Here is a 67,281-nt window from a genome sequence, read left to right on the forward strand (position 1 = left end):
TCTGTAATATTATGTTAAAAATCTGTTAAACTGTCCAATATCTGTGGGTTTCCACATTTTTTAAATCAAGATCTGAAGATCTTCTAGTTTGTTGCCAGCCTTACTTAGCAGTATGTCCTTGCAGCTGATCATTGCCTGTAGCAGCACATCACCAGTACAGTGGTTCAAAACATCCCACCAAACACTTACCAAGATAGAGTAACCTAGTTCTTCAAAAAGTTGAACTATTCCTTTAACATTCCCCTCAGCACAGAGCCCACAGATCTGTTAAATTTGTTTTTTATTATTTCTCTGATCCAGTGAAAGTTTCTCTTCTACACACACTGACTGTGACTGCTCATGAAATTCCAGCAAATCCTAAAATAAAAGCATAATTTCCTGAGACTGAGAAGTTTCTTTCCAGGAAAACAAGAAAAGCTGAAAGGGTTATTATTATTAAAAACAAGAAGAAAGACCTGCAAAGAAATCTGTTTTAACTTTTGATGTTTTCAGCGCTCTCCTGTTTGTGCCTCCAATCAGAGCAGAATAACATGGACTGGTCACAGTAAATTGTTCGAGGCATGTTTTTATATCATGTCTCCTTTAGGTTAAAAAGATCATTGCACTCAGAAGGCCTTTAAAGTCAGCTTTTAACCCTGGACCTGAACCCTGTGGGTTTCTGTGCCCACAACATCGACAGACACTGATATTCTCTGGTCAGTCCAGGTCTGATCTGCTCTGCTGCAGTGGTGAACTACACTCATATTATGGTAGTCACGTTGCTCTTGTTTTGCTAACTGTCATTTCCTCAAAATTCCTGTCTGACTTTAGTCCTCCAGCCTTTTTCTTTGATCTGCGTCACTGTCTGTTTGTCTTTACACAGAAACACATGAAGACAGTCACTGACTTACAGCACCATCGTGGACACAAAAACACTCTTGTTTGCAATCCTCTTCTCCCTCCCCTCCATTAATCCATTTATCTTTAATTGTCAGAGTTATCTTTTCAAAATTAATGTTTAATGTAAATATAAATTTGAAAAGCAAGTATAAAAAACCAGGAGGACTAATAATGCTGTATATCAAAAAGTATTTTATCTGTAGATTTAGAGTAATTCATTATCTTCATGTATGTATTGTCTTAGGATTACATCTTTTATTGGGGAGCCTTTCAGATTCAGCAGAATCATTTTTGTAGAGATATTAGCACCAGGATAGATCAGCAGTGCTTCTAACAGCAAGTTAATTGATTATAAATCACTGTTCATTAGCTGTGGTTTGATAGATGTGTCAAACCACAGCTCTGTCGCATCAACCTTGGTCCTGTGCTGCTCCGGCCTCCTGGTGGCCATCCTTCAGGCCTGAGCCAGGCCTATGCTCCGTCTCTCCCGATATCCCCCCAGCTGCCCCTTCCTCGATGCATGCAGTCATCTTGGCATCTGCACCACCAGGTCCTGGGCACCCAGTATGTGGTGAGCTGTATCAAGGCCCAGGATAGCATGCAATATCTACCATTGCTGCACGTCAGCATTAGACACACAGTCTTGCCAACAATATCTGAAAATGTACTTAGGAGAAGTTGTCACAAAGGAGTCCAGTTTCCTCTGACCATCAGCCAACATCCAGGTCTCACAAGAGTACAGTAAGATTGGTACAACCAGGGACATTAAAAGACTGACTTTCATCTACATGCTCAGATACCGGCACTGTATTTGCAAACCCATCACCTTATGCCCAAGTTCAGTCTTCAATCAGTCTCAGCCTTGCAGTCAGCAGATCAATGGATTATGCTGCTAAGGTAGGTGGACTGCTCCACAACTTCCCTTTGTTTGTCCGCATCTAGGTATAGTTATTCTAAGCTTTGAAAATGACCTAGTCAGCCTCTACTGAACTAGCTGTTAGTGCATTAGCCACTAGCTCAGCAGAGAACACTCCACAATCTGTAAACTAGGACTCTAACATATTGTCATTGATTTACAGTTGTTACTGGAATGCTATTTAACACCTACAATACAATTTCTGCTTTTTAGATGTCTGGAACTACTCTATTGATAATCAAAATAATTGGTATTGTTTTGTTTTTTAACTTGGTGTCAGAAAATATTAACACAATAAAACCATTGTTTCTGTAAGCCTCAGAATCAGACAGTCGACCTAAAGTTAAGAGTAAAATCATATGACAAAGAAATCTGGTACATACAAAAAGTTTCTCATTTCAAACTAAACAGGTAAAATAATAGAGGTCAGTTTACAGTTGTCTATGATCTGTTGGCTTTAAGTCTCATGCACACACTGATCCCTCATCCCTCTCTGTCCCAGTACCCCCCCCCCCCCATGTGTTTTTCCGTCTGGAGGTGCAGAGGTTAAGTTGTCCCCAGCATGTGTCGGTGCTCAGGTCAGCAGCAGCCGGGACCTGTGATGACAGAGTGTGTGAATGCTGGGGAGAGTCAGGGGTTAAGTGTGTGTACAGGGGTTGAATGGCATGCTGGGATATAAGGGAGAGACCTCCCAAACATGTTCTTCCACCTGGCTTAACCCTGTACTGGAGTGATACTGATCTAATCAAATATAACTGGGTTAATGTCTGAAAAAATGTGTCTTTGGTTTGTTTGTTTTTTCTCAGGGCACAAAAAACATTCTTGAATCTGGATGGAATTAAGAGTTTTTACTGTACCTATGATAACCTGTGTTTTTGTGCTCTGTAAATATGTAAATTCAACATCTAGGGTGCTGGGTGTTAAATTAAACTGGAAAAACATATGTGAGTCTTACTACACTGTTATTTTAAAGTTTTTTTTTTCTGTGCTCCTTCAAACAAAGGACATCAGCACACAAGAGAGTCTTGGACTAATACGCACACATTCAGCACAGTGGGAATGACAGAAGCAGCTGCTGGTATGTTCTGGGGTCATGTTAGATCACAACAATGAGGAAAAAACAAATTCTTTCACCCAGGGGTGCTTTTAATGGTTTGATACTGGATCACATGTTCAAACATGTTTATCTCAGAGAGATAGAAAACAACTGAAACAGAGTAGGATTTTTTAAAATGGACCTTTCTCTCACTAGATTACATTTATTTCATTCAGAAGAGTAAATAATAGCAGCAGGAGTATTTTTCCTCAACATGTGATCATCTCACAGCAAGCAGAAATTCATTAACACCTCAATAAATCAGTGCACTGCAGTCCACAACTAGTTTTACCACTGACCAACAATCTGTTGTTAAAATATTAAAAGTCCTGTCTAAAGATTAATATTTTTAATCACAATTAATCTCAGGATTTCTGTAGTCAATCACACTCTATTTGTAGCATTTAAAATTTTACGATTTTGCATTTACAACTTTTTTTTTTTTTTTTTTGTCATTTCAGATGTTTCTTCTGTCTTAAATTAAGGGGCAAGTTTGAATAAAGACCTACTTTTATAGGTAGACTGAAGATTTTAACAAAGAAAAAAGAACTTGTTATGGACTAAAAGGAAATAAGTGAACAGTATTAATGTAAATCTTTGATTAAAAAAAAATGGTTCTGATGATTTCTAACTTGTCCATTAAACTGTCTGTGTGGTTTTTAAAGTGAAATGAGACTTTACCTCACTCTGGCTGCAGGGAGACACTGATGAAACCAAAGTTTTTGGAAAGGGACAATAAAGCCTGCAATTATTCAGGCTTACAAAAAAAGCAGAGTTTGCAGTTAATATTGATTAATGCAATTTATCTTGCCAGCCTTGATTTAACTGTTTGCTTGTCTGATGAAGGGCTAGTGCACATAATGCCACATAAGTAGTGATGATCTTTGTTAAACAAGCTTGGGAGAAGCTTTTCTTGTGCTGACTTGATTTTTCTGTTTTTCTTTGATTCTGTACAGCACCCTGTCTGTGAGCTTTTGAATTATTTTTAACTAATTTTGTAGGTTGTCATTTTATAGTTGGCACCACCAGGTAAGGTCTGGAGGTTTTCTACCAGATAGTTTAAGCACCTAACATTCTTTCATCTCCACGCATTCAACACACTGAAATGATAGTTTACTATTATGTCTTCTTTTGTGTTGTTTAATCTAATTTAGCCTTCATCAGGCACACAGTGATTTAGAAACAGTCTGGACTGTAAACAGAATTCATGCAGCTGCAGCTTTATACTTTATGTGCATAAGCAATATGATATTAATGAGAAAATTTAAACAAACCCATAATGGGTTTAATTTCTGTGGCACATGGTACTGCAGTAAAGAAGTGACCTTATTTTGTTTTGATATTATCTTGATTTTTATTTATAAAGGAGTGGGGAAGTCCTTTATTATAACCTTCATGTCACACACCTGCCTGCTGCACACTACGAGAGACAAAGAACTGCAACCAAGGATCACTTCGAGTAGCATGCATGGAAATTTATGCATCTGGTAGAACAATAAGGGGCAGAATAATTAAAACAACGGGACTAGGTCTGTGTCTGCCTCAGTCTCCTCTGAATATGGTGTCTGATCTCTCACCTGTTTCTCTCTCAGGATACCGCCTCTTGAAGTTGTTAAAAAAAAAAGTCTACAAACTTTCTGCAGACAGTGCAAATGACTGTTCTTTGCACACTGACGGTTAAGAAAAAACCCAAAGCAGTTCCATGTTAGCCAGTTAGAGCTCTTTTGGGCACTGGTTTATCTCAGTTGGTAGAGCAGGCACCTAGCTATAGAGGCTATAGTCCTGAATGCAGTCCCCAGTCTCTCTTAGTTAAACTGAGAGAACTTCAACAGAGAATATTTGCATAATTGTGAAAAAGGGGAAAAAGTTCAGGGGAAAGTGGGAAAAAATTGATTATACTGGTAACAACAAGTGGCAAAACTGGGTAAAGCAGATGCAAAAATGTACATAGAGTGGTAAAAAAAAAAAAGTGGCACAAAAGGACAAAAAACAGTAAAAATTTGTTTAAAGTGGCAAAAAGGGTTAAAAGATGCAAAAAAAAGTGTTTTAAAATGGAAGCAAACAGCAAAAGTGGGTTCAAAGGTGCAAGAATGGGGAAAAACAGCAAAAATTGGTTTAAAGTGGCAATAAAAGTGGAAAAGCTTTGGCACAAACGTTCCAAAAGTGTAAAAAAAAAAGGTTCAAAGAGGCAAAATTGGCATTGAAGGGCAGCAAACAGCAAAAGTTGGTTAAATGTGGTAAAAAGAAGTAGCAGGAATTAGCAGACATGTTAAAAAGAGATTAAAATGTTCCAGCAAAAAAATATTCCCAACATCAGAACTCAATGCTACTGATCCAATACACATGCATTGATGAATCACAAGTGGGGAGGGTCCTCTCTGTGGGGTTCTCAGGGGCCCAGCCAATTCTGTGGTCAGCCCTGCATGACCTGTTGTAGCCTATTAGCTCTTCAGCAGCTTGTTTGCTATGCTAGCACACTGCCACAAGGAATTGAAAACTATCGGAAATATTCAAGATTCACCTATCAAATAAATATAAAATAGGAGTATTCATTTTTAAATAATGTAGAAATTTTGGCTGATAATTCTACATAATGTACCTTCAGGCTAAGGACTTGTATTGCTTGAATTATTAAGCCTTTTAGCATGGCCCTCTGATGCATATTTAAGGCTAACAGGGATGCCTGACCACTGGCAGATGTTTATATTTGGAGGTTTTGGAAAGTTTTACCCAATTAGAAGAAATAATAAATTAAGGGGAAAAATCTCCTTATTTCATTTGGATTCTTTTGAATGTAGCTTTGTGTGTGGAGCTAAAGAACCTGTTGGCAGTTCTGCTGCCGGGCATGTCTGTACAATCCAAAAATCTGTCATTATCTGGCTGTATGAAATACCATTAAAGTAGCTCCATTTAACTACACTCTGGGGTGTATTAAAGAAATAACAGGCTTTTCAGTGCAGGGCAGGCTTCATTAATAAAAGTAATGCTTTGGAATTCTGCAGGTGTGATTTGTCTTCATCTTTAATGGTATGGACTGATTAAGAAAGCAAACACTGTGTGAGTCAGTGTGTGGAGATTGTACCTCCGAGGAGTGTGTGCACGCCTGCAGGAGCGCTCATGTGCACTGCAGGTGATTAGAGTGCTGCTTCTTGTACTTTTCCAGTCGCTGTGTCCTCATTGGCTGAATTTTTCAGGCTCAGCAAACAGAGCTGACAAGACTACCAGCGATCCCTCACGTTCTTATTGACTTAGACTTTATTTATAGAGTGTGTGGTCCCTCTGCACGAGCTGCACACGGCGACAGCCCTCCAAGGGCCGGCGAGCAGACACGATTAATCAGAAGAATGTTATAATTAGGCTTAATGCCCCCAGGCTGCATGAACACACGCGCAGAAACAACACTATATGTGAGCATGGACATAATGTATGAATGCATGTGGTGCACAAACACTCATAGACCGGCGCCTGTGTACTCAGGGTGGATGGGTTGCAGAGGTTTTCGAGGGGCTGTTTGTCCAAATCGCTTTAAGGCTTTCTCGTCATTGCTAAACAAAAGTCAGTTTGTTACAGTAGCAGGGGCCAGCAGGGGTATTAATACTCACCAATGCATGTCTGAGCGTTTACAACTATCTGTGAGAAAGCCTGTTGTGTTCAGTGTCAAATAATGTCTGGTGATCCCCATTTGGACGGGCCTATTTTGGTTGGAGGGCTCTCGTGAGTTTTCAAAAGTACACATTTGTCTCTGCGTTGGGTTCTTCTGTACAGTCAATCACTCTCAAAATAAACACAAAGACTCCTTTTACTAATTATAATCAGCTGAACAGAGAATCAACACAAACAGCTGGTGTTTTCAGAGTTTTTATTATAAATAGAAATGATAATGCGCTTGTACACATGATGTTATGTGATATCGCTTTGTCAAATAATACAAAAAATATATATCAAAGGACTGAAAAGACTGTCTTTTCTAACCATTTTCACACTTGTACAAAACTCCTGAAAATCTCCTGAAGTTTTCATGGTGAGCTGCAAATTTTTCACTTGGATTTCATCTGGAGTTTCTTCTGCCAGCCCTATGTAGTAATTTTCCCCATGAAGTCTGAGTGAGATGATCTGCAGAAAGATTTAACCAGGAGGATCACCACGAATGAGAAGAGGCGATGACATTTATTAGAGTTAAGCTTGATTCAGCTGTCCTTATCCCACAAGAAACTAGCATGACTCCATTTTTTACAGCAGTTCTGTAAAATCTGGTGTACACTCAGTTTTAATGCCATCTTTCAGCTAGAAAGTTGGCTGTGTCCTATACACTGAATCCAATGCAACCAGTATACCAGTATGCATTACTATTATTGTCCAAATGAATGCAGCTGCTACTGTCACACACTGCACAAGACCTAACTTTCTGAAATTCACCCCATTCATTGTGAACAGCAGCACAATGAATGCAGCTGTTACGCTGCTCAGAACATGCTGGAATACATTATGACAGACCAGGCTGGCAGTAGTTGGTGCCACTTTTTAACCGCTTTTCATCCTTGTTAGTTCCGATTCTCTGCAAATACTGAGATTTTCAAGAGCCATCTTAAAACTCATTTTTACTCATTGGCTTTTAACTGTCCCTGACTGTATCATTCCCTGGCTTTTTTTTCCTAAAATTGTTTTATATTGTGATCATAATTGTTGTTTGTCATAATAATTACTATTATGAGCAGTTGTTACTTTTTATCGCTTTTAAATTTGACTTATTTTCTTCTGCTTCTTGTATTTCTTTTAATGTCTGTATCTGTAAAGCACTTTGGATCAACTGTGTTGTGTGTAAATTGCTATATAAATAAAGATGGTTTGATTTGATGATTTTGCATTTTAAGAGAACAGAAAGTAAATTGTTAAGAGAATAAATTTTGGAGTGCTGATTTGACTGGAAGCACTCCTCCTTGTGGGACAAGGCAGAGGAGGACAGTGGGCTTTCAGGCTATCAACACTCAGCAACTGAACTTTTCTAGTAGATGGATAGGGGTCTGTCTGCAGACTGTACATCTCTGACAGCAACCACCACGGACTTCATCTGAGACACCATCTCTGTCAGATCAGAAATACATGCAAAAACCTTCTAAATGATTTAACTTCTATTTAGGGTTACGGTAAAGGTAACGATTAGGGTAAGGTAAAAACCTGGCCTGCAAAACCCGATAACAAAATGTCTAATAAAGCTGATTAAACAGTTTGCTTACAGGAAAAAAGCTCGTCCTCCATAAAAACACTCTTAGACACTTGAAAAATACAGACAATGTAGCTCTTATAGCTGCATTAACTGCATAAAGTAGCTAAAGCTAACCTCACAAAGCATCCACATTATCCATGCAGCAACGTTAGCTTTAGCTAAATTTGCTCAAGCTCTCATAGCTAAAGCTAACTACATTGACTGTGTAGTAACATTAATTATGTAGCTAACATAGCTATGTTAGCTTTAGTCAAAGCCAATTAAGGCACTGTTCATGTAAATACTTCTTTGCATAATGGAATCTGATCTTTTTCTGTTTTATTTATGAAATGTTTCTTGGTCTGTAATGTTTGCTATTATTATAGCATGGATGTAACAACCAGATATTGTTTATGAATAAAGTTGGTTTTCAAAAAAAAAACCTCTTAAACTATAAATACGTTGTATCAGCTTCTGAAAGAGACAGCGACTCTAATGAACGGTCTGTAAGAGTGGCCATCAGAGATGTACGGTCTGTAGCCAGACTGTCTTCAGTGGATGCTCAAACTCCATATGGCAAACACAGATGGTACTTAATACTTCTCTTTATGAGACTCAATAAAACAGACTGTGGCATGTATACCGGGCCGACTAATATTCCAAAATTTACAGTGTGTCTGGCCGCTACTTCGACAACTTGGCCTTGCTAAGAGGATAGCAAGAGGCAAACATTAAAAGGAACCCTGCATGATCAGACAAGTTCATCTTGTTGGATAGATATTTGTATCTCTCATATACATATCGAACCAAAAAACTCACAAGATATCTGCATTTTGAGTCATTTGAGTTTACAAATTCACCAGGAAACCACCACGTTTTAGTCCTATTTGGTCCGCCCAGGCGCCGTGACGTCACAGTTCCGCGGTGATCCTATGCAGTAACCTGTTTCAGACTGGCAGCCACTGTTAGAGCTGCATCTCAGAAACGCAGCACGTCTCATGCATGGAGAATTCTAAAATTATAGGGCCCCTTCTATATTATATTTTCACGGTTATCTATCTAGACAGGAAAACTATAAATACAGAGCCATATTTAGCTTGTTGTAGCAAATATGTACATCCACATGGATAGAAAATGTTTGAAATCTGTTTCTTGATGAACCAGATGAAGGCCACAAGCTAAAATGCATCTTTTTAATAAAGTTGTTCCCTGAACTTCTCTTCTTTATGAGGCTTTCTGTTTCCACACGGTTCAGGTAAAGATAAGTACAATACGAAAGACTACCGGTTTGCACCTTTCCAATTAAAAGCCCGTACTTTTATTTTGAAAAACTTCAGGCACACTTCCACTATACACTCAATGTAGTCATTTGACGGAGGTTTATTGAGGTAAAACTTTGTAGGAATGACAGAGCTTTGACAGCAGGGAGACAAAACCAACACGCAGCAAACTCATGGCAGCAACAGCTGCAAGCAGAAAAACCGTCTGAAAAACAGTTACTGCTTAGCAACGGAGAGGAGCGCTGCGGAACCGTGACGTCATACTCCGTGAAGCGGATGAAAACATGGCGGTCTCCTGGTGAGTTTATGAGCTGAAATGTACTCAAAATGCAGATATGTGGGATATTAAGTGAGTTTTTTAGTTTAACGTACATTTGAGACATACAGATATCTGTCCAACAAGACTAACTTGTCTGATCATGCAGGGTTCCTTTTAACAACTTAACTGCTCAGTATGTCTGATGCATAAATTCTGGTACAAATACAATGCACGGTATTCTTCTAGCTAATAGGAACACACATTTGGACAGTTACTTCTGCTATGCTTTATGCTACTTGACTACCAGATCAAGATAGGCACAGAAACTGTGAAACGTGCGCAGAATGCCTCATCAAGTTTGGTGCCAATTCGGTTGAATACATGCATGAGGAAATAGATCTCCAACCACGTTATCTAGGTGTGTTTGTCCACTTAAAGAAATTCAGTGTTTAAAGTTTAAATTTCAGTAAGACTAACATGTTTATGTGTATGTCCAGTCCAAGTTTACTAGCTCAATCATTTGACTTTTTCATGCTGCATGTAAAGGAACTGATTGATATGAAATACATATTCTAATTTCAGCATCTGACATCAGACTGTTACTTTGTTGCCACTTTTATATCGTCTTTTATGCCGTGTCTTCTCCTGAGACCCTTCTGTTCAAAAGATATAGTGATAGATGGAAAGCCACGCTTTCAGGGGCAGTCCACCTGAGATTTATCAGAAACTTTCAGGAGTGCACATGTGAGAACAGCTACAGAAGTACAATGCAGGAGCACTGAGGCATAATGTGATGAATAAAGTATTGTCACTTGCACCTGGAGGGAATTTTTACATTGTTCACATACAGATCATTTGTGACAATAAATACATCCGGAATGTGTAAAATTAATATTCTCTAAAAATGATCCCAAGCATCACAAAAAATAGAAAATAAAACACAGTTTTGGCTTTGTCATTCCTGGTTCCTGTTTATATTGGCGTTCCCTTGATTAATTCTTTTCCTCGTGACTTAAGACCTTACAAATTCGCTCCCCTCAGTGTCCTGTTACAGCAATATTAACAATGTTTCATATTTGTTTTGGACCCAAAGCCTTCAAAGGCACATGTGTTGCTCCTTTGCAAAGCTTCAAACAAGAGCCACAGAGTGGATTCAGAGTGTTTCGTAAGACTTTAAGAGGCACGTTTGATTTCTTTTTTATTGTTTTAAAGGAGAGGTTGACTCTGAGATATGTGATATTGCACTTCTGGTCAGCTGGGAGAAAGTATGTCTTTAGTCTAAACTCTTTCAGTCTCTCTGTTTCTCAAGTGTCTCTCGGTCGTGACTTGTGACCTGGTGGCTTTTTCTTGCCGGGAGAGGATCTTTAAAGGGTTTTTTTAACCCTGTGATCGATCTTGCCTATCCCACCCCATCCCCCTCCTCTTTAAAGCCACTTCTCTTCTGCTGCTCTCTCATCTGTCACTTTCCCTAAAGTCACCCCCTGACCTCCTCTGAGTTCCTCTTTTAAAAAACACAAAAAGGCCAGGATCTGTGCTTCACCGTCCTGGACATCAATGGGACAGGAGGAGTGAGACAGAAAGGCGAGAGGACTGAAAAAGACAGCAGGGGGAGGAGGAATGTTTGAAGGAACTCTCTCTGCTGTACAGCTGGGGTGTACATTAGAGTTTTGGACACATTAAAACCCACTGATTTGTTTGCTTGGGTTTGTTTTCTCTGTCTGTGGAATTCCTCTTAAAATAAATGAATTAAAATCAACAAAGCCCTTTTATTTTTCCCCTTTCTGTAGATACAATTTGGGGATTAATTTGTTGATTTTATATGCACTCATGTAGCCCTTAAATAATGTAAACAGGCTCCTTCAACCAGAAGATTAAAGGCTGAAGTCTTTGAGAACAGATAGAGTCCACAGATTGTGTTTGGTCACTGGAAGAGCCTGCAGAAATGCCTCTTCACGGCCTTGTAGATGGTCAGAACTCCTCATTAAGCACCAACACTAATGATGCAGCAGTGCTCAAAGTCTCACAGTTTTTGGTCTGATACTCCTTCTTGTGGTCCCTTCTTTATTTTCCATTGCTCCTCAAAGAGTTAATAGCACATCATCCATCGATGGAGAACACGTCCTGGTAAATTGTAGCAAAATTTTGGTCCAGATAATGAAAGATTTCCATCGCTGTACACACAAACGTTCCCCCTGTGGAGTCTTAGGATCAGGTGATCTCAGGCCTCAGATAAGGAAGGGCACCTGTGCAAAAGGAGGAAGAAGAAGCAGCTGTTAAATTATTGGCAGTGAAAAGGGATTTAGAAAAAAATAAAGTGGAAGGATGATAAAAAGAGATATATGGGTGCTATAAATTGTGTGCATATGTTTGAACATTTTACTAACATCTGGCTGTTGTTAGCATGGCATACGCTAACAATAGCTGGACTATAAGGTCAGTGGAGAGATGTGAGAACAGAAGGGTGTGGATAATTTTTGTGAACATGCTGAATCATATCACAGTTACATTATGTTTTCAGACCAAACTCAATTTTGTTTTCTGCAAAAATACCTCCCCACTTTGTCTATTTAGGTGCTTTTCAACAACATGGTGCTTACTTCGCTCTACTCAGCTCAACTCAACTCTTTTTTTCTCCCATAAGGGATCATGATTGGCACCTTTCATGTGTATCCCACCAGAGGAGATTCCTAGCAATACTAAAATGTGACGTTGAGACACTGCCTACAACTGGACTGTCAGGACAAGGAAATCAAACCCCGCTCACTCTTGTCTTCCCAAACTCTCCTGTACTTTTGTGGAAATGCACCATATTTGTGGCTTTCTATCAAACTGCAAGCAACATGCTGGTACTGTGATGCTAAAATTTTTAAACCTCTGCTATCTTTGTTACTTTTTTAGCAAATAAAATTATAGTTTAAACATTTTAAGTCTATAAATTGTTCAAAAATGTTCTCATGATTTCATTTAAGCCCAATATTAACTGAATATAAACAAAAGTGAGCTTGTAACCCTAGTCTTATATTTAATTGCCCTTACAAATTTCATAAATGTAACACAATATGAAAATGACCATTTAAAGTTTTATTTTCTATTACAAGAAACAGCAAAAAAAAAAAATGTAATACCATTCTAAATTTTCAAGGAAATATTTCTGATTTTCTTGGAGCAGTCAAGTGTTTACTTTCTAAATAGTGGTTGATCAATGACTTTTGATAGCTTATCAGAATTGCCTGCATTTTTAATCATAATTTTAATTATGTTTTTTTTAATTCCACAACAATTTGTATGTCCGTATTAACAATTCCAGGCAATTGTTTCCTTAAATGATTAAAACTGTCGTATAATAAAATGAATGCTGCACTGCTACCCAAGTGTGGTTGGAAACCATGACTTAGAGCAGGGATGTCCAAACTTTTTCCACTGAGGAAATCAGGAAGTTAGGAAGTAAGATATTATTATTGTGATTGCCAATATTTTGACTTTGTACAGTGTTGTGTTAGTTGAGTCACAAAAAACATGTCAATAAATTGTTCTTGTTGAGATATTGTTTACAGAATTAGCATGGTAGCACCGTCTTATGCTGAAACTGTGAAGTACAATCCAGTGGAGCACAAGCTTCATGTTCAAATGTGGGCCAATTTTCATTGTATTTCTAGAATTTGCTGTGGGCCAATAAAAATTGGACTGCGGGCCGCATTGGGCCTCCTGGTCATAGTTTGGTCAACCCTGACTTAGAGGAAGAAGACAGTTTCAAAAGTACCCATTCTGTGAAACAAGTGTCTAACACTGTTATACATTAAGAAATATGCAGGAGCGCATGTACAAAATGACTCACTGAAGTCCAGTGACCCCCAGCTGAGGTGATAGAACATTTGTATTCATCAGGGGTTCGCCTTAGTTACTTTCTCTTTTTAGGTAATTTAGCTGTTCTTTTTCTTGCTTTTACTCTCTAATTTGTATTGTCTTAAGCTAAGGGTACCTTACTTCTTGTTTGGATAAGAACTGAAAATGTTACAGATCAAGAAATAAATAAAAATAACTAAAGAAACAATAAAAAGTGAAATATTTGAAATCATATGGTGCAGCTTGGTTTTAACTTATCTGCATTTTTTTAAAAATGAAATAAGACATTCATAAGTGTATTTCCAATTTTTATTGTTGTTGGATGCTATATGTAACTATGGTGTTCCATTAAAATACCATTTTTCAAATTTAAACATTCATTTCAAACCCTATCTCATTGCAATTAGTGTGTTATTTCTTTTTCGTCCTACAGAGTGGAGTTCCATTAGAGAGCAGAAGACTGCTTAAAATATAATTGAGGCATAAGAGTTTTTCATGATCAGTGGAGAAGTACTATGTAAAGGTTACCAATATAGTTAATGAAATTATTATTAACAGCATTAATCACGGGTATGAAGAAGGTGAGAGTAAATTGTATTTATTGTATTCTTGTTTTGAAAAGTGTTGCTGATTTAAAGTCACTTTTGTTTTAAGATGTTTTGGCCCAGAACTGAAAATTGAATATTGCAGAAGAAATGATGCATTTCTATTTTTATGTTTCTGGTCGCTGGAAGGCTTCACTAGTGGGAGGAAGTGGAAGTTTTGAGTGTGACCATGGCTGAAAAGAAAGAAACTCTTCAAAATAAAAAAGAGACTACAGGGTTGGACATACTGGTTAGTGGGCAAGCTCTGCAAAAATAAAATATTGCAACCCCTGCCTAGCAACAGACGTTACCTAAATACAAACATACAAGTTCTGTATTTCATGGATAACCCTCGTTGTTTCCGTGCTGTAGTCTGTGTGTCATCAAGATGTGCTGCAGTATGCACAGTGCACAGTCTCTTACACTGGAACCTGGAGCAGCACGCTCCAGCACTTCTTCCCCAGCTGACCTCAGTGCGAGCACCTGTTTCTAATCGCCGCCCTGCCAGAGGCTATTAGCATCCGTCCACCCCCAGAAAGGACCTTTCCTCCACAGCTCCAAACCAAACCGCACACCGGCTATCCAGTCGCATTGATTAATCACATCAAGATGGACTGCTCGGGTCTGTAGCGTTGTGGAGGTGTGTCTGAGTATGTGTGCTGTCCCGGCTGGTATTTTTTGTGTATGTACACGCACAGAGCCACATGCTAGAGGCTTTTTGTGTGTCACCAAAATTCTTTATTCTCTTTACTCCAAGATGTTTCACCGAGATATTTCATTAGACATTTGCTTCTCTTGGATATTAAGGCTGATATTCATTTGATACCTGCCCCAGTTGGACTCGCAGGATTGTTGCCGTGCTCTTTAAAGAGCTGTCTTGAGGTTGCCACAAGGTCAGTGGATGAACCTGATTGGTCAACCCCCCTGTGGACTAAAAATTGGAAACGGCGGCCGCTGTAATCACGCTGCGACGAAAAACGACGCTACCCTCCAAATTTTTCAACTGAGATTTGTTTGAAGTTGATTTAAACCCTTAAAATAACAGTAATGCGAAGTGAAAAGAGCCTCTCACTGATACACAGGTAGAGCAAACAGTCTGAGGAGGGTGATCAGCCTCTACTTTACCCTGAGTGGAGCTGACTCTGCAGTGTATCTGACCACAGATTTCAGTATCAGTGCTCCGCTGATCCCTTCATAGGAGGAATCAGATCTGCACAATTAACCCCAACACTTGAGACGGCATGATTGGACCCAGAAAAAGGTTGTGCCATTGCTGTTTTTCCATCGATGGAATCAAAGTACGAACGTGCGGTTGAAGTTATGTGTGTCAGAGCATCGGACTCCCAGAACACCCGCTAATCACATACTGTATTTGCTGACTTGGGTCAGATGTTTTCATCCTAACTCCTTCACTAAAAATAAGCAAAAGGTCAGAATAGAACCAGGCAGCGGTTTGAGGTAGGAAATTGGAAAGGCTGTCAGATAGATTAAAGGTCAGAGATTATAAAGATAAATCTGTGACCGTGTTTTTTTGTGGTCACAAGCGCTGAGACAAGCATTATCTTTAAATTAACATAAATATTATTTATCAAAACATCTCTGTTCCTTTGTTGAAAGCTCTTTGAAAATCCAAGACTGTTTTAAAGAAACTAAAGTTAGGAAGGTTGTGAAATGATAGAAGATATAGAGTAAACTTTTAGCTTAGGCAGTAGTGGTACAGAGTTACTGCTGCTCTCATCATTTTAAGAAGTTGATAGAAACATGAGAGTTCATCTCTTTTAAAGGTAAAAGACAGCATGACAAAATACGCTAGCGCTCATAAAAGTTAGTTAGGTCATTCATCGTTCTCTGTAGGGGTTGGCTCAATGTTAAGCTAGTAATTGTAGCAACAAAACCAGTTAATTTCAACAAGCAAAGGCACTGGCAGTTTCTCAGAAAACCCTCAGATTTTGGAAGGTTTTCTAACAATATTTAGGTTTCAGAGGGCTTTAATCATCACTAAATGGGATCCATGATTAGTGCATTTTTTTTATCCGTGCTTTATTGTCACTTTCAACACACTTTGGTTAAACCACTGTAGCATCTCCCTGCAGTCACAGTGATGTGAAATAAATCCGGCACTACTCATCAATGTCTCATTCCAGTTTAAAAAACTCTCAGACAGCTCAGAGGGCAAGTTGAAAGTCATTTACACCTTCTGCTTTCAAACATTTACCTTTTTACTATCCCTTTATTTTCCTTGTCACTCCATAACAAGGCTCTTTTTCCATAATTAAGATCATTTCATAATCTTGGAATACCCAAACATCCTTTTTTTTTTTTTTATTAAAAGCAGGTATTTACCGAGACTGGGAGCCCCTTAGTTCAAGACCGTTCAAAAACTACTTTAATTTAATTTTTGCTATCATAAATAATCATTAAATTAGATGTTCTTACTGGGACTTTGACTGAAAAGGTTGAAAAAGTACTGGGGCTGATAAAATGTGTAAAATATATTCCTAAGATTGTAACTATCCAGAGAGGAGTGGCGTAATGTAGCTAAATAATTCACTTTTAAATTTTAAATTTTAAGAGTAAACACAAGTCACCTGTGCCCTAATGAGAGATAACCACTGAGTCAAGAAATCTCTTGACTCCCACTAAAATTGGCCCTAACAAGTACAGACTAATGAGCAGCAAAAAGCCAGTACTTTATCAGGGTACCCACCCTCTGTTTAACTCCAGAGGGCTGAACAGTAAGCTTGGGTATCCCAGGCTTGGGTATCAACACAGAGATGTTCTTTATGTTACCTATTCTACCACTGAGCAACCAGCCCAAATAGCATGGCCACCTTCAGCAGAGCTAGGCTTTATGCTAGCTCCAGGTTGTTAAAAGAACAAACTTGCAGCACGTTCTCTGTACTTTAAATTCCCTGTAGTTTAACATCCTCTGTTCCTTTTTTGAGCTTTGGTTCTTGTTGTCTTTGAAATAGACAGAAATAAAATACGGAGTATAATTAAGGATATAATATTTCTGCACAGATTATAGTATATTAAACTTTGATGGAAGATTTTTAGCTGTATGGGAGTACTGTTTTGGATCTTTTTGTCACTTTGATTTAACAATCTAAATATTTCTTTCATGATGGGATAATCAAAGCACGTTGTCAAATTTCTAAGTTAAATGTATGCAGTCAGTGGCAACCAAAACAGGTATGATTTTTAGAATTAGAAGAATTTATTGACACAAAAGTTCTTATTAATTTTATCTATTTTACTGTCTTTTTATTGTTTTATTTCCTTTGAGTCTTGCTTTAATTTTCTTTCAAATGTCTGCAGTAAATCTGTTTCATTCTTTTGTGAAATCATTGAATTAGTAAAAGTGCAAGCAAAGATCACTGTTGCCTTCATGAGTTTAATAATGTCCATCCTGGTGTTGGAGTCAAAGAATAAATAAGGTGAGGTTTATTGACCTTACTTTGTCCGTACTGGCCGTACTGATAGGACGCCACATGGTCGACGGTGTAACCCGGTGAGCTGTAGGAGGGGGTGCAGTAGGACTGGGAGCTGGGCAGCGATGGCAAAGCTGACATTGAGGGAACGCTGGTGAGACCCTCCAGGCCTTTGATGTGATCCATGCGCTGGCTGCAGCTGGCAGCCATGCCGGCGGGGGGCTCAAGGCCGCCAGTCAGAGGGGAGATGGCGTAGTCGCTTTGGGGCTGATGTGGCACACCACCTGGGTTCAGCAGACCCATCACCTGAACAGGGACAGAAGAGAAAATTAAGTTTAATATAGACTTAGTGGTATGTTGTCTGGTAGTTGGGCCTGAGCTGCAGAAGTTCATAAAGGCAAGCAACCTTTCAACACAACAGTAGACAGCATCAGTGGTATTATGAAAGCAGGAACAATTCACCACTGCAAGCTGTGATAATTTTTAAATGAAACTGCATAAACTGAACTAAAATCCTTTAGTCCACTGGTGAAACAGAACGGTTTTTGGCATTTTGGCTTTATTTTATAAAACCGCTTAAGAGAGACAGGAAACACGGGGAGAGAGAATGGGGGAAGACATGCTCCAATCATGCACCGAAACCAGGAATCAATCCCACGACCAGTGTGTCGAGGACCACGAGAGGCATCTGGCTGCAGCCCTCGAGCAAACCTCTACGCTGGGGCGTTCAGCTGGAGACCTCTACGCTGGGGTAAAACCTCTACACTGGGGCGTGACGTACATAGCCCAAGTCATGGACCTCTACCCTGGGTCGTGACGTATATTGCCCGAGCCTGCGGACCTCCACGCTTGGGCAATGACGTATATTACCCGCGACAAAATTTCAGCTCTATCTGCTTGCCAACAGGCTGACCCTAAATCTAAGCAGTCAGGTTTTAATGCCTAAATCTAACCACTCGGATTTTAATGCCTAAATCTAACCACTCGGATTTTAACGCATAAACCGAAGCAATCAGGTTTTAATAGCGTAGACCCGCACGCTGGGGCTTCGAGGTGTGCTGCTGCACGCCCCACCGTAGACCCGTACACTGGGGCAAAACGGGGCTATGTTTAGGTCTCATAAGCACATTGGTGAAGTCATGCTAACAACAGCTAACACGCTGCACACCCCAGCGTAGGCATGGGCGATGACATCACGCCCCAGCGCAGAGGTTTCGCCCCAGCGTAGAGGTCTCCAGCTCAACGCCCCAGCATTGAGGTTTGCTCGAGGGCTGCAGCCAGTCCCTCTTGAGGACCACAGCTTCTGCCCATGGGCGCCAGCTCTACCCACAAAGCTACACCGGCACCCAAAAGCAGATATTTTTGATGAATAAAATCCCACAACTTTTCAAGTAATTTCACCCATCAAACAAAGCAGTCTTATAAAATAATGAGAGCTCTGCAGGATGATTTAATCTGATGAAGCTGCCTTTAATCCAACTTTTTCTTTTGATGGTGTGCCAATCAAATACAACATGTGATATATTGCTATAAGTTTGAAGTCTTGGTTCATGTAATTACTGAAATCAAATAACATGGCCATTTTTACCTGGTATCTCTCCAGCAACAACAAGAACCAGCTAACAAGATAAATTGTGAACAAGGAGTAGATCTAAGAAAGGAACGCTGTGACCTCAGTGAAAGAGATAGAAAGTGTTGAAGGTTGCTTCCCGGTAGGGCCCAGTATGCATGTTTACATCAGAGAATTTATCATCTTAATCCTAATAAAAAGATACTTTAATAATGCATTTAAACATGTAAGTCTGACTGGAATCAGGGCCATTTCTAGCTTTGTGGGGGCCCTATGCAAAATGCTTTATGGGGGCCCCGAGTTTACCAAATACGATGGAGAGATTCCTAGTCCAGTAGATGATCCACAAACATGCAAATGATGCATGCATGCATGATATGCATGATAACCTCTGTAATTAAACTAAAATTCTGCACATGCTCTGTGTTGCACTATCCAAGTGCTGACAGGGCACTGAGAGGCGGCTGAAGGTGTCTGAGCTACAGCTGCTGTTGTGGTGTAGTCGGTCGGGATGCTTCAAACTGTTCAGATTTTTAAGCAGTGAGCATGTTGCACAAACTGTAGACATTCATAAATGCTGGCTTTAATTTTAGATTGAATAAATATTTTGGTTTAATGGGTTATTTTGCATGCACTTCTCTGCTGCTGGGTCATTACTCATCTATTTCTAGGAAATGGTGTCCTCTTTACTTTCAGCCCACCCCATTACAAAAAGAGTGATAGCCTCTAGCAGAAAAACATCTTGATGAGAGGAAGTGGTATGTGCATTATTGTACTTATAAGATAGGTATTAATAAGGTAGCTAAACATTCCAGTAATGAGAGGTATAACTTAATAAATGGTGCTATAACAAGTAAAGCAAGTTAATATGACTTCTTCATTACTATTACTAACACAGGAGTTTAATCAGTCTGAGGCTGTCAACTGCTCCACACATGAGGAGGATAGGATTGTCAGACTGAGTTGTCCTTTCATGTTTTACCATTGCAATTCATTAAATTGTAAGACATTGTAAACATTATATTGGAAAGGAGTAAAATTTTGTTGGTCTTTTGACACATTGCTAAAGCGAGTGGTAAAGGTCAGAAATCTTACAAAGCAGGCAAAAGTGCACAGGGCTCTACAGAGCTGCCTGTTAACTTGGGAATTGGCAGTTCAGATTTGCTTGCTGTAGGACAGGGACTGCACTCCACTGTAGTTGCATAAAAAAAGGTCATGAGAAGTTTTAGCATTTGAATTTGATCAAATGGGTAATCTTTCATTATTACATTAAAATACAAAAGAGAGAAATTTAGTTGTCGGATGAAAAATTGTATAACAGATACTTTGTCTGTCAAAATGACTGCAAAAAATTCCAGTGCAACCTCTGGTCCCTTTCCTTAGTTGAGGAAAGGCTGCTCTAGTATACTGGGACCAGGATAATAGTTCTAAATTTCCTTAACAGCTATAGCCATAGCTCGACTTAAATTTGCATGTAAATATACCGAGTGTTATCGCTTCTACAGCTAATTCTGGTGAATGGGTAATCGTTTAAAAACGGAAGAAGCATACAGCCTGTCAGCTAACTCTTCTATCTCTGCACATTGTTGCCTCGGATATTACAAATGTGCACAGGAATAAGAGCAGCTGTTGACAAAGTTTTAGTCGTTTATAGGGTGATCCTGTAAGATATCCAGACTTTGAACATTTTACAGTGAGTGATCAAATGTCCTCTAACATCAGAGAGTCTCAGACTAAATTCATTCCATTTTTCTCAAAATCTTCAATTGGGAAAATCTTTTTTTTGTTTTGTTTTTTATTTCTAACAAGGTTTTATTGGACATCAAATACTGCTTATTTGAAGTGTGCAGGCACAAGGTTGTGAGCAATAAGTAGACAAAGACACACTCTCAGACACACATAGGAAATCCCCTTGTCGCGGACATCAAAAGACTCCCAGCAAGCCGGTCCCAGACAGAGATAGCACCAGAGAGGAAGAATTAAGCAATTTGTCTCAGATCCACGGTTCCACTTATTCTTAAATTCCTTTTTGACACTGCTCCAAAAATCCATGGCACACGATAACTTATCTCCGAGAAAGATAATGCCGACAAAGATAACACAAAGAGGAAGGTCTATGTGAGCTCGGCTCTGTTGGACCACAGAATAGATTTGCAGTTTGAGAAACCCGTTAGCTCTTGACCTGGTCTTTATTAGCGACCAGATAATCAAATTTGGGGGAATATTCCTCGGCCAGCTAAAGAACGGAAAAGAGCCGTGGGGCAGAGCGTTTCAACTGATTTCAAAACAGACCCGATACCATCGACCCCCTCTTCCTTCAGAGCTGGCTGGATTTACCTGTCCATCATCAAAGTGCTCAGTTAACCATTAATAAGAAATTGAGGCAGGCTTTATCACTTAAGAAAGTAACTCTGAACCTGCTACCTCTAAAATGTATCACATCCCGCCTCCTTCAGCACAGAGCAAAGGCCTGGAGGCTGCTCCAGTCGTCCTAATAAGAAGCAGGTACGCTGCTCTTTGGCTTCTCTAAGTGACATATTATTCTACATCCACACAGACACATGGTCCTGCTTAAATCATTTCCCAAGTAGGGGAGGTGAACGGACGAGTCTATGTTGATTTGGGGAGGGGAGCTGTGTTTCCTCTCATGCCAGGTAACATTTTCCTAAAAAACTAACCTGAATTCAAAGGGTTTGGTTTAAACTGAAAGCAGGTATAGTTGTGCTTAAACAAGCCACGAAGAGCAGATACTTTCTCCTTCAAATGTCTCTACTTGAGTGATTTCCAGAGTAAACCTTTTTGTTATCTTTTAAACTAGACTCTGCTATCTTCCCTGAGCTTCATGAGATGCTGACCGGCCTGCCCTTCATATTGGAGCGCAGCGAGGAATGTCAAGATTTTGGGGGTAACATCTCAGACAGGACATTCCTCCCACTGTATGAAATATATACAAATAAATTAGAAACTTTGCTTTCCAATAAAGGAATGTTGAAGCAAACATTTGAAGAATGCAATCACGAGAAAACTTCCCTTGAGGCTAAAGTACAGTGCAGAATATGTTTGTACTTACATGAGCCGCTTTTGTGTTTGTGATGTTTTTTCTTTTCTTTATTTTCTCTTGTGGACGCACGCAGCAGTTTTGAAAAGCAAAAAGCAACCGGCTGCCAAGATGCAAAATGTTCTGTGTAAAGAGGGTGGTTTTAATTTGAGGTGGGAGTTAAATGTAAAGATTTTTGGTGTCCAGACAACAGTGAAAAGTTTCTGTGTCACCCCAAGAGGTATAAAAACGTTATTCTCATGAGATACCATGATGATTTGGCATGTAGATCTTAATTTTGCAGCTGATGGTAAATATGGATATACAGTAAGCATGTATGTTTGAATAAAAATCACTTGTAACATCACACTGTATATCCACAGTTTTAAAATTGATGGTTAAATCAAAACAATCTTATGATTTTAGTGAGGAAATTATTGATATAATCAAAGTAGAAAATAAAGGGGTTAGGAGTCAAGTAGTTTCTTTTTCCTACTCCTTTTCACTCATGTAAACTGAGTTGCTTTCTTATTTGCAAGTTAACTTTGCAAATTGCTCTTTTTCTTGCTGTTCCTTTGTTTTTATTCTTAAAAAAACCAAGGGTACTCTTCGAGCTGATCCTCCCATGCAGCTTATGTTATAAGCAGTATTTACAGATAAAAAATGCTCATATGTCCCTGTACTGCTGCTTTATTAAATGCCAAAAAGAGTATTCAATCTTCCAATCAAAACAGAAAGTTGGAAAGTTAACTTAGCCATGCCGCTCAACCATGTCGTGTAATATTTGTGCAAAAGATGTTGCAAAATCCTTAACTGATCCTCGTAATGTCATGCAGTTGATCAATTATCTACACTTTATATGTGTGCATGTCTCCGTAATTACGCTGAGCTTCGTGTATTTGTGCGAATGTGTCCTCACACCGCCGCGGCCCGCGCTCTGAGGAGTCAGACCGCGCCAGGCTGAAATCTCATTTTCTGCCTGTTAGGGTCTCTTTCTCCTCTGTCTCCTCTGTCGTACCCTCCATGTAGGTGCGGAGACCTTGGGACTTCATGCCTGGATAATTGGCTGTAATTGTCTTTTCACTTCTCGTTTGTCACACGCCCGATTGTCCTCTGTCCTTGTGGAGTCATCTCATTTTTCTCCTCCAGCGGTGCAGAGGAGTGTTGGACGACAGAGCGGAGAGTTTCTGAATCTTAAAGCTGTAGGTATGCACACTTATTTTTCACACCTGTGCGCTGTATTACTTGAAAAGTGTTTGACTTTTCATAGCTCCTGCTTTATTTGTGAATAGATCTGTGCCTGACAGAGTCCCACGTTATTTTAACTCTGAAATTATGTTCATTTTACTATGATGTACTATGTTATCACCAGTGGTGAACAAAGTGCACAGCTTTATTTGAAGTGCTGGCTTCTCGCTGCCCATCGGTCTGAATGGTTTACTTGTGGGGGCAAATATTAAGAGCATAACTGCTTAATTTCTACACTGAGCACACATCCTTTTGGTATTATCTTGTGTTTACTAAAAAAAAATCTGACAATAATAATAATAATTCTTGAGTTATATATACTGCTGGTCAAAAACTACTCCAATCCAAGTGAAAGCTGCTGAGTCAAATAATTCTATGAGCTAAAGTACAGAAGTTATTTTGCCTTTAAAAATCCTTAAGTATTCAAACAAGAGTTGGCAATTCGCTTTAATCTCTCTGTGCAGCACATCAGCTTCATGCTCTGCAGCGAAGCTGTTAAAGTGCATCCTCCTTAGCAAATCAAATAAATTCAATTCAGTATAAATGTAATTCATAGACACTGCTAAATGTTAGATTCTTAATTGATGCAGTAGTAAACTAATGCATCTATAAAGCATTCAAAGTTAATAAATGGCATTAATCAATATTGCTATAAAGATGATGAGTCAAGTATTGGTCAAATCTTTACTTTACTAGCGTTTAATTAATGCCAGATAAAACCAATTGATCTGGCTTTGATCAAGTTATTAATGCTTTTATTTCAACATTTGGGCTGATGCAATGCACTTTACATTGGAGTTAATCTGGCCTTCCTTGCCCTCCATAGTTCATCAAAGTTCCACGGCTCAGCTCTTACAGGTATGCATATCACCTCCATTCTTGCATTCGTTCATTCTGCAATTAATAACAAAGCATTACTGTTGTTTTTAAATCTTTACAAGGACCAGCGCCAAGTACATTTCTAAACTCTTAAATGTCTACACCACCCCTGCCTCTAAAGTCTGCTGATCAGCTTGGCGTTGTCGCCTCTAAAACCAGATAACTCAAGAAAAACCCAAGGTGAAAGGGCCTTTTAAATCAGGCTTTAAAAATTATGAGAGTTGTGCGGTCTCCGTCCTTTTGTGTGTTTTTATTTCCTAATCCAACTTTTTATTTGTTTTTATGTTCTTTTTATTATTCAAATGTATCTTAAATACTTTTAAAAATGTTTTTATTTCTGTGGTTTAGTCACTGTGTAGCACTTTGGCAAACATTTATGTTTTTTTAAATGTGCTGTATAAATAAAGTGGATTGGATTGGTTTTAGAGTGTTTCATTATTTTAGAGTGTTTTCTTTAAACTCACATGCTACCGATTTGCAGTTTTACCGCTTTGAAATAAAATGATGAATAATAGGGACTAATAAAAATACCTGATGAGCAGGGAAAATCTTAGCCAAGCTTTACAGAATGAGAAAATATTCCGATTTTATTAAACAGACATTTCAGTAAGGCCTCCTTAACTATGCAGCAGCATATTGTATTTGTGGTCTTGCTAAATCTCTCTTTGCTCTGTCCACTTCTCTGCGGTGGTGCTATCATCCAACACAAACACAGTTTGTTGTGTTTCAGATCAGATTTTAGAGAAGAAAAGAAAATTCATCGGCTGACTTTAGGGCAAAAGCAGTGAGTAACAAGAATGTTATGAAAATGTAAAGGAGTAAAGAGTATGACATTTGTGGAGTAAAAGAAATAAGTTCTTCAAAAATAATACTCAAGACATTAGAAAAAAAGTACTAAAGCTGGGTACTCAGGTAAGTTTACTTTGTTGCTGTCAACCACTATTTCTTACCCATATGAGTCAAAGTATCTGACTCTCTAAAGGTGTGTGTACTGTCAAACATGCATGATTTAATTCTTTTGAGTGACAGTCAATATACAGAAAAAAAACCTTCAGACCTGTAGAACATTTTTTACACAAAATAAGTTCTCAATAAAATATACCTTAGTATAACTATATTACAGAAACAATAATACATCCAACCTGATTTAAAGCTGTTAGAGATTTGCGTCTTATCTTATTTCATGCATTGATTTGTTTCACTTCCTTTGGGGAAATAAATCTTAATCTTAAAAACAAAACTTAACAATATTTGTTAGAGCAGCACAGTTGCTGCTTTTCTTAACTCCACTATTTTTTATCTTAATCTATGGTCTCCCTTCAAGAAGCTTAAACATTCTCTGTTAACACGCTGTATTCACACCTGTGGCGAGAGTCCGTTTCCGATGGCCGGGTTCATGGGATTGGCGGGTCCTCCGGGGCTCACAAAGCTGTCCGAGTAGCCTGAGAAGGAGTGGCGTCCGGAGGCGAGGCAGTAGGCAGAACCTCCTTCTCCCTGCCCTCCTCCACCTGAGGATTGGTGTCCCGAGGAGGGAGGGAGAGGCTGAGGCCGATGCACAGTGCTGGGGGGCTCCGACACTACAAATGCACCACAGAGAAAAGCTGTCAAGCAAAATGCTTTGAGGGTAGAACTGGAACACATGTAATTTAAATCAAACCAAAACTTGCAGCACTATTGAAGCGAAAACATTAAATAAATAAATAAATATTCTAACTTAACTAGTCTTCATAAAAGACCATGAAATTAGTCTTTTCATGCATTGTACCAAATAACGGACTAAACATGCAATAGGAATGTCAGCATTAATGCATCAAAACAATTAAATAAGGTCCATAATTAGTGCACTACTTTTCAATTAAGATTAATCGCATGCTTTATTGTCCCTTTCAGCAGCAACTTTTGTTAGAATCACTACAGTGTCTCCCTGCAGCCACAGTGATGTTAAAAAAGTCCACTTATGCTCCTTAGTGTCTCATTACCATTTAAAAAAATTACAGACAGCTTAGTGAGCGAGTCACAAGTCTTCTGCACCTTGTGTTATCAAACATTTCCCTTTTTTACTGTCCCCTTGATTTCCTTTACAATTTATAAAAAGTCCCTTCTTCTGTAGATAACTTAAAAAAGTTTTGCTTCAAAATAACAGCAGGTCTGTATCCATACAGGAAGTGAATAACCCTGAGTTTAAGACAGAAATCCAATAAGAAACAAACAGTTTAAAATGTAAAGTGCTGGAATTTCAAAAAGGGAAGATTAATTGTAAATAACTAGAAAAATTCTGAGATAATCATGATTAAAAATTTGTATCGTTTGACAGCCCTAGTTTTTTTGGTATTTGTATCATCATCACAACATTGAGGGATAGTATTATGCATTTATTTTTTTCTTATATTGTGTCAGCTGCAGGTAGGGTAGCGATTACAATTTTTAAAAAAAAAATCAAGACTGTGTGATTCAAATGTTGTCTATATTTATCATGTTCCTGTTTTCTTTTCAAAATAAAACAGATCTGTATCCAAATATTAAGTCTATTCTATCTAGTTGAAGAGATGGCAAAAATCTAAAAAGGAAAAAAGCAGGGAAAAAGAGGAAAATTCAAAATGTGATGAGATGTGGCTATCTATCAAAATTAACCTCAGAAATTCTTGGATCAATAGCAACTAAAAATTCTATTAACTTAACAGCCCTAGAATGTAAAGTATTTTAAATCATAGCACAAATGCTCTGTGATTATAATAAAATTTGATCAGAATTATGTTGTTATTGAAGCTGCAATTCCATTCTCAATTTATTGCAAAAGGATGGTGCATAAAGTGAATAATAAAACACAAATATTGCATTGATCTTACTCTTTTTGTTTGGAATCTTTAGCCTACCACAGTTTCATTCTGAATTTGTCTGTTTACAGTAATTATGAGCATATGAAGAGAGTTGCACTGTCAAAAATCACACCCCCAAAAGCTGTTTACCAACTGCTGCTACCTGTAATTAAATTATTTCTTTCCCTATTTTCCTGAATAAATAAAACAATGGCTGAATCCTAAACTCCACTCTAACGTACTCACAGAGATGGAAGCACATTCCCAGTGGGTGCATGAGTATTTAACTCTCTCCTACAAGTGAAAAAGTGTGTGTGGGATCTGGTGTGGACTCAATGGCAAATTACACACTTTACATGAGCACGCATACCTGCAGACTTTCCTGTGAGTTCATTACAAACTCAGTGACGTAACGGACATGATCGCTCAGCCTCCCACTACATGTAGACAAATGTAGGCTATACTGCATTAGTATTTAATAATGCTGACAAAAACATAAATAAACTTTTGTGGTTGTTTACTGCATAACTGAAAAGGTGTTTCTCAGTCTTTCAGACTTTTGATACTGAGCTAAAACATAAACATTTAGCACCTAATGTAATAAAAATATACAAACACCTCCTGAAGTTAAACTTTTATTTATCTAACAATACATCTCAACATGTGACGCCATGACAGTGTGTCCCTTTGTTAACAGTATGCCCAGTTAATTTCCGTGTCCATGGAAACGATGATAAACACAACCTAAGTAACTGCCTAATTCAGACAGGTTTAATATTTAGATATTTGTGACGCTGTGTGCAGTGCAAAGAGCTTAATTAATGGCGGATGTCTGGACTGGCACCGTAATAAGTCACAGGACTGTTCTTTGGGCTGGGACATTCAGAGTAGAGACGGTTCCTTCTCCACTAACTTTGATGACGTCAAACTCCCAGCTGACCTTTCTCTCACACACACACACACACACACACACACACACACTCCAAACACTATGAAACACACTCAGTTTGTAATTCATTTTTCAAAGTTTCATATTTTGGAAGCAGGAGTTTGGAAACCCTGACAATATGCTGTTGGACATTTCCTTTTACCAAACCTAAAAAAGACTGAAATCACACTGCTTTTCCATCTGCGGTAAAAGAATGAATGAATCAATGAATCAACGAACCAAAGAAATTAAAGCATAAAAAGGTATCAGTGTCCAAACATGAGAAGGTTCAAGAAAAACTAATAATTTCCTACCCCCTTTTCACTTTTCCTTTCTTCTAATCATATATTTATAGTTAAGAAATCCTCAGAAGTCTTTACAACTTACATACAAACAACTCTCTCTTGTTTATTTGTCACCTAGTTTAATAAATAAGTGACAATGCCCATTTGTTGTAATACAGATATTCACTGGTATATTGTGATTGAAAAAGTACAGGCAGTTATTCCAAATGCATGCAATAAATTTAATTTAGTCAGCAATTAAGAGTTAAAAATCAATACCGTAATAATTATAAAAGTGTTATTAAAAAAATCAAAACTAAAGAATCTGTATCGGCTTTAACTATAGCTGTACAGCATCTTTCTCATCAGTTTAATATAAATCCAGAGACGGAAAAGCATACAACTATTGCAGCTCTGGTTAAAATTTACCTGAGTAAACGTAATGGTCTATAAATCTACTCCAGTAAAAGTAAGTAATTCAAAGTTTAAGTTAGGTACTGAATACTGAGTGGCTCCTGAGGAAATGTACAGTAAAGTATGTGCTTCCCTCATTGGCAAGAACAACAGGAGAATAGATCTCCAACCATAGATAGAGTCACACCTCTATAATAAAACCAAATAAACAGCCAAATTAACTATATTAATTTAACTCATACAGAGTTCAATTTAATGCTTCAAAATTGCTTATGTTGTCTCACACTAAATATAGTAAAACTACACTGTTGAAGTGTGGAATATTTCACATTACTACAGAGCGCTGGTAACTCTTAAAAAACTGAGGCAGAGAGTCAACTCTAACTCTTACGCAGTGGATAACTTCAGTCAGAGATCACTCCAGTTTTTGCTGTGTACAACAGCTGTTTTGGGATGTGATGTGAAATCGTTCGCTCGCTAAATGCCGCAGTGTAGTCAACAGAGGTGGAAAAAGTACAAGAGTGTTGTACTCAAGTAAATGTACAGACAATCTGGTTAAAAATAAAGTACCAATTTCAAAGTGTACTCAAAAAGTACAAATGCACAAAAAAACTACTCAGTTACAGTAAATTGAGTAAATGTGTCAATTAAGTTTCCACATCTGTATAAATAACCTTACTTCATGCGCAGCTGGAGCAACCCGTACAGGGGGGAATCTACTGGGCTGCCAGTGCACCATAAATAATATTCAAATATGATGACCTGCTGTCTACATGCATTTCTCTTACCTTGTGCTATCGATGAGGCGGGGTAGGTGCTGTCAGAGAGCTGGTACGGGGGAATGCTGGACATGGCTGTGGGTGGGAAACCTCCAGGAATGAGGTGATTAAACGCCATCAGTTGATTGGCTCCTGCTTGCTTTCTCCACCTCGCCCGCCGGTTGCTGAACCAAACCTGAAAAAAAGAATGATAATGATTATGATTAGAGTGTGTGTAAAATTTGCTTGCTATTCATCCAATCCATCTTTTCATATGACTTTTAGAAGAATAAACCACATTTAAATCAAACGAAATCAACAAAAAAACTTTTGTTTGTCTGAGTGGTGAACACACACATCTAAAAATACTGAATATCTTCTCTTACACTCCTATCAGAGTGTGAATCTGAAGATGGAGGTGAGAGACAACAAGAGGAAAAAGTCTGTGTGCGTGCTTATGTGTTGGACATGCATCATGGCTCCTTGTTCAAACTGTGTGAGGGACATGCTGCGTCCATATGGACATTGGCTCATGCTGGGTCTGCTTACACTTCACATATGGAGCCTGTGGAGGAGAATTTACTGGACTCAGGATGAGAAACAGGGAAAGTCCAGATTGTGCCTCTGGGAGCGAGGGTGAGAAGTGTGGGTGTGTGTTTCAATGCTTGCGTGGAGCAGGCAGAGATCAACAGGTGCCTTTGAATAGTCAAAGTGGGTGGAGCTACAGTGGGGTGAAGGATGCACATGGTAGGAACAGATTATCAAGTGTGTATCGTTGAGTTAAGTTAAGAAACAATAGTGAAAGCAGCCTCGGTAATAAGAGAAAGCTATATGACAGAACAATAGGACTCATGCACCAACCGTTCATAAGAAGTTTGTTCTTTAAACCCTCTTGAGCAGTTTTTAAGAAGACATTAATTTTAACCAAAGTTTTCTTGTGTTTGATTTGTTGTTCTTTGTTCTGAACACTCCAGAGCACTCTTATGTGCATCTGAGTGCTGATTTGAGAGGACAAAAAGTTTAATTTTGCACTTATCAGCAGTCATATGTGCTATAGATTAAGAATGGCACAATAACATATAATTGTTTATTGTATTTTATTGTATTTTTTATCAACTTAACACTGTTATATAATTATAAAATACACAAAAATACATCACTCCATCATGATTAAGTATTATTTTAAACATGCAGTGATTGATGTTATTATGAGTATACATGTAGCACATGTGTAGGAATTACATCATTTTACACTTATTTAAACAATAAAAACCTTTTAAGAATCTGTGTTAAAATTTCAGGTTTGACCCATACTGACCTAACAATTGTTCAAAGTCACAGTAATCTGATTCAGCCCGCCAGCATTCAGGACAAAAAGGCTAAAAAACTCTTTTGTCCATGCTGCCATTGGTTTTTTGAATGGTTAGTAGTGTGCCGGTTATTTCTCACAATGTATGATACTGATATTGATATTGTGCACTGCCTCTTGTGCTTCTATGTATTATATTGTCTATGCTGTATTTACCATTGGTCTGGATGTACATCTCGACTGCTGGCTGCAAAACAAATTGCCCTTCACAGGGATAATAAAGTGAACCTTGAACTCATTAATGCATCCTTTATCTTATTAAAGCATGACGCATGTCGTTTCTGATGAAAGCACCATCTGAGACCGTTTAAAGTGCTTGTACTAGTATATATTTATATAGTATATTCTTGTGCAAAAAAAAAAAAAAAAAATTACATTATCCTCTTTTGGTGCCATTTGGAGCAGCATGATGTCCACTTTAAAACTACTGAAGTATTTCAAAGTATTGCAGTTGTTTTACAGTTCATTTAAATGATATACTGATATTTTACTTCTTCTCTTCTCAGCCCTGTGCTTCTTCAGTGTTCGCACACTGCCCTGCCGTCTCATGCCCTTATACGGGCATAAAAGGGAAGTTTCTCTATACTAATCAGGAAAAAGCTTCTAGCTTACGAGCACCTGACATTTACCAACCCAAGAGTACAGGTGCAAACAGTTCAGCAGTTTAAGAAAGTGTAAGGAATCTCAAAGGGGTTTCTCTTTATGAATAAATTTAAGAAAAGTATTCAGAAGATACTGGTAAATGAGGCCCATTGTTCAATATCAAGATATTGATGAGATAAATAAATATTGAACCATACATGTTAGTAAAAAGCCATTGTGTCTTTCTGTTTTTTTCATGTTTTACACAATAAGTTGAGCTTACAACACAACCTTTCCTAACCCAAAATAAACCCACGAATCTTGTTTTTGTCTCTAAATTGATACCAATTAATCCAAGATTAGCAGATGGTGAGCAGCATCTGACTGCATACACCCAAGCTTTGATCCAAAGGAAAAATGTGCACATGCTGAGTTGCATAAGTTAGTTACTAATTTATTGCAATAACATTAGGTTTTTACCTTTTTTATTGCAAACGGTCTCATTAAAATAACAGTGCTCTTTATGTTAATTCTAATTGAGTATAGAACACATAAAACACAGCGTTTGTACTTCAGTTGAAGGACTTCATGGTTATCTGTTAAATTTACAACCCTTGCTCTCATAAAACCCTCTACCATGAGCATTCCTGTGTTTAACAAGCATTCATCTCTCTTCAGTTCCTTAAACTGAGACATTTTGTTGAAAATGACCATAGATATCAAGCATACTCTCATGTACCTGAACCCTGGCTTCTGTGAGTTTGGCCCTCTGTGCGAGCTCCTCCCGGGTGTAGATATCAGGATAGTGAGTCCTCTCGAAGGCCCTCTCCAGCTCCTCCAGCTGCTCTGCTGTGAAGGTGGTACGACTGCGACGCTGCTTCCTCTTAAGGGGCAGATCGGGCTCCGACTCCACGTCTGAACCCTCATCGGAGTGACTCGCTGTTCAAACACAGGAGGAGAAAAACTTAAGAAAACAGGTGTGATGTGAAAATTTCTGGCAATATCTACAACCAATGCATTATCTGTAACTGTATCAGCCATATGTAGGTTTAATTTTGTGTTGTAAAAGGAATTGCTCTGATTGTGGTTCTTAGTCAATTGCGATTAATCTGATTATTCTTCACAGCCCTAATTTTCTTCAAATCTGTCTTATAATTTGGCCACTTGCAGTATTTTGGTATTCCCTTTCTTCACACCCACTTGAGCACCATCAGGCATCTTTTTTTTCCTCCTGGTATTTGGACAAATAAATCTCCATTCAAAAGAAATATACTCAGCCTCAAGAATAATCCCGCTGGACTGGATTTCCAGGGCACCACAGGGGGACTGGCGGACTAAAAGCCACACAAAAGGCTAATTTGGATCCAGGGGCCATTCTTTGAGCATGTGTTTGTGGATTTGAAGAGCTGTTGCCTGAACAAGGGACAAACTGTGAATTCTGGTCAGTTTGTCTAAAATCAAGCTGAATCTAAGTTTCAAGCCATTCTCTCTGTGTTTGGTCTTTTTTTAGCACTTGGGTCATTATCAGATGATCAGGTGTTGCAATAAAAGGTTGGTGGACCAAAAAAAGTTTTGGATTACAAAAAGCAAACAAAAAAAACAGTAATGAACAAAAATGTCACCATCTAATTCACAAACACTTAATTTATTACCTCATCAAGCAAAGTTCAGTGTCAGGCTAATAGCATTTTGGTGAGAGGTCACCACAGAACAATGCAGGGGCTGTTCAAGATAGATTCAATTATTGTTTAGTCATTTACGAAGCACTTCACGGTCCAGCTACAGGTTACATTTCTAATCTAAATTACAAACTTCTAACACTAATGAGTGGCTACTGAAGTCACATGTCACACGCCTGTTAGCTGTACTCTTTGTTGTATTAAAAATAAAACCAAACAATGCTCTGGTTTACAAAACTCCCAAATCGGAATGTCTCCTCACTTCGCAGTGTAACTTTACAAAAAAAAGAGGATAAAATTTATCCTTATTAAGACAACTTAGTTACTTTATACAACTAATGAAATCATTTTCAATAGCTACAAAATCAAATTTCTTCATCAACTATTTATTCAAGTTTCTCATCAGAAACTAAGTTGTCTTTTGAAACATAATGAAGACGTTTTATTTGCCTTCACCTTAAATGCACCATAGCATATGGTTATAGCACCACTTTTCTATTTTTCAAACTAGTTTTTATCCTGTCTGTGGGTTTTACCTCTATTTCGTCAGGTTCATTAAGATGACTGTCCTGCTGCCGCAGCAGCTGATGAGTTGACTGAATTATTTCTTAGCAGATATTTGAAGGTGCTGCATTTCAGTTTAATTACTTCAGAGCATTTTTCAGCCACAGACACCAGAGTGATAACCACTGGTGCCCACAAAAAGCTTAATTCTGCTCTACAGATCATATTTTTAATAGCAAAATCAGCCTTAAATGCAAAATACTATTTAAAAACATCTTTTTGGTATATACATACATGTTTATCCTTGTGTTTCTTCACCCTTGTTAAAAAATCAACACATGATATATGACCTAAATACCACATATACCTTGCATTTTCTGAATTTACTAAACCTCTGTGGGCCAGATGGAGAGCTGTGGCGGGCCTGATGAAGTTTTACAGACAGTATTTACTTGACTCTAGACTAGTTAGCTTAATGCAAATCATGATTTGCATTTTGGGAAATTATTCTTCTTGGAAAACATCTCTAGCCAATACCAGTGTTGATAAAGAGTTACGAACACCTTTATTGATAGTAAAGGACACAATGTGTGTCCTGCAGTAGAATCCCTCTGTTTCTCTTATTGTGGCAGTCTATTTGTTTGAGAAACAGGCAAAAAAAGACAAACATTTCATTTAACAATAATTCTTACATACAGACATTTAGCAACATAAGCTGATCGTCATTTCTTTGGATTACATGTAGAATATATAAACTAAATGGTTATTTTTAACAGTAACAGTAAAGAACAAGCTTAATCTGCCTTTTGAGAGCTACAAACAGCTCTGTAACAGCCTGCTCATAGACTGTGAGCTCTGTTGAGTTCTGAGTAAAAATGTAAACCTTTTTATTGATGTTAAACTCTCACACTGAAGTCGATCCTCCTATTAAATAGCAGGTTTAACAGCGGGGCAAAAAATGAAAGTAACTGTTGTTCAGACCCAAAACTTCAGTCCTTCAAACAAACTTTAAAGTTTGGGGAATAGGAACGAAACAATCTACAAACTTCAGCTGAGGTAGGTCTGTGGGTTCTGCTTTAATCTCTTCAAACTTTGTACCTTCTTGAGGCTTGTGGAACATTTACAAATTCTGCTCATGTGTATGACTGATGTATCATCTGCAAATATATGGACATATTTTATATCTGCAAATACCAATATTTTACTTTCAGTGTTATTGTCTGCCAGTTTAAATATCATGACAATAATATTGTGCATCCCTGCTAAAAATAATTCAAATAATTAAATTTTTAAGCCCCAGATAAACAATATATACAAAGTTTCACATTTGAGGCACTTTAATTCAAATAGCTGAATATTTCTTATTTTATACCTTTTCATTTGTAGCTGATTTACTATAAAAATCTTTATATTTTCATAACCAGTGATGTTCAGCCTGACTGAGCTGCAGATATAATGAATCCTGACAGCTTTTGTGTCTCTACTCTTCATCTCTGTCTCAGATCGGTATTAATACTATTGTGACTATGTTCAATAAAGCAGCAGCTTGGTTTTTAACTCGCTGCTTCAAACACTCCATTGGCTCCCTTCTAAGGTTCACCACGGTCAAGGCGCCCACTTTTTGTGTTACACTTAATTAATTCCCCCTCAGTGTAGGGGAAGTTTTGTGTGCAACACTGTATTAGTTCCCCCTCAGATGCAACAATAAAATACAAGAGAGTCCAAATAGCTCAGGGCCCCTCATGTGAAACTGATCCTCTCTGCCCCTTCGGCGATTTTCTCCAATAGCAGTGGGAGTCAACTTAACATGCATTAGCAGCAAATTGGTAAAGAAACATTCAAGCATGAGGGAGGCAATAAGTAAAATATTTTCAATGGGGGAGAGAGAAATGGAGACATTGCCCTAAGCCTCTGCTGAATATATTGCAATTCTGCAGTCATAGTGGCAACTTAAAAGGAACACATTTGCGTAAATGTTCTTCAATGAATGCAGAGTGCAGAGGAGAGATTCAAAATGGCCCTTTGCTGAAAATTTCACTTCAGGCAATGGATATAAACTTGAAATAAAAAATGTTCCCCAGAGTTAAGGTCTCTTTCAACCAAACACCAAGCTTTCTAATATTTTATATGAGTAGTGAGGTTTCAGGACTTGTGCATTAGCTGGTGAGGAAAGAATTTGGGGTGTGGAGTAGTGGAGGTTTTGGAGTTTTAGGCAGGATGGCTGAAAAACAAGAGATGAGGCCTTTTGTAGCCTCCCCCTCCAGTTCCTGCATGGAGGAGGGCTGCTAGGAATGCTTTTTCTCTCCCCCCGTCTCAGCAGCATGCACGTTCCTCAGCATTTCACAGGGATTTGGGCCCTGGGAAAGTCGAGCAGCACGGGAAAATCCTTAATCACTTTGGAATTACCTATCGGTTATGACTGCTACCGGGGTCCGGACCACTTTTCAAAAGAAGCGACAGAGTGGCACCTCCGGAGTCTCAGGAGTCTGGTTGTGATACAATCAGAACCTTCTCAGACGGCTCAAGCTGTTGCAGTTGTTGGTTCATTAGTTAGTCGTTGCAATAAGATGAGCTGATTCAGTGACAAAAAAGCTGCTACAATGTTTGAAGAAGTTTGGAGAAAACGTCAAACTTGCACATTCTTCTCTTCAAACAACAGCAAACTCGTGATTCGTCCCAACAAACACTGTGGTAGCACCTCGGCACACCACCCTCTTTAAACAAGCACCACCTTCTCCTCCATCTCCTCTCTCCCTCATTCTCACCCTCTCTTTGTCTCCCCTCTTCCCATCTTGCTCTCTGTTTTCCACCCATATTTCTCTCTGTGACTCTCGGGCTCTTTGTTGCTCCACAGAGCCGAGGTCTTTGCCGGCGATTTCCACGCTCCATCTGTGGAATCCGTCATGGCTCCCTCGGCCCTTCACAGCGGAGGGCTGTCACCTGCCCCACGGGGGAGCTGGAGGGGGGACATAAAGAGGCTCTGCAGAGGGCTGTGGGTAAAGGGAGGGGGTTGAGTAGATGGGGGCACAGCCGGGGGCATTCTGGCCCCCCCATCCTCTCTCTCTGGAAAAAAACAGTACACCCCCTTCCTCCAGAGGGAAACTGTAAGAACACCTGAGGGAGTGAGAGGGGCAGCAGAGAGAGGCAACAGTGAATGTTAGAACTGATGTAAATGTGCCCATGGGGATAGTCGACTCTGTATGGACCTCTGTTGTTGTTGTTGCAGTTGTTGGTAGTTTATGGACCATCTACAAGGCAGGAACAGTCCTAGAGGTCAACAGAGACCCTTCAAATGATCCCTTTCTCATTTGTTCTTTATCTAAAAACCAAATATCCAACAAATTTCCTTTCCAAAAGCACGGTAGCTGAATTTTATATATTCCAAGAAATCAAATTTGCAGCCATTGTGGAGCAATGCACAAGTATTTCTGAATTTCCTCTTTCAAATTAAAATATTCTAACAACACTACAGAGAGAAAGATAAACAGAAAATTTCACATAGAATCTAATAATTTTTAAGACCTTTTTCAAGACTCTCTCAGTATAACTTAAGACCCCGCTGAATCTTTAATTTCTAACCAGTTACACAGTTAAGTGCATGTTGAATAAAATGTGACAACATAGTCATGCAGTGCAGATATTTGTTATTGTCATATGCAAACAAAACTTTCTTTGAGATGCTAGAAGTACTAGCATCAACAAAAACTGTGCTAGTATTTCACTAGGCAAAAGCTGCTTTTTATCTGTAAAATCCTGTCAAATGCTAACAACTATTAGCCCCAGCCTCAGCTCCAACACTTTCTCCACTAACCATTTCTCAGAAAACTTACACTTACATGCACACATCACTTGATCACATGGTAAACTTGCTTGTTAGAGACACAGCAGAGCATTAAGCACACACAGGTAGCTCAATAAGCCCGAACATAACAGGCATGCAGACTGACATCAGCTCTAGTGGAGATCCATCAGATTATTACATGCGCTTAAAACTGAATGTATAAACAAAAGCAGAAAACACTAGGCAACTATACTTTTTAAGACCCTGCAGACACCCTGTTTACCACAGATTTACCTACATGACTGTATACATGCCCACAGAGCAATAGCACATTAGCTTTAAATTAACTTTCAGAGATGCTTACTGCTGGATTACAACTCATCAACTAAAGAATAGTGCATGCTGACTAAGCTGACACTTAACTGCCAATGCATGTCTGAAAAAGTTGGATCATGAAAGCAATCCTTGAAACATGTTAAATATACTGTGAAAAAGCTTGCTTTAACCCATGCCTGGATGCAAAGTCTGCATGTTTATAAAGGCAGGTAGAATAAAATAAGTTTCAGACTCTTAAGCCTACACAAAGAGAAATTAATGGATGAAAACATTCTTAAAGTTGAGGAGTAAAACAAACAACCTGAGCAAGGAGAGTGGCATAGAGGCCGACAACAGCAATGTTTAAGACGACAAAAACAATGACGACAATAAATTATATAGGAACAACAAAATTAAGACAGTGGCTCACACTACGATGTAACTGTGACCTCCACTTCCCAGCTCAGGGGGATATGATTAAATTGGATGCGGATGTTGATCATTTTGATTAATTAAAAACTTTTTTATGAACTTCAGGGTAAATGCAGTGATTTGTAGTTAAAGCCAAGGGTTTTAAGCTTTCAAATTCAGCACAGCTTTTCAGAAAATCTTTAGGTTTTGGAATTTTTTTTTTTTTTTGCCTCTGTAAAAAAAAGCTTTTTTTCGGAGAGAAAAAAATATATATGACTTCATAAAACTAAAACTTTCTAGTTTATAAATATAAAATTAAGGCTACAGCTATTCAAACTTGAAAAATTACAAGCTTTTACTTGTCTGACTTTATAATTACAAAATCAAAAAGTGGGATTATTTTTCCCAAAAACTAACAGATCTTTTTGTTTGTTTGTTTTTGAATGGCCCTTATACACCTTCATATGAAACCCCCTGCACACCCCTGTCACCAAAAAAATAAACATTGCACATTTCCACTCAGCCTTTATCTAACTGACTTAGTTGCCTGCAGCTGGTAGAGTATCAAGAGCAAAGACTTAATTTCTTGCCATGTTCTAATTGTCTTGATTGAATCATTTAAACTTTTCTTGACTTTATCAATCTTTGAGATCTTTTAATGATAGAGACAAAACTGTCAATACATATCCAAATGAACTACATCTCTTCAAAAATCCAAAATGTATCCATTTATTTCTACGTGACTTGAGAACAAATAAAATCATTTATAGTCTTTGACAGTGTTTTGTTCTCGTAACCCCAGCAGAGGATAGTCTCTGTAAGTTGAATATTTTTCTAACATGTTTCTAAGCCTTAACTATCGTTTAATATCATGTTATTCAAATTAAAGTGGCATTTCATTTGGACTTTAAGTGTGACATGTGGGGTGTGAAAATGGTGTTTTGGAGCCAAATTTGAGCCAGCATGGGGGGCAGGGCAGCCATCCAGTCACCCCTGCAGCTCTTCACAGTTTGGCTCATGATCTGGTAAACACAAAGCGTGCAGCACTCAGAGCACATGACCTCGTATACACAGAGCTGGGCTTCCCCTCTTTCTACATACATTTACAGGCTATGTTAATAGAGCTTGTCAGCCCTGAGGCGTCCCAACTATAGTGACCAAAACCATAAACAGTGATCGCCCTTTGTCACATGGCTTTAAGTGTTGGGAAGCACATGTTATGCCTTCCAAAATGATCCACAACCCAGATTCCCAAAAAATCAGGGCGCTGTGTAAAATGAAAATTAAAACAGAATGCAATGATTTGCAGATGTCATGAATCTGTATATATATATATATATATATATATATATATATATATATATATATATATATATATATATATATACATAAACAAATCTGATACATTTTTTTCCATTTCATGAAAGAAATAACTTATTTTGAATTTGATGTGAGCAACACATCTCAAACTAAAAAAACAGCTGAAGGAGCATTTGCAACCAATTAGGTAAATTGGCAACAGGTCAGTAACGTGACTGGGTATAAAAGGAGCATTGTTGACTGACTGAGTCTTTAAGAAGTAAAGATGGGCAGAGGTTCACCAATCTGTGTCTACAATTTTTTTGGACCTAATTAGAAAAATCTTCCTCGGTGTAAAATGCCAAAGATTGTGAACATCCCACCATCTACTCTGCAGAATACCATCAAAAGATTCAGAGAATCTGCAGAAATCTCAGTGTGCAAGGGACAAGGCTGAAGGTCAATATTTGGTGCTCGTGATGTTCAGGCCCTCAGGCAGCACTGCTTTAGAAACAGACATGATTCTGTTCTGGAAATCACTGTGCTGGCTCCAGAAATCATTGTCTGTCAACACAGTTGGCTATGCCATCCACAGATGCAAGTAAAGCTTTATCATGTAAAGAAGAAGCTATTTCTGAACATGATCCAGACACACCTTCGTCTTCTCTGGGCCAAAGCTCATTTAAAATGGGCTGAGGCAAAATGGAAAACTGTCCTGTGGTCAGATTAATCAAAACTTGAAATTCTCTTCGGATGCCATGTCCTCTGGTGTGAGGAGAGAAGGATCATCAAGCTTGTTATCAGCGCACAGTTGAGAAGCCTGCATCTCTGATGGTATGGGGTTGCATTAGTCACTATGGTGTCGACAGCCTACACATCTGAGGCACTATTAGTGCTGAAAAATCTATAGAGCAATGGTTCTCAAATGGTACCCAAATGTGGGTTGCAAAGCTCTTTTTCGTGGGTCATGAAGAAGCCTGGAAAATACTGTAAGACAAAGTCCATAATGTGTGGAAGGTCTAAGCAGATAATTTCATTTTACTCTATTTTTCTACAATAATGATGTTCTTGCAGATTTATCAAGATCTTAACTTTTCCAGGGGAAACAAAACTGTTTTTTTAATCTTCAGTCGCTTATTTCTTGACATATCCAGAAAACAACCAAAATGTACACCTTGCCATGGGAAACAGAAGAAAATACAATGTATTCACGCATGTAGTTTAGGGTTTTGCTTGTCCTGTATCCCGCTTCAGTTTATTTTGTTCCACATATGGTACAAATGTCAATATTCTTTGATAAAATAGTATAATTTGTTGAAAATTTTTACAAATTTGAGTCAAGGTTTCTCATTTCGGAGGAGGTGGTGGGTCCTGAGGCTAGACAAGTTGAGAACCACTGATAAAGAGGTTTTAGAGCAACATATGCTCCCATCCAGACAATGTCAAAAGTGATCAGCAAGACAATACTAAACTACGTAAAGCATCCATCACAGCAGCATGGCTTTACAGTCCAGGTGCTAAACCAGCCAACCTTAAAACATAAATATCCAGCAAAGAAGAGCCACTACAAACAACAGAGCAGCTGCATTCAGATAAGAATGGGACAACAATCCTCCCCAGAAACTGCAGCAACTGTTCTCCTCACTTCCCAGACATTTACAGACTGCTGTTAAAAGAAGAAGGAATGCTATACAATGGTAAACATGGCCCTGACCCTACTTTACTTTTCATAGTCTACATCAGCAAGTATTTTTCATGAAATTGTAAAATGTCTCAGTTTCAACATCTGATATATTGTTTTATTCTATTATAAATTGAATATGGGTTTATTAGATCTGCAAATCACTGACTACTGTTTGTATTCACATTCTGACCAACTTTTTTGGAAATGGGTTCTGTATAAGCAGAAAATATAATGCCAAATCAGTATCTGAGTGGGAATTTTCTGACACAAAGAGAATGACAAAGAAGTGTAGATACAGAGAAAAGAGACTGAAACATTTTCCCCTGCTCTCCAGATCTTTTCCAACCTTGTAAACCTGTGGTTTCAGAGTGCCCCCTTTGCCGTCATCGCCTCACTATCCCTAAGATCTGATCACATCGATTTGGCACCGTCAAATAGCCTCAGCCAATCAAATTATCCACTTTAACTCACGTATCGCTCACTGCCTGTGTGCGCATGCTATATCTTAAAATGCTGTATTTATAGCCTCACAGTAAACACTTGACTTCTCTCTGTATACTTTCGCTCCACCTCAGCTCAAAAGAGCGAGGGGGGTGCTCTTGTCAGTTAATCGAAATATGAAGAAAATATGAGCCCTGAAAGGGTAAAATTATCTGAGTCAGGGAAGGCCTCGCTGAAATCGCCCAGGAGCCGAGGAGCATTAAGCCGCAAAATAGGAGAGGAGCAGTTGGGGGGAGGGGGGTGCAGGAAGGGGGTTATAGGAGAAAAGAAAACTGTTTAATTTAACCAAACTGAAACCCCTGAGAGGCTCACAGTGCACGGGACTCCAGGCCAAAACAACCGTCTCCAGAGCCAAGAAAGCCCAAAATGGATCCCACCGAGCAGCGCCATCCCAGAGCAGAGAGAAAAACAAGGAGGAGGAGAATGGAGGATTTAGCTTAAAAACAGACTGTTGGAAAGACTTGCTGATTTCTTTAAAGGGAGGGGGGTCGAGTGGGGACACAAAGGCTTGAATATGTCCGCTGAGACATGAGACAGTACGTGTTGAGCGTCTATGCGTGTGCTGAGATAGAGAGGGACTGAAAGGGGATGTGTCAAACTTGGATTTCAGGGACTTCAGGGAATTGACCGACCATATGTGTGCCATTTACACCCCTCCTCGGACATCCCAGTAACTCTTCTGGGGGCTTTGGTTAATAGTGAAAGTTAAATTGAGCCTGTGACACATATCCCCTCCTCATTCACTCCACCTACCCCTGTGGAAAAAACACAAAACAAAAGGCAGAGGAGACAAACGCAGCATTTATTTGGGCGGGACGACCATGCTGCTCCTATTCAGCAGCCAGGGGACTAAGTGACTGGCCGACTGCATTAAACAGTATATAGAAGTCAAGACAGGCAGATGCTGGGCTGGATAATGGCTTTACTGACAGCTTATGGACCCATCTGTGACTCTTTCTGCTGGGTTAAGAGAAAAAGATGGTGTGCCAGTGACTCCTCTCTATGTGTGTGCGTGTTAAAGGAGGAGTTTGGAGGGCAAACTCACTTGACTTGCTAAGGAGGAGTTTAAACCTTCCCAGCTGCCTGTATATATCAGAGCTGCATGTGCTTGTTTTGGGGTTTTTGTAGCATATTGTTGTGATTATGCAAAATGATTTAATATGAGCAATCCAAATGATCCTCGTTTAACCAAAAAAAAAAAAAACACCTAAAACAGTTTTTAAAGCCATCAAAAAAAGAGTTATGAGAGTTGTAGAGGAAGCAAGGGGTTACCTGTCATTCGTAGCTAAATGTGTTTCTAACCTTGTTTCCTGTGTAGCGTTGGGGGAGAGTGACCCTCAGTGGCCCTGTGACCCTGCACTTCTTCTCTGTCTTTTAAACTCACAGCTCCAGTCAGTGGGGAACTTGTTGAAGTCAAACATGTCAGCCTATAAGGAGGCTAACTGTCAGTCTTCCCTCTATTTACAGGAAAAGGAGAGTGTTGGACTGTTAAGTCTCTCCTAAAGGTAGTGTGCCTCTAGTGAGCCCTCATTTAAGCTAGTAACAAAAGTAATATATGAGTTGTGTTTTATTTCTTTAATCGTTTTAACTTTTTTGCAGAACTCATGTCTTCTCTCATATTTAACCATAAAACCAGATCAGAGCCTGTCTAGCAAGTCACTTCTTCACCCCTGTAAAAAATCCCTGATCTGATTCAGCAGCGAGATACCAGATGCCACAACATAAAGTTGACTAGACACATCAGATACAGTATAACCTGACACTAAATAGACTGTTTCGTGTATCCATTGCACATCCACTACCCATAAAAAGTCTTTGAAAAGGGCAGAACCTGTCCAAAACGCAAGAAGACATTATGATGTGTATGCACAGTTCCAGAAAGTATACCATCTAACTTGAGCTTTACGGGCAGGTGTTGTCACTGTTTACTAATGATGGAGCCAGTTGGTGAATAAAACTCATGCCGAAGCCAGCCAGAGAAGGAGAAAAACACCTTTACCACTAAGAAAAGCTTTCAGAGCAGTTCTTTGTTCTTCTATAAATAAAGAAATACTGTTCAGTTTTGATTAACAACTGCTGCTTCACTGACATCTCTACTTAAGCTAATCGCCTCACTGGCAGCAGCCATTGTTTACAAGCTTGCAGTGCAACTAAACCACGCCCATAGCTCCTCAAACAATGCTGATTGGTCCAGTGATTTTTCAGACTGGGAATGAAAGTTTGAAGGAAAGATTGAAGCCTTGAAAGACAGATCTGCCAAATAACAGACACTGAATGTAGCTAATCAATCAGCTTTGCAAGGTTACAACAGAGAGACATTGGTATCTGATATCTATTTATTTCCCCAGGGATGAATAGGGTTATCCTGCTAAATGGTTGAATTTGGATAACAATTTAGCCACCCAACATTTGCAAGTCAGTTATACTAATCATCTAATATTTTTTTAAACACAGACCTCAAATCCCATGCTCTTTTAAAACTGTAATGAAGCATCCCGCCACTAGTAGCTGCTGTAGCTTCAGTTAATAGCCACTGCCTTCCTGACAGAGGTAGTGTAGCACCATGTGGCTTTTTTTTAAATAGAAAATGGAAATAAAGTTGTATGTAGGCTGTTGAGTGTTTTTTGTGTTTAACCAAACGGACAAATAACCACATTAAGCATGATATTAATCTGCAAATAAGAACAAAGGCTGTCGGAGTTAGATGTTAACTTTAGCCACACTCTACTCACGCTGACACAATGACCTCGTGGACAATTTGACTGTTTTCTGAGCCTTTTCTCTTCTTTAGACTAGCTGGTAAAACACAATTTAAATGCATGTTTAACTGAATAGGGAAATAGACGCCTGGGAACGTATCCTTACATTTCACATCATTTGGCCAATGGCAGATGTTTGTTAAAAGGGTGGATATCAACTAATGCAGATGTTTAACTGATGCACTGGTGCATTCCTAGAAATCCCTGCAAGTAATAGATCTATCTTTAACCCTCTGTTATAAGGGTATGCATTTAGTCAACTAAACAGTTAAACGCCTTCACCTTTGCGGGTCATTACCAGAATTGCAGTAGGCCAAACAAATTATCAATATGTCGTCCTTCAGTGCCAGCAAAGTTATGTTCAAAATGCAATGCGGACAGCCCACACTAACCTATGGCTGTAGCTATCGACTGGCTGTAGCTCAATGGGCCTGCTCTCCTTGCTGAAAAGACAGATAAATGAAATGAACGGCAATGAACTGTAAATGACAAGCACCTCCCAGGAACAGCATGGTAGGGCTATATATTAATGCAGAAAATGGAGATAACATTGTTTGAAGGCTGTGTCAGGATAAACTGGAATATTTACAAAATATAAAATGATTGCACAGGGCACATGTATGTCAATTTTAACCTACAGGTTAAACCAAAGGCTGGCAGTGCTTGTGCTGCTTATGTTAGCTATACTCAGCAAACTAAATAACAAATAAAATAGTCAACTGACAGACAATTTTGAATAAATCGTGCCAAGTTGTGGCTCTTTTTTTGCTTTGTTAACACGCTTTTCATTTGAACTTAATTCAAATATCTGTTTGGTCGACAAGGCTGGAAAAATTGGCTGAGAAAACCCTCCACCCTGTTGTATGATCTGTCGGGTTTGGTTAGAAAACATCAGTAAAGGTATCCTTTCTTGAATAGGAACACTCGTATCTCCAGGTTCTTGAACATCTATGAAAAAATGTAGATCATTTTGACTACAGTCAACAACATTTTGTCATTGTTTTAAAACACTAAAATGCATACATTTGGAATCTTATCTTTGAAATACTGCAGGATAGCTGCCTCTACAAGGTACTGAATCCACCGATCTTCCATATGAATTGATTTAAATATTGCAGAAATGTAAGGCTGTCATCAATATTACAAAAACAGCCCATTAACACATATAAAGGTAGTTTGCGATAAGCATATCCACTTCAGCAAATTTTTTCTAAATGAACTAATAATCCATTTTAAATATTGATTCAATCTATGATTATTATTCAGCACAAATGCTACTAAAATAAGAGCCAGTGAGCCTGTAAGAGTGGAGGTAATGGGCTTCATAATGCTGCATTCATGATCTGGGTTGATCTGAGTTTCTTACTTTTTACCTCAGCTTTCAGATGTTTATTATTACAGAGGAATTTTTTGGTTTGGCAGTGAAGTCCTGTTTGGAAAAAGGAAACACCTGTGTATTCATTTAAAAAAACTGAAGAAAACTGGTCATTTTTGTTGCATTTTGCATTTTGTGGCTTCATGCTGTAAAGTTCAAAGACCAACATGATCAAGTGTGAAATCAGATCTATCATGATCTATCCTGAATCGGCCTGATACCATCGAGTTTGGTTTCTACAAGATTCCTCAGATAAAGGCACATTTTATAGCGCTTCTCCTGATGCAGCACAAGAGCTGCTGAGGTAATTAGTTAACAAAGCTGTGAATGAGAGTCAAGCTTCACCAGTCAGGTGATTGACAGCTGCCTGTCCCCCCATCGACAGCAGAGATGGTGCATTTACTGGCCTCTGCAAACTTTGACACTCAACCTTAACCCCAATCCACTCACACAGACACTAAATACAACCCTGCTCCCGAACACATGGACACAAAGATGCATGCATGAGAGGAAAAACACATGCACTCACATTCTTCGTTGCTTTCTCAGACACACACGCACATTTAAAAAAATAACCTCACCCCCTCGGCTCTATATCCCCCCAGCTGTTGTGCCTATAGTGCATACTGGCAGCAGATAAAGAGGGGCCTTATTCTAAAGCGAGCCATTCTACTTGACCTTCGCTGGGCCTTTTCACTCTTTCACTCCCTTCAAACCGTCTTTGGGGCTCGCTCGCTCTCGGCTCAATGTAGCTAGTCCATCACGGGTGAAGGCTGGGTCTTGAAGGGGGAATACCCCAAATAGCCCCCTGCCCCCTCCCAATCTACACACACATACGCTAAAGCCCCCCCTACCACCTCCCCTCTCTGAAATCACCCTGACTTCAAAGTTGGTGTGCATTCATTAATTGCCCTTTGAATTGATATCAGAGGGTCACAATAAGAGTGTGAAAGGAAAAAGAGGCTTTAATGAAGCATAGAGCAGCCATTCATTTGCAGATAACTATGTTTTCATGCTTGAATAGTCATCATGCATAGGCTTATTAGAAAAAACTCACGAGAGAGGGAGGAGTGCGAGATGAGGAGAGAAGGACAGAGAGCCCCGGGGTAGAGGAGAGTGATTTGGAGCTTGCCACTTGGACCCTCGTGCCCCCTTTTGCCCTCGTGCCCAAGGACTCATTGAGTGACACATCCATTCTTTCAGCGAACACACAGAGCCCTCTATCAGGCCAGTAATAGCCAATAGCTATTACAGGATCCATCAGAGCATATTGGCTCTGTGTTGGTCAGATATGAAGAGACAGAATCAGCAATGCACAGGACACAGCTAACAAATATTTACAGTACATGTTTATCAGCTGATTATTTCCTTAAGTAATCCTAATTTACAACGCCTCTTTTTTACAATAAAACATAGCAGATCTTCAATGCAAGACACAACTATTAGCTGATATGAGGCCATTTACATCCCAGAGACCAAAGAGCCAATGCTTAAACCTTCCCCGGTAAAGTCTCTGAGTTTAAGTATGCTAGCCAGCTTAAACAAGGATGGAAAATATTTTTAGAGAATGCTAACATGTGAGTAGGCAGGCACTGCAAAAAGAAAAAATGTCCACAGAAGTTTAAAAAAAAAATCCACTAAGATGAAAGTGTTGATTTAAATTAGGGATGTACTGATGCATTGGGTTTAGCATCAGTATCGGCCAATACTGACCCTGTTTACAAACCTCAGCCATAAGCCAAATGATGAACAGTTCAGCATCAGTCACCAACGTTTATCTCTTTTGCACAATAAATTCTTTTATACCTATCTGCAGAATCAATTATGTTTGATACTGGTCAGAAGAAGCGACCAGTTAGACAAGCTGATCTGTTTTCATGGTCAAATGGGAGAGAAAAAGAAGTAATGAATAAACGTTGGTATTGGAATTGGCTAAGTTTTTATTTTTAATATCGTATTGGTATTTTCTCAATCAAAGCACTTCTATTTTAAGAATTAAGATTAAGGCTAAAACCCAATTCACCCCTTTCACCCTAACCCTACATTTTGTGTGTTCAGGTATGAGTAGGGTGTCCCGATTCTTGTGGGAATAGAGGAGTAGGGTGAAGTGCCAGCAGGGGGTGTAGCTAGGGATTTTGGGCCCCCACAAAGAATATTGCACAGGGCTCCCTTAACCAGCTAGCCAAGCAACAAATGTTGCCTTATTTTTACAAATATCAATGTATGCATTTCAATGTTTTTAACCATGATTTCCCAATTCATGAGCAATATTTTTACTACGGTTAAATGACATTTATTTGCATTATTTTGCAGCACTGGACCACACCACTTGGACATTTGTTGAGGGAGAAGCATGGGCCCCCCAGAATTGTATTTTACTCTATTTGATACAAATTTCAGTCTGTTGACCGATTCATTTAGTCGCTTTTGATTCAATCATGACACTAATTACTAAGAAAAAAAATAAAAACACACTTTTCATTGCAGGCTTCCAAAGGGCCCCTTCACATTGTGGGCCCAGGTAATCGGTTCCCTTTATCCCCCCTGTGCTAGGCCCATGAGTGCCAGGGGAATATGGCCCATTATATGGAGGTTTTCCTGAGGCAAGCTGAGTGTGAGTGGAAATTTCATCAAGGAAGATTTCACTGTACCCCTTGTAACTATTTTTAAAGGCGCTAGATGGCACTAGAAATCTGAGGGTAGAGGTAAAAGTTACAAAAATGAATGAGTGCAAGATTCTAAGCTGTACTTTGTCCAGTTTGTTTTACCACTGGCAAAAAAGACGCATGCTATAAACAGAGAAAAGGAAATTTGATGATAAAATAGTTTCATGTCATGAAAATCCATCAACAAATGACAAAATTGACATGATTTATTTTAAAATCCACCTGTTAATTGCTCAACATTTTTAAGAAACTAAGACAAACCTAGCTGGTAACTTCACTTTGATTTTTACTATAAAAAACATTACAGTCAGAGGCGAAAATGCTCTGTAATGCTGAGAGTGCTGGTTAAAGCCTTCATTTAGTATGAAACATACAATTATAAGCAACTGAAATCACTCCAAATAGGACTGTCAAATGAATAAGAGTTTTAATGGTGGCTTATCTCAGAGTTTCTGTAGTTAATTGCAATTAATCTAATCTTATGTCACAATATCAAATTCAACTATTTTGCATTTGAAACTGTTTTAGTTTGCTTTTAGATTTTTGTACCATCTTAAACTAAGGGTAGCTGAACTTCAAGGATAAAGTAACTTGTTATGGATTGGAAAGGCAACAAGGGAACATTTACTGTAAGGAAGGTGAATGTGTCATAACACGAGGTGTAGATGACTTTTGACTTGTAACTGAAAAGTTACACTAGCGCGCAATGATGTGCTTATTTTACATCGCTGAGGCTGCAGGAAAGGCTTAGCCAAAGTGTACTGCAAAGGAAAATAAAGCATGAGTGTAGCTGCGACTAAAACACAAAATGCTCTAATTGGGAACCTTAATCAATCATGATTAATGCATTAATGCTGACAGCCCTATTTACAGATGTCTTAGAAAAAAGGTTTGGGAGTAAATATTTAAACATTTCAGAGTACTCTTGTTTCTCTGACATCTAAATAAAAACTGCAAACCAGTGAAGCACAAAATTTAATGCAAAAGTCAGTTACTGCTTCAATTCCATGGCAGGGTAAACATAGAAAACTAGTTCTCCACCTCTTCCTCCCTCCTTCCTCTCCTATTCCCTTCATCCTCTCCTCTCCTCTCCCCTCCTTTGCCCTGGCACTGATCCAGTTCATGCCCACATATCACATATGCAGCACGCCGCCCTTCACCCCGAGTGGCAGAGCGACCCAAGTTCTCCATTCACTTGCATTATTTACACAAACAAAGTCCTACTCGGTTTCTGTGACAAAGCAGGCTAAATCTTTATGGCTCTTTCATGTATTATTCTCCCTTTGTCCCCCGGCCATTGGCCCGGGCCTCAGATACAATGAGCCTGAGGGAATGGAGGCAGATTGAAGGAATGCGCCTCAATAAACCTAATTATGACATGATGACTGCGCTCACCATGGTAGGGGTTTTTCAAAGATCCCGGGCTTATTCAATTAGCCCTTTCCAGGATCCCCTTTCACCAAATAAAGTTATCCCTTTGACTGTTTGCATTGCAGAGTGGAATGTGTGCGTTTGTGTGTGCGTTTGTATATGTGTGCGTACACACGGCTGGTCTAAATGGAAATGTATCAGCCCTCAACAAGGCTCCTCTGTATTATCTGGCTAATTTCACCTAACGAAGCAGGGATCCTAAAAGATACACTGTGAAAATGTGAAGCAGGAGGAGGGAGGAGGCGGGACACCGTGACTGTTTTAATCATTAACTTTGTCTGCAGGGTTAATGACAGTGATGCTGCATGTTTGGTACGCCCCAATCACAGGCCTGCAGGGCAAAAGCTTGAGCCAAATATAAAAATGTTTCATGAGGGGGAGGGAGATCTCTGAGTATCAATTCCTTTTTCTGTTGAATTATTTACTTATAACTGGGAGGTTAGGGGGAAATTTGGTCTGATTTATATTTACATTTCAAAACCTGACAGCTTAATTACTTTATCTGACATTGATTATTTGAGCAACAGGCTGTTCACACCATCTCATCTTTTGCATCCAACTACAATTTCTGATGCTTAAAGCAACCATTCATAAAAACTGCAGATAATCAGAAATGTATCCAACAGGTGATGGGAAAACAGGACTCAAAGCTTTGGATTGCACTCACTCAGACTGAATTTCCTCTCAAGTTTTTGAAGGATTTTTATGTGCTGGTGATGAATAAAAACTCCAGATATCACACATGCAACAAAATAATTCAGCTTTAGAGCAGATATCTTCAGCTTTAAAAGTTTAGAGAAGGGTTGGTGGGGAGCTTAACTCTTTCACTTACTACAGTGCATGCATGACTCTCCAGCTGTAGTAGCTTTATCATCATTGTCTTTAAAATTCTGAGATGAAATGAACGCCATACAGCTCAGAAAAATCTTGCTAATCCTGTTGGAATAAAAGACCCCGCGGGTGATAATTGTTTATGATATTAAGTATCAATAAGGAGCAATATCATTGTTAAAACGCCTGATTTTAGGTTAGGAGAAAATTATGATTCATCAGCTGTTCTACTGAACTGGATGTTGTGAATTTTGGGCAAATCTTTATTATAACATTAACACTGAAAGTTGGCTGACTTTGACAAAATCTGTCAGGAAGTAACTTTTTTCTGTCAACATGCATATTTAAAACTTATAATTATTTGCAGGATTGTAAATAGAGACAGATGTTTGTGCAAGTTATTATGCCAGTTTTTCTTAACACGTGTCTACAGCTAAAGTCCTCATTCAAATGCATTTGTTTTTTTCTCCTCATTTACTGTCCTGAAGGAGTTTTCTCAACAAGCATACTGCTTCTTTTGTATGAAAGGAAAACTTAAAATAAAAGATGAAAACCCCTACAAGCACAAAATCAAGACTTTAAAACTGATTCTCTCCTCCTCAGTCGACAAACTAAAAATGTCTTTTGTCCAAAGCAAATAAATTCAACAACTTCTTCATGCATTCAAAAAGAATTTTTGGTTTGTAGCATTGCATAGACTCACTAAAAATTATGGAAATAGATATATAGATAATCGAGGCTGCTTTGCATATAATATGTTGGAAAAAAAAAACTTTAAATGCCATGTTATAAAATAAATTCACGCGTTAATGGTGGATACCAAGAACCTAAACTTTGCTGCTCATATCCTGATTTTTCGGCATTCTGTTTAAGAAAGAGTTAAAAAAAATATTTTTCTAATTATCCCGTAAAATGTCAACAAACAGCCTGATTCGAAACTTTAAAGATGAGGACTGACTCTCCTTTGTGCGCTCGGATATGAATCACTCTGTGCGCCGCCGGCTGAGACAAACACAGAGGAAGAGTAGGAAACAGAGGGAGAGGGGCGGTGTTGCTCTCCAGATGAAAGTGAGATGAAATAAAGGAGTCGATTTAATCTGCTTGAAGAGATTTGGGGAGCAAGTGGCGCAGAAGACAGAGAGGATAAGGGGGGTAGGTTGAGTTTTCGAAGCTGTGCGCTGCGCATGACGGGTGGCCAGGGCCCCCATTGTGAGGCTGCGCTCCGGGCCAGAGCGGCTCTCTCCGGGGAGAACATTGGTTCCCATTCAGCGAAAACACTCTTTAATACACTCCCTCCGTCATTAAATGTGACATAGCACAATATCGACATCATTTAGAGGACATTATTAATGTTCAAGAGGGCAAAGCGGCTGCTCATCAAAGAATCAATAAAAGAGTCTGTCAGTGTTAGCAGCGGCATCCTCAAGGGCGGAGAGACACCGGCCAGTTTCAGCCTGAATATTATGACAGACAGCAATTATGATTCATCAAAAGACACTTAAGCAGATTAGGCAACTTTGGTCTGTTTATAACGCACTTTCAACCGCGCAGAAATAAAGTTATTCAATCTAGCGTCTAAAATTACGCAAAAATATAAGTTTTGATATAATTCAAATCTGCGCCTCCCCAAACAGGCACCACTTTTTTGTCAAGTTGAAAAATACTTGTTCAATTTTTGCGCATACACGTGCACTCAGGGAGCGAGCACGCATCCTTGGGCAATACGTGAGTGGATTTCAGAGGCCTCAATTGTCCCTCTGAATGGCTGTGAGCTTCTTTAGCCGACCCCAAAAGGAAACATTTTGTAGGTGAAAACGGCCATTTTCTCTCCGTCTTAACCGTGCCGGAGCTCTCCCTGAATAATTCATCCTTCATTGCGGCCTCATAGTGTGTTTAGCCGGGGCTTTTCTCTCCTCTTTCTATTTTTTTTGTCTCCTCGGACTGAATTATAAACAGGTTGCCTTCTTCTTCTTTAGCGGCGGCCAAAGCTGTTTCCAAGCTGGCCTTTTGTCCGCGCGCAGCCCAAGCGTGAGCCCCAAATAGACTCTCGCGCTTTTGTCTATCAAGTTCATCCGCGAGCGTCCCGTTGTGCGCGCGAGGCGTGTCTTTGTGAGGAGCTGGAAACCGTTGAACAAATGTTTGATCAACTCATCTGGGGGACATTTTGTCTCCTCGGACCAGAGCCCTTTATCTGTCCTCCTCTAAGTGGGGATGAAGAGCACGCTAACCGGGGAATGAGGGGTTAAATGTTTACAATTATAGAATAGAGTGAGGGAAGTAGGCTAATATTTGAGAAACCTGTTTTGGGGGTTCGTTTAGTTCCTGGTGCTAAACCTGTAATTTGAGAGATTCTCGGTGACTTGTTGATTAAGTGTAACAAAGTGGAATAAAATACGACACTTTAACATTTTAGACACATAGCAAGCCTGAAAGCTAAAGAAAGTGAGTTATGACACTTCATTTTCAGTGTGGTCCCAGAAATTAGCCAGCCCCCTTTCTCTCTAGCAATCTATAATTGAGCCAGTGAGCCAAACTGAAAGCTGTGATTCATTTTTCTGGAGTAAACATCTTAAATTGTTTAAGGATTAAAAAGACACTTATCAGCACAAATTAGTTTCTGAAAACAAGCAAAGTTATGTTTAAAAGTCAGAGTAGCGTTTAGAAATGTGGAAAGAGCCAAATAAAATGAATAGCCCAGTGTGACGACATTCCTACTGATTCAGCCGGCAAAGAGAAATGACAGTGAAAAATGTTAATAGGGCAGAACTAGAGAAATGAAGCCAAAACCATTCTGAAAACTCAAATTCTGCCTGTAAAAGAGGCATTAAGGGAAATGAAGCAAATATATAAGAGTCATGGGCTATTTTGTGTCTTGACTTGCAAAGAATTCAACTTTAAATGGGCTTAATTAAGACTAATGACACTGAAAAATAGCCATTATATAAAGGGATTAAATATGGAGAAAGGTCTGCAGAAGGAAACACTGCAAAAGATTTATCAAAATCACTTAAACTTTAAACTTGATCATGCAATTTACCTCAATTTTCTAATAACTAATTTCATGTCTTACGTCTTTCCTCACTGTAGGACTGAACAGTTGAAGGTTCTTTAAAAAACAGTTTACGTTTTGTTGTCATTCTACTCATTATTTAACAATCATGGCTTAATTTGAAGAGTTTTTCCAGAATACTTTTGGGCATTAGACACTTTTGCACCATGAGTGAAGTTACTGACTAAGTTAGAGAAGTCCTCTCTATTGGGGGCTACCACAAACAGCCACTGTCACTTGTAATCACATAAGTTGGCCTTCCTTGAGCAGCAGAGATGTTCAAAATCAGGGTATATACAGAAAATCTGACATTGGACATAATACTTTCTAATGCTTTTAAAAACTTCTTTATACATTTTTAATTACTATCACATCTCAAATATTGAAGCAGTTACAGTAACAACACAGTTGCTTATGTTTTGTGTGGACAGTAAGACAAGAATGTGAATTCTGTCTTGTAGTAAATGAAGCTTTATTGGAGCATTTTGAGATCGGACAATGAGAAAAAGAACTTGATACCATAAGGTAGCTGAATGACGGGTCTTATTCTTTAGTTTTGTGGCATAAACATTGCTACCTTAAAATCTAGGAGTATCCATTCACAAGCAATGCTGTTAAGACAAAAAAACAGTTTTTAAGAAAAAAAAGGGTATAATTGCAAGTTTCAGGATATTTATCATCTCTAGTTCTGAATTTAAGCACTCATGTGTCGATGACCACTTTTTTGTTACAGCTAAAAAGTCGTAGCTCACAATTATTGAGTTGTAATAATTTCAATAATTTCTCTAGTCCTTAAAGAATTCAGGTCAGATCAGGCAGATTGTTAAAAAATCTAAAGTGTGACTAATCTAAAAACCAAAAGCAGAAACACTAGCCAAAACCCTCTTTAGGTTTAAAAAAAAATCACAAAATCTAATACCTTATATATATATATATATATATATATATATATATATATATATATATATATAAGACTTATTAACAATTTAAAAAGCCTTCATTTTGGCTGAACTGATTCTAAAAGGTATCAACTTTTTATACTTTTTAGGACCCCACAGACTTGAAGGTTGAAGTATGCAATAGAGGGTTACACTCAAATAAGCACTGAATTTCAGTTTTGAGCACTTAAAATAATTGATTTTAAACTTGTATTGCACACCTAAAATAATGAAGTTAGCATCAGTATTCAGCAGTCAGATATATTAACTTAGTGTAATTGCAGTGCATTAAAAAAAACGATTTATTTGCTCTCAAAAAGTCAAGTTTAGTTTATTTGCTTTTGAAGCAGGGGTTTCCTCATTTTTAAGCTAATATTATTTTACAGTGTAAAGCTTCCACTTTTTACAGTGGGTACCACCGTTTGAACCACTGTAACAGAATCGATCTGTTGCATAAACTGAATAAATAAACACCCTTACAAGCTCGATCCAACAGAAATGTGAACTACGTCTCTATAATTCATAAAGTAGAGGTACGTTAAAGTGATGAGAGGAAGTTATAATGCAGGATGGCTTGTTCACTGCTCATCCACAAGTTAAAATATTAAAATTATGCAGCCTTACTGTAACATGGCTATTCATCCACGATGCTTTTAAAGCCAAAGCTGAGCACATACACACTAACACATATACACCCCTCCTTTCCCGCACAGAGCCATCACCTGCTGCTTGATTTACGGTATGGCCTCATGGGAAAAACATTAGCCGGAGAGTTATGGTCGATAAAGAATTCCTAACAAAGGAGGAAACGCTCTCTCCACCCCCAGCCAACAACTTTACAGCATGCTGAAACTTCACGTGGATGCTTTCTGAAACGCTAAATAAAACTATTGTACTCTACAGCCAAGCAATCTACAGGTTAAACATGTCGAAATTTTACGTTTTATTCACATTTTCTGGCTAGATTATCCTGTATAATGTGATTCCGTTATCTATAATTAAAATCAGCAGAAGTAATCCTGATCTGAGAATAAAACCTGTCACCTTAACTTCACTCAGAACAGACAGAATATCACATTTAATCTCCCCCCATTGGCCTCACGGTGATTTTATCTGATCCAGCATGGTTCCTCCATGAGATCGCTGTCAGAAAACAGCCACAGTCAGACCTATTTTCTTCCACACCATACAGCAAAAATAAGTGGAGCATTGTACTCACATCTGTCTCCTAAGATGCCTTCAATGCTGTGTTTGGCCCTCCGGTCGCACTCCTCCAACTCTTTCTTGTCCATCTCATCTTCATCGTCGTCATCATCGCCTTTGCCGCCGAATTTACTCCGCATGATGCGACTGATGGAGCTTACTGTAGAAATGGTTTGGAAAAAGGAGGGAAATTATGAAAATGAAAGGTGATAGCTGGGTTATGATACTCAAACGCTAATGTGGGACCCAGATAAATGAAGGGGAATCATCAAAATTAATGTTACATAAATAAGCCTGACATATTAGTCAGAATAGCAAAGACTTTAAACAAGAAAAGCGACTCATTTGTCTGCTTTTTGAAACAAGGTTAACACGTAACTTCACTTATTGTATAATAAATTATTTTTTATTTTTAGAGTTAGAATTTCTAGAGGGGTGGTTTCCGGTTAAAAGTCAAATAAAATTAATTTACAGCCTATAATAGTTGGTTTATTTCTGCCCTTTTTACCTGTGGGGACGTTGTTGCGGTCACATATCCCATCCTTCAGTAATTTATCCCGAATCTCCCAGCTAAACATACCCGGGTTTTCCCGCTTGTATTCTTCTATTCTCCTCTCTACGTCCGGCGTTGTCCCCTGCTTCAAAGGTCACAAAAGTCACACAGATTATTTCATTTGCTGTGACCTTTAGGGCACAGTGTACATAGGCTATTACATTTACAGGGCAAAATGTAAAGCTAAAACAGAGTTCTCAAGCCTGTAACGTCCTCTGTCTGCCTGACGTACCTTGGGTTTGCTTCCACCGATGGCCCCCGGTCTGATGGAGCCCGTCTCCTGGTACCGGCACAGGATCTTGGACACGCAGCCGTGGGAGACGCGCAGCTGCCGGGAGATGACGCACGGCCTGATGCCGTGGTGGGCCATCTCCACGATTTTATGTCGGATGTGGTTGGGCAAAGGTCTGCCATTTATGAAAACTCCTCCAAGCTGGTTTACTCGGCCTTGACCCAACGGGGTAGACACTACATTTAATCAAAATATGACAGGAAAGTTAATATAGCTTACACACACCATGAGAGGAAATGAAACCAAATACAAGTGGACAGAGACAAAGTATTATGAGGCGAAACAGCAGCTGTATTTTATCTTCATTCTTCTTTAAGTCTAATGCATAACTTATAGCCGATATACCCACATTTATCTTAGCCCGTCCTAATACTGATGCATGCACTAGCCCTTTTAATGCCAATAACAGAGCCATTCCTGTACCTAAAAGTACCTTTTGCTCTTATTTTGACATCTATTTGTTTCAGAAACAGACATAGAAAAAGAGAAACAGCAGTTGTTTCTGCAGTTACTGGAGGAGGCATCAAGCAGTGGAAAAGCAGAGTCATTTCTTTGGATTACTTGCACTTTACATGTGTTTTTTTACAGCAACTCAAGCTTCTTGTGCCTTTTTTTAGAGCTACAGACAACACTGTAAAAACTTGCTGACAAACAGTGAGCTTTATGGTGCACAAAACAAGAATGGTCCCATTTTTTACGGAGCTTATTTTCAAATTAAACTAAAATATCCTAATGAAACAATAGAGTTTAACGTAGTTGCATTCAATCCTGACAAAGTGCTTAAAATAAAAATAAATAAACAAATAAAAAACACTTCACTCAATTGCTAACAAATGAAAAAATAAACTGTCCCTGCAACTTCAGTCCTTATGACGCACTTTAAAATTCAAAAGCTACCTGCTCTTAACTCCAAACATTGAATACTTCTACCCAGCATTATGGCAGCCTGTGTTTATTCAGACGACACATACGGTTGTAATGGTCATAGTTGCAGATACGTTTTAAGCTATTATCAGTCACTGTTGATATTATGCATATCATGCATTTATAAATCTTGTGTAATGTCCATTTGGAGCCATGTGGCCCATTAAATTTCAGCTAAGTAAACAAACAAGACGGTTAAAAGTTTGGGACAATCGTTGCTTTTAATAGTAGCTCGGTAAACTGGGATGAAACAGTTAACCGCCAGTGTCACGGCAGCCTATCTAGTTGTGTAATTCTTTCAAAATTTAGCTCATGACCTTAAAAAGTTGTATTTACAACTGCACTATCGACAAACTAGCACTGACACCCAAATATCTCCAGTAAACATCCACGGCTGTAGCCTCCGTGCTGCTAAAGTGATGCTGTACCTTCCAGAGGGAAGCCACTTCGGGGGTAGTTCTGAGCCAGCGTGGGTCGCATCATCCTGGGTATTGACCCCGCCAACGCAGTCATACCTCCACCACCCCAGAGACTGCAGATACCTCCTCCTAACGGGGAGGCTGCTACTTCGCCGCCGAGTTTGTAGCAAAGGGAGACACCGTTGGAGTCACTTTTTCTGGAAGCTTCCAGGAGGGTTAGCTTCAGTAAGGTTGGCCGCACCCGGGATGCAGCCGAGCTCAGTGTCCCGGGGCAGCTGTTACCCAGTGAGGAGTCAAATATGACGACAAAAAAAAGAAGAAATGTGGAGTCTTTAGAGTTAAAATGGGTGAAATTATCCGTCTTCTCGGTTTGACTCGGCAGTAATGGCGCTCTTGGAAATGTGGCTGCTAAAGCGGCGTAGCTATGTCGAAATTATTGTTGTTGTTGTTTGTTGACACCGCTTCAAAGTGAGAGGAGACCGTCAAAAGTATCCGAGCTCTTCTCTCTCCCTGTCAGCGCTCCCGTCTGTGATTGGTCGAGCTGGTACACCCGGTACGCAGCGGAGAGCGCGGATTGGCCGAGACTAAAAACTTTCCTCCAATCAGAGACCCCGTCTCAGTTTGTTCGAGCAGGACAGAGGCGTCAGTTTATAAACTCAAGAGCTAGGAGGAAGACACTGTTTGAAAAGAAAATCCGCATTTTTGTTTCGTGTACAACTGTCTAAAGTGAGAAAACGGCTGCTCATTGATCATTAACAGTTCGCCACTGTTTATTCAAACAACGGTGCTGACCTCAGGCTTCTTATAGGGTAAATATAGCCTGATCAAAATTGATTGACATAGCCTATAGACTGTTGTTTTCATATTATAATGCGCAGAATTACAAAGACAGTGTTATGTTTAGGTATTATTGACCAGCAACATATTTTATGCAGGCAATAAAGAAAATAAATTTGAATTATTTTCATGTGCTGCTAATAAAAATGCTAGAGAACACTTTCTGTCCAGTAATAAACCATAACCTCGAAATGTTTTATATAAAAAAAATCCAAATAAGAATCAAATATAAAAAAAACGTATTTTTCAGAGGTAACTTTAATTAGTCCTGGGTGTCCGGATTGCATTGAAAGTGATTTATAATGTTACATTATAAATTTGCTTAATTGATAAGTGGTTCAGTCTATGCATCCCTGGTTTGACACCATAATGTTCAGATACTTCTCTCAACAGAGATGAGTAATGGATGACAAACTCTTTTTACAATAGCATTTTCATATGCACATATTCTTTTTCCCCCCGGTTATATTGTGCGTCTCCTACCCTGGATTTGCTCTTTATTCACAAAATAACCTCTCTGAGCAAAAACAACATTTATGATTGGCACTTTTACAGATTTTTACGCATAAGTCTAATTATTAGGTCCGGGCAAAAGTGATAAAGTCTCCAAAACTGGTCACCATTCTGTGCGTAAAATCATTCACAACCCGTTGAGTGTCAGCTATCACACACGACGCCTAATTTGCTTCCACCCCATGGCCTTATTAAATGACACAAATGGTGCTAAAGTGTGTGCACCTCCAGGAATTTATTGTGGCGTTCAGAATGAGCACTAGCCAGCCGAGGACAGTGAAGGGGGACGTGCGCCACAGCAGGATACGACGCCAGGGCGGCCGTAAAGCCAGTCTAGTTGGAGTGGTGATGTGGGAGTATTTTCTTTTCCAGTTGTCTAATAATCGGTATTGTCGCCACCTAAAATAAATAGAATAGAAGTGTCTTTTTAAGTCCAGCTATGAACCCTCTTAGTCCTTTATCAGGTTGTGAGTAGTGTGTGCCACAGCATCCTTTAGTCCCTGATCAATCACTGGTGCAAAGGTTCCGCTCCTGAGCTTTGAATTCAGACAAAAGCTCGTTTTATCATCCAGAGAAAGGCTGGGTCGTCCTCTCTATTCTAGAGTCAAATTTTATCCTCTGCACAAATAGGCTAAACATTTGATATTAGGCTAAATAAGATTTTTGATTTTCCTTCTGGACACATGAGAGAAGTTTGTCTCCTGTATCTCTGGGGAATAAAGGTACACTTTCAAGATAAGAAAAACAACTAGGCTAAATATCAATTTGTGATCAAATATAAGGCGCATGCCCATCAAAAACAGGCGCAATGCGTAAAGAAATGGTTATCCGCGTTACTGGGAAAATATAAGACATCTACAGTCGACATAGAGTAAGCCTATATCGTTTCCATCTTTAGAATCCATGTTGATGATGTTTATCCTAACAGACCTAAATGTCTGTGTTTAAAAGATTGCCAAAGAACCACCATGTGTTTCAAGATAATGTATAGAAATGTTCGGTATAAATGAGGAATAAGCCAAAACAGAATTTTAAAAGTTATTTATTTAATTTTATTTGTCATATTTGTGTTAAAAACAAACCCTAGACACCTAATATTGAGCAATATATTGTTTTCAATGATCTAAAGTTGCAGGTAAACTCCTGCGCACTGTTTAAGTCGCACTAATTGGCAACATTCAATTCCTCCAAATGTTGCCAATGTATTTGTGCAGTTTAGACGGCGCTTTCTCCATCTCGGTTCAAAATATGACAGAAGATCTTTACGTTTCTGCACGTTTTATTTACCAGCCAGATGTGGAGCCAGATGTGTTAAATATCTGGAGCTTTGCTCCGACCTTAGAGGGGTCAAAGACCATGCTTCATCTTTTTTTTCTCATTTTTTAATTATTATTATTATTATTATTATTATTTTATGTATTTATTTATTGCTTATCAGGCACTATTTTTAAGCATTTTTTAAATTTAAACAATGGATTTAAATGTGCAAGAAATCGAAGCATCGTTTGGACAAAATTGAAACCACATCCTGCATCCTGTCATTGTACCTAAAAAAAAAACATCCATTCTTCAGAGTCAGCATCACATTTAAATAAAATAAAATGGAACAGTTCTTAAAGTGTCCACATCAATGTTAACCCATCATACAACCTTTCAAAGAGCAACATTTTGCACTCTTGCCTCCTAATAAGGGCAGGAATATTCGGTGTTTGGGTTTCTGTTAGATAACATGGGTATATAGGGTAAGACTGTGGTGTTAAACTTTACAACTTGAACTATTAATGAAAAATAAGAAGATAAAAGAGCGAAATGTGGGGTTCTAGTCATTGATGTAGTCATAAAATGCATAGAGTCCATCTTTATTGCAGTGTTTATATTGCATTGAGTGTAAAAGCTCTTAGAAGTAAAAATAAATAAATTAATGAATAAAATAAAAGTCTGATTTTTCTACGTTAGTTACAGAAATAAAATGCCCATGTGGTCACCAGGGTCCACCGGGGTTGTTTATTAGCCTATAATTCATTTCTTTTTGCATTCATCCATCATAACATTCTGCAGAAACATACTTTAACAAATTCAGGGCTTTCGATAAACTTTCTGGGCAAAGGCACCCTCTCACTCCACCTATGATACCAGCAATCCTTCAAATAATGGAACATTTGTCCTGTTTTTAAAAACGCATGGTATTGGTGGGTGTAGAAATTGGTGAAAACCTGAAAATACAGACAGGTAGCAGTTATTTGTACAATTTAGACAGAGCGTAGAAGCGAGGGTTAAAATCAAAATTTGGGTGACTTCTTCTTTTGACTTCTATTTTAGTTGATGTGGTATCAAACACATTTTTACTAGCCTGTATCATTGTAGAGCACTGGTGGTGTGACAGCCGTTTGTTATACTGCATCACTATTATGAGTCACAATCCCTCTAAAAATGATCGATATGTGATTTATGATCCATATCGCCCTGTCCTAACTCCATGCACAGCAGTAAAAGCCCTTAGTCCTTGTCCTTGTCATCCACTCCAGACTGACTGTGTTACACCCCCCTCACCTGATCACCCCTTTCATGTCTTCACCCACTCACCTAGGAGCTACGGAGCAATAACGGGGACCCACCTGGGGGGGGGCACCAGAGTCCCTGTCATTCACCTTCATTTACGCATGGGGAGAGACATCCCACAGGATAAGTAGGTTTCAATTAACATTCACCTCTTTTAGCGGCTTTGTAAGAAGAAGAAAAACGCTCTTCAAATGTTGACTTTGCTGTCAGAAACGCGCGAGGACAAAAGGTGGACGCTGGGTTTAAAATAAGCAGAGTTAAGAGGGGGTCTTTCACCTGCTAAAGGAGACGTGGTTATCATGAGGGGGACGAGAAATGACGGGAGAGTTTGTTTCTGATTGATTTTCACCGACAGCTCTCAGCTGACGCGGGTTCCCTCAAAACAGCACGCGCATATTGGTTGTAGCTTACAGGGCGTCACAGAAACACAAGCTATCAGTGTAAGTGTTCATGTAGGCCTATGTTCTGGCTTTATGAGGCCATGTTGCACATTCAGACGCATACACACTTTCATCTAACCATTTCGGGGACTTTTTTTGCCCCTAAATACAATGTAACTTTCAAATAGCCTAATAAATTTGATCCTTTAAAAGCCATAGAGCCATAAAGCTATCTCACCCTTAACACTCTCCTCGTTTTCTCACTTTCGATAATAGAATCTACAATAAGGTTGATTTTCAATAGCTAAAACTCCACGTCCTCTCCTACTATTTATGTCCCTTATAGTGTGAAATGTAAACTAATTGATTGAACAGATAGGCTCCGTGTTTGTGAATGTCCTCCACTCCGAGCATGCGAGGCAGCTCATTTATTTCTCATCAAGCGACATTTCTGACTTTGAATTTCATCCCCCGGTAATGGATTGGACACGGAGATTCAGTGTCACTTTAAAGAAAGGGCCGTGGTATGCATCATGACTCTCTGTTTTCCATTTGCCCCCTCTGTTTTCTTTTTTCCCTGTTATATCCAGTTACACATAGATCAATGACGCTCCTATATCATCACGTTCGTCAGCGTAAAGACTGACGCCCTCTTCTTTTGAGGAATAGTAAGACTAAAGTAAACAAATATTTACCATAACTAGCTGCTGATAGATCATCATTACTAAAGCTGAATATATATATATATATAGCCTTTGTGGAACCACTGGACCTGCATGGTTTCATGCTCCAAAACTGAACTTAATTTGGACTCAAATCATCAACAATTGCTATGGTGTAAATGTAGTTTCCCCTCATGTTACACTCGCAATAAAGTCATATTCTGCACACAATTATGAAGACTCAAAACAAACATGGCTGCTGAATTCTAAGCATAACCACACTGGTCTGATCAAATGCCATCATGAATCACAGTTGTGAAAATCTGAACAAAAATTGCACACTTCATTCACTGAGAGACATCCTGAAATACTTCTAGGGCTGGGTGATATTGGCCCCAAATCATATTTTGATACTTGGTAGCTGAACAGCAATACACAACATACATGAAGAGATTTTTAAAAAAATGATGGTCAGTAACAGAATTCTAAACTTTGATTTGATTCTCATTAAAAATCAAATATCGGGGTGCAGATGGTCTCCTTATCGACATGTAAGCAGGTGGCCTAGGTTCATGTCCAGCCTCTGGCTCCTTTCCTGCATGTCCCTCCCCCCTTCTCTCTCTCCCCCTTGTTTCCCACTCTACCCACTGTCCTCCTCTCCCCTCCTCCTAAAAATATATCTTTAAAAAAATCTAATATTACTGACACATTTTAGATTATGGCAACTCAGATGTATCTCACTGTGTAAAATGCCTTGCTTATGCACACATATTTGCACCAATTAATCTACTTCCTGTGCTAATAACTTTAAATCCATTTACCATATTCAAACGCAGCAATTATTTCATCTGTTGACTGTAACTCAATGCTGTAAGGAAGCTCTCTGTGGTAAAATGCCTCACCTTATATGTACCTTGTACTCATTAACTATCCTTAGTTATCTCATCTTCCTCATGTAAATCTGCCCACGTCCTTTCATAGGTTTATACTCTGATCATGTCTAGTCAGCATCCTTGCACCCTCTGAAATAGAAGTCATAGACACACAATAGTGGACAAATTTCATTATAAATACTAAAACTCCTACACACTGTCTGAACTGTACAAAAATATTAGTCACATTTCCAAAAATAGAGGTTTACAAAATGTTCTTTACACCTTGTGTTGGGTTTCAAAACAGTATAATCTACATCCTTTGAATGATGAATGTATAAGTAAAGAAATGTGATCTTAGGTTATAGTTTTGTTTTTTGTTTTATTTTTTTTTTTTCAAAAAGAGAGAGAAAATGTCTGCAACTTGTGCACCAGTGTTAATTTTGACAGCCATTTTTAATTCTAGCCTCGGTCTTAGTCTTTAGATTAACTGCATTTTAGTTTTAGTCACATTTTTGACATTAGTCGAAGAAAACTCAATAACATTTTAGTCTAGTTTTAGTCCATAAAAAGTCCTCATATTTCTCTTAACTTTTAGTCCAAGCATTTATTCTCTGGCCTGAATCTGGTACCAAATCATGGTAGTGTGTTCTGTTCACCCTAACAAACCTGGGGTCCCTGCTTTCTACAGCTGAGAGGCAGAATAGTGACTGATGTATTTTGACAGTTTTACCCACAGTGGAGAAACATCATGGATTTTGTATGTCTGACAAAAAACTACATTACATTTTAGTCTAATTTTAGTCATCTTAATGAAAACTAAACTTACTTTTTGTCAGTTTTAATCATCACAGATCTATTTTTAGCTAGTCTTAGACCCATCTTTCTCATGGAAAAAGGGGTGCTGATTAACATTTTAGTCATAGTTTCAGTCAGTGAAGTTAACACTGTTCTGCACACGGTTAAAATTGCACAAATACATTAACAACATTTGGAAAAGTGGGTGGAATGACGAGGGTTGAGTAATAGTGGTAATGTTCAAATAGGCTGCAGTATTAATCGAATTATTCTTCTTAATTTTTAAATTGCAATAAAGCTTAGCCTAAGCTACATGAGGGAGTTTACAGTACATCTCATAAATCATAACATTTGCTTTTAGGTTGTTAGCTGTTTTAAAGTTCAGACATAGCCTATTTACATTTTTTTTAACATTTTAATGTTCAATAAAAAAGTAGCAGCCAGGCCTAGAAGTTGGCACAACTTAAAATAAACTATATCTTTTATTTGTTTGTGTGATACAGGAGTGATAAGAGGGAATATTTACATATACAGTTAATGTAACTCTGTTGTGGTTTGTTTATCATGTTTTTTTAACCACCATAGGGCAGTGTCAGTAGATTGATGCTGTGATGGTAGGCACCATCTTGTTTTCGTTCATTACAGTCCAGTTAGTAGTAGGCCTGTGTTGCCCGGGGGAGTAAACCACATACAAGCAGTTATCTTCATTGTTCACCAGCAGTGGAGCCAGTTAAACTCTTGAGAAGAGTAAAAACGTCTTTTCCACCAAGAAAGCTTTCAGCGCAGTTCTTTGCTCTTTTTTAATGAAAAAATGTTATCCAGTTCTGATTTAAGTGTTGCTGTTTCTGCATCCAGCCATTGTTTACACGTTTACAGCACAGCTAAACCCCCCCTGTAGCCACCACCTCATTCTCCTCAAATGAAGTGTCTTGATCTGACCGGAAAAAATAACATTTTCAGTTTGAAGCTTTGCAAGATGTATGCGTCGATTACTGACATGGAATCTGGTCAATCCATCAGCTTCGCAAAATCATAACCTGTCATACATATCTGTATAATGCTTTTGTTAAAGGAATTCTTTTAAGAAGCAAAAGATTTGTTTGTTTGTTTGTTTTTTTAACTATTGTTCATGCTTGGAGTAGCTGATTTCTTATTCTTTCCCCTTTATGCTGTGCATATTTCTCCATTATCCAAAAGTGCTTTACAGTTACTCTAAACATTTATATACAGTAAATATTCATACACTATATTAATATACACTAAAGCAAGGTGCAATTTCCTGTAAATGATGCTTATTGAGCAGAAATTACAAAAAGAAGTGTAAAGATTGTGTTCATGATGGAATAAAGATGGTTATATAGCTCAATCTCAGAATTAGATGGTAATTTATGCATATCTTTGACAAGGGGACATACAGGATCAATTTTGAGAAACAAGGGCAAGCAGTGAGATTTACCTGCTGTCATCTGAAAATGACATGGTGTAGTTCTCATCTATCATTTAAGGCCTCCCTGATCATAACTCAGGATCAGTGAGGCTCATCTTTATTGAAAGTATAAACTTATTTTAAATTTGATGGCAGCAACACATCTCCAAAAAAGTAGGAACATGGCCATGTTTACCATTGAGTAGCATCTCATCTTCTTTTAACAAGTCTGTAAACATTTTGGAGGTGAGGAGTCCAGTTGCTGGAGTTTTGGGAGAGGAATGTTGTCCTATCCTTGTCTGATGTAGGATTCTAGCTGCCCCTGGATGTCACCTGTCTTATTTTTCGTTCAGCAGGCCAGTTCAGCACCTGGACTCGTCTGCTGTGAAGCCATCTGTTGTGATGGATGCAGGATGTGGTTTAGCATCATCTTTCTGAAATGTGCAAGGCCTTCCCTTAAAGAGACGTTGTCTGGATGGGAGCATATGTTGCTCTAAAAGCTCTATGTACTTTTTTTAGCATTAACAAGCTCGAAGGTCCCTCTCCTCTTTAGTCCACAGGACACTGTGTGCATAGTTTCCAAAAAGAATTTCATATTTTGATTCTTCTCACCACAGAATGGTTTTCCATTTTTCCTCAGTTTGTTTTAAATGAGCTTTGTTCCAGATTTGTTCAGCTTTGTTCCGGCAGCATTTCAGGATCTTGTGCACGTGGATTCTTTTTTGCATGATACAGGTTTCATTTGAATTTTGTGGGTAGTACAGCGAACTGTGATGACAGACAATGATTTCAGTGAGGGCCCAAAGATCATGGGCATTCAATATTGACCTATGGCCTTGTCCCTTGAGTTGAGAGATTTCTGGATTTTTGGACACAGTTTCCCACAGATTGGTGAGTCTCTGCACATCTTTACTTCTGCATGGCTACTTTTTCTACCCTGTCAACTTACCTACCTGTTGACAATTAGCCTAAGTACTTTTAAAATGCCGCCCCAGGTGTTTCCAATTAGTACCGTTTACTTTTCCAGTCTTTTGTCGCCCCGTCCCAACTTTTTTGAGTCATGTTGTTATATGTTGTTGATGCTTTTATGTAAATAAGATTTGTGTTTATGAGATCCAAAAGCCATTGCATTCTGTTTTTATTTAAATTTTACCCAACATTTTTGGAATTGGGGTTGTGAAAAAGTGTAAAAAACACAACATATGAATGAGTGGAAATGAAGTTGGAGAAAATTATGCACCACA

The 67,281-nt window shown here is 38.8% G+C and overlaps 1 protein-coding gene across 8 annotated transcripts; it reads right to left on the reverse strand.

Annotated features, from left to right (window-relative positions):
* Positions 1 to 6,733: 6,733 nt before the first annotated feature.
* On the reverse strand, positions 6,734 to 58,475 carry pax3b (paired box 3b). Of its 8 annotated transcripts, none has more exons than XM_041806507.1 (9): positions 58,000 to 58,475; positions 56,588 to 56,823; positions 56,383 to 56,437; positions 55,819 to 55,962; positions 32,116 to 32,315; positions 29,456 to 29,621; positions 25,588 to 25,802; positions 17,518 to 17,797; positions 6,734 to 11,903 (listed from the first exon to the last, which is right to left on the reverse strand). In XM_041806507.1, exons 1-9 carry the CDS (start codon positions 58,082 to 58,084, stop codon positions 11,842 to 11,844), a joined length of 1,443 nt encoding a protein of 480 aa, XP_041662441.1. In that variant the 5' UTR covers positions 58,085 to 58,475; the 3' UTR covers positions 6,734 to 11,841. The 8 variants fall into 8 exon arrangements, with proteins under 8 accessions (XP_041662441.1, XP_041662398.1, XP_041662432.1 ...); XM_041806464.1 differs by having other exon boundaries at positions 56,311 to 56,437; XM_041806498.1 differs by having other exon boundaries at positions 56,383 to 56,440.
* Between the last annotated feature and the right edge of the window lie 8,806 nt (positions 58,476 to 67,281).

The sequence above is a fragment of the Cheilinus undulatus genome, linkage group 2 (genome assembly GCF_018320785.1).
Source record: "Cheilinus undulatus linkage group 2, ASM1832078v1, whole genome shotgun sequence".
Classification (NCBI taxonomy): domain Eukaryota; kingdom Metazoa; phylum Chordata; class Actinopteri; order Labriformes; family Labridae; genus Cheilinus; species Cheilinus undulatus.

What these genes read in the sequence shown, in the direction of transcription:
- pax3b (XM_041806454.1), bottom strand. Translation starts at nt 58,084, where the DNA reads ATGACTGCGTTGGCGGGGTCAATACCCAGGATGATGCGACCCACGCTG. An exon ending in AAGTGGCTTCCCTCTGGAAG is followed by an intron (nt 56,824 to 57,999) that starts GTACAGCATCAC and finishes GATTAAATGTAG; the next exon opens with TGTCTACCCCGTTGGGTCAA. An exon ending in GTACGGCCAGTACGGACAAA is followed by an intron (nt 11,904 to 17,517) that starts GTAAGGTCAATA and finishes ATAATTTAACAG; the next exon opens with CTGCTTCTTCTTCCTCCTTT.